General features: G+C 40.2%; 1 protein-coding gene and 1 long non-coding RNA gene across 4 annotated transcripts; one reads left to right on the forward strand and one right to left on the reverse strand.

Annotated features, from left to right (window-relative positions):
- Positions 1–32,588: 32,588 nt before the first annotated feature.
- Positions 32,589–35,772, reverse strand: LOC131015624 (homeobox protein BEL1 homolog). Of its 3 annotated transcripts, none has more exons than XM_057944063.1 (5): positions 35,673–35,772; positions 34,324–35,143; positions 33,861–34,243; positions 33,546–33,606; positions 32,589–33,350 (listed from the first exon to the last, which is right to left on the reverse strand). In XM_057944063.1, the coding sequence occupies exons 2-5, from the start codon at positions 35,056–35,058 to the stop codon at positions 32,847–32,849; spliced, it is 1,683 nt and encodes a 560-aa protein (XP_057800046.1). In that variant the 5' UTR covers positions 35,059–35,143; positions 35,673–35,772; the 3' UTR covers positions 32,589–32,846. The 3 variants fall into 3 exon arrangements, with proteins under 3 accessions (XP_057800046.1, XP_057800047.1, XP_057800048.1); XM_057944064.1 differs by having other exon boundaries at positions 35,299–35,710; XM_057944065.1 differs by having other exon boundaries at positions 34,324–35,755.
- Positions 35,773–51,510: 15,738 nt separating this feature from the next.
- LOC131015643 (uncharacterized) lies at positions 51,511–52,640 on the forward strand. The gene is made up of 4 exons (XR_009098623.1): positions 51,511–51,908; positions 52,132–52,187; positions 52,265–52,341; positions 52,439–52,640. It is a non-coding gene; the product is annotated as an uncharacterized LOC131015643 (long non-coding RNA).
- Positions 52,641–72,089: the final 19,449 nt, after the last annotated feature.

A 72,089-nucleotide genomic window follows, 5' to 3' on the forward strand; every position in this document is an offset into this window, starting at 1 on the left:
TCAGTCCTTCGTTCTTCAGTCTTCAGTCTTCAAAACAACAAGCTAAACTATAAAAAGAACTCTAACACTTGAGTTCGAGCAGTTCTAGTCTATTACAAAAGAAACCTATTGATTTTGGTATCATCAAAACAAGGATTATGATATTTCATTAAGTTCCTAACATATGTGTGCGTGTGTATTTTGCTATTGATCTCTGATGCTTGATTCTGTATTAACAAGATAAAGTAGAGAGGAATTTGGAGTAACCTTGATGTGAGTGGTGGTGTTGACAATAGTTGGAGTCTGCGAATTTGTTAATCAAAGTATAAGAATGAAATTTGGACCAGAATGTAAGAAACTAGAAGATTAATGGAGGCTTAAGACAAATAATTACCCTTCTTCTTGATTGGAAACTTGGAGACTGATTTGGAATTTGGAACGTGAGTGTAGGAGTAGGAAGAAAAGAAAGTGGTAATTTAGAAAGATTAGAGAAGTGTCTTAATGAGTAAGCTAAACTTTTGGATAAAATAAAAGTTTAATGGGGAAGCCAAACTTTTGAGGATAAGAATGGATGGATATTTTAAAATTTACTAATAAAATAAGGGCAAGTGGGTTGATGTGAGATCAAGGCAAGCAAGTGGGTGAGTGTGAGATTGAAACTAATTTTAAAAAAATAGGGCAAGTGGATTAGCAAGTCGATATTATTTGAAATTAAATTAATAAAAATCATGACTTTAATCAATAATAAAAAAAAATGATCTTTAATAAAATCATTGTGATAAAATCTTTGATCATAAAAAAAATAGTATCCAATTTAAAGCTTATGAATTCATGCACAAGCAAAAATCAATGCAACCCATATAAATATGCTCAAAATCAGTAAATAAAACTTATGCAACACATTCGTACTAAATCCTTAAAATTTCTAATGGACTCAGATTATAGACAGCCAACTTTATTAATGGATGCCGAACCTTAATTATTAAAATTAAGCCTTTAGTCAATGATTAAAAGCTGGGGTATGACAGTTGTCCTGTCCAGCAATTTAATTGATGTTTTTTCAGGTATTTCTAAACCCCTATGCGCAGTATTTAAATTAATAGATGCATGTAAGGTTAAATTGATGAATGATGAATTCAGATAATCCAAGAGACGATGTTCGGGAAAATTGAATGTTAATCAACTTTAATATTCCTTCAATTCGTATGAGAGCCTAGGTTAGTTTTCTTGGCTCTATCTGATAATTCATGCTTGATTAATGTGTACATGTTTTAACTTATTTATCTGTTGTTGTTCTTTATTAGGGCTGGGAATTTCGGGATCGGGTAATCGGGTACCCGATACCCGATTAATTCGGGATCGGGTATTTAGGGGTCGAAATAATCGGGTATCGGGTATACCCGAATTACCCGATATTTTAATTAATAAATTTTAAACTATTTAATTAAATTAAATATGAAATCTAAACTCCCAGCCGGCCCTAATTGCCAATTCCCCAATTCCCGATTCCCACCCAATTCATCCCTCCCAGCCGGCCCTAATTGCCTCGTCACTCTCACTCCTGCCGTTGCTCATTCACTCCCGCCCGCCGCGACCGCACTGCTCCAGCCTCCACGCAGCCACGCACGCCTTCGTACCTGAGCGGCGACCCCATCGCCGGTCTCCTCCACCTGACCACTGCGCAGCCGCGCAGCAGCAGCAGCAGTCTCCAGTCGCCGGCGCCGTCGAGAGGTTTTCGTGCCGCCGCCCCCTCCGACATGTTCTTTTCGTCCTCTGCCTCTTCTCCCACAGCAACAGCGCCGTGCCGCCTCCGAGCTCCGAGCCTCCGACCATCGGCATTTCTGGATCTGGACAAGCATTTTAATTTTTGGGCATCCAATTCAAATCAGCTCGGGTAATTTAGGGTACCCGAATACCAGATTTGGATACCCGAGTCAGGTATTAGGGTACCCGATTTAGTAATCAGGTTCGGGATCAGGTACTATTTTTCACCGATTTTCGGGTTCGGGTACCCGATTTTTTCGGGTAGGGTACCCGAACCCGACCCGATTCCCACCCCTATTCTTTATGGCTTGTTGATTCGTGGGGTACGTCATTTTTGACGTTGTAATCGTTTTTCCACCACGAAAAAATTCGTGGTTAGATTAGAATTTTCATTTTTTTCTACTAAATTTTTCTTGTAAATCTGTAATTGCGGAAGAACAGGACGAAGACTGGTCAAGAACAACACGATGAACATGGGTGTTGGTTGAGCTTTTCCGGGCGATCGCTGGTCGCCCAACATCGGATTTTGACAAGCAGAAATGCATCGCCGATCGGCACACACCGACAGGCACCAAATCCTTTATGAATCGTGCGAAGCTGCCATACGGCGCGGAGGCGTAGCTACGGACATTCTCTATCGTGGGTTCTCGATGATTGGGGGCTAGGTTTGCTCTGGCAAGCTCTGCCAGCCCAACGTCGTGCACAACCCCGGCGACGCGGCATATCCCGTCTATATATAGCCTTTATACTACTCCACATATCGGGGACATTCCCATGTTTTTCTATGATTCACATAGGCTGCATGCGCTCGTGAGCAGAGGTCCTATAGAGTTAGGTGCACGACTCCACTAATTTGTCATTTCTTTTCTTGTGACAAGATTGTTAAACAATACAAGGGTGTAATTTCACGAACAGGCTCGTAGCCGTGGAATGTAGTTGTGTATTTTAACCGTGATCCTGAGCGTTGTAGATTATTCTAGCATAATAAGATTACAAGCCATGGAACGTATCAATTTTATAATATACTCCCTCCGTCCCTGATGCGTCTTCGACTTTTGGGCCATTTGGCCCTATTTTTCTCTTTCTTTTGTTTTGTTTGAGTCCTCTAGGGGAGAAAATAGGTATTCAGGAGGAAGAAGGCTCAGTCAAGGGCATATGCACGAAATGTGGTCAGAATGGGCATTACCGGAACAAAACTATCCAAACTTCCAGAAGTGAAACTTATCAGGAAGAGAGCTCGGCGAAGTACCCCTCAGAACCATTCGAGGCGCGGGAATCTCCGAAGTGTACCACCTGGTGTGAGGCTAACCGAAGGAAGCAGTTGGTAAGGCCATAACAGCAGTCGCAGTCAGCACAGATGAGCTACATATGAACCAGGAAGAGAGCTCGATGAAGTACCCCTCAGAACCATTCGAGGCGCGGGAACGTTCGAAGTGTACCACCTGGTATGAGGCCAACCGAAGAAAGAAGCTAGTATGACCATTCCCGTCTACAGCAGTCAGCAGCTGGAGCTATATATGGAAAGACGTGTGGAGGAGATTGTCCGGAAGATTCTGGCGAATTCTAGTAATGGAAGGATCTGGAATAATGTGGAGTCAACCCCAAATCCGCTGGAGATCCATTATCTATCAAATCAAATCAAAGATCAAGCTAAATATGGAAGGAAATAATCTGCCAGATTTGGTCTGCCGGCTAGGGTTTACCGAACTGCTATATAAACCTCAGCATGTGTGGCTGGCAGAGGGCAGTTTTAGAGGAGAGTGATCCACGAGTTTTTCATTACTTACATAGTATTTTTAGTGCTCTTCTAGACTTAGATTTTAGTTAGTTCACCAAGAAATAATTTATTTTAGTTCTTTTACATTTTTCGCACCAAACGATTTAGTTGTTTTTCGTATTTCAATTCCGTTGTGACGAACAAAGCCAAGGTTGTTGTCTTAGGTATTTTTATATTAAGTATTTCAAATTTCCTTTCATTCATGTGTTCATTTTATTTTGCATTTATGTTTTCTATTATGTGTGAGTAGTTCCCTTGGTGAGGTTTAAGGGGTGGAAATAATTGTTGTCAATATGTAAACATTCGTGAGGCATTTGTTCTTTCGGTTGAGTCTCGTGGTTCCAGACGGATTTGTGCCAAACTATGGACAGTAGGGGCCTAACGGGTGATCTCCGTTCGGTAAAATGCTGTCCGTGTCAAGCAAAGGCCAGGGTATACCAGGGCGTGACAACCGGTATACCCAAGACCGAGTAGCTGAGCAGCGTCAACAAAAGGCGTTGTAGATCCGGAAGGTGGGGAAAGGGTTGATGGGATACACTGCCCTTCCTCAGTCTTGGGCTTCTCTAGAGACTATCCATCAACTGTGACGAGGCATAAAGCCATGGTTATCAAACGAGGAAAGCAATCTCGGCGCCGTAGCATGTCTATGACTGGTCGGCTGACAAAGCCGGAAATAGTTGAGTCCAGGAGGCATGTGTCACTAAAAGCGTGGAGTTGGGGACCTCGGGAGAGAAGGTTGTTGAGGGTCATACTTGGTGAGTAACGGGTATGACTACTATCTACGGAGAAGTGAAGCACTGCCTTGTGACCGGGGAATGTGTGACCTTCGGACCAAGTGACCACAATGGGATCAACCATCCTAAGTGTGGAGTATAACCTCTTGAAACGCCCCAATGTCTTTGGGCCACGCCTTGAGTTTATACGGATCATGGACGGATCATCAGTATGCCTATGACCGAAATAAATATTGACAACAGTTATGACCTAACCGAAAACCTTACCCCTTGTTATATTTGATCTTTGTTTAAGTTTACTTGTGCAGATAAACAGGTTGAGACAGTGACAACTCAATTTGTGCACCCGAAGAGTAAAGTAGTTCCTCACTCTCCGTGGGATCGACCCTATACTTGCTGCTAAGACTATTCTTTGGTTGCAAGCAATAGGAGTGTGTACTGTCCGTCTAGGGCATACACAAAATTATTTTGATAACCGCGCGCCGGGCGACGGGCGCGCGCGTCGTATCAAATTGGCGCCGTTGCCGGGGAGTGACGCGTAACAATTTTACTCTTCATTTTTCATCTTCCGCTTACTGTGAGACGCGGTACGGCGAGACGCGGGATGGCAAATGCCGCCCCGCAGGCCATACGTCAGCTGGCATATCCGGCTGACCTGAACTTGAAGCCCAACCTGATCCAACTCATGTAGGGATGGGCAACGTCGAGCTCAAGACAATAAACAAGAGCGCTGACTGGGAGGCAACCCAGAATAAGGTCGCTGGTATGACCATTACTGCTTTAGTTTCAAGTTTCTTTTTTTTGTGTTTCTTGGAGGACTAACCACGCAGAAGAGTTGAGCTGGACCCTATACATTGAAGATCAACATCCACTTTGCGAAGCAAAGTGTGTAGGTGGGATCGGTGGAGATACAATAGGTGGTCAAGGGATTACCGCATCAGCAGTATGATTGGTCAGGGTCTGCCCGACTGGCAAGACCTTTGCATTTTGAAGGATCGGAAAATTCATTCGCCTACTCTCCTCCACTCCATAGCTGCTACACATGATCTCAACGCTATACTGATGCCAGGACAATTTTGTTGGACATTCGGGATGCATTCCACCGAGTCCTCACACTCCATGAATAAGTTTTCTCTCCCTAGTAGTCTTTGTTTTTCTTTTGAGTCTTGAGTTAGAGTCTGTCTGCACATGTTGTTGGTATTGGTGATTCATGCATGCTATTTGGTTTGACTGGTTTGTTGGTATGATGAGCATGATCACATGATAGCAGTAGAGAGCATATTGAATATTCTCACCTGTGAGATCTGAGCCAAAATTGCATTTATTTTCTGTGTGACTATGCTGCTTGGTAACCCTAGAACTTGTTTATGGATTTTAGCTAGTTGGTATAATTTACATGATTAGGGCAATTTTCTTCAATCTAGTGCCCCAGAATTATCTCCTTGAGCATTAAATAATAAACCTTTGCTAAACCACTTTGAGCCGAATGAAATTCTTTTGTAAGCCCTTGAATTGAAACGGATGAAAAGGTGTGTCTTCCATACCATGCAAAAGATAAAGGGAAGTTTATTGCTCTAAGTGAAAAAGCATAACTTGAGAAATGAAGGTTTGGGCACAAAAATGAAATAAAAAAAAATTGCTTGAATTGAAGAAGTTAAATCAATCACTACTGAAAATAAAGGGAGAAAATGAAGTGGGTGTGCCATTACTGAAAAAGATAGGTCGGTATGACTGGAACCAAGTTTTAAGCTACTTATCCAGAAATCCTTACCTCCACTCCGTATGCCCCACTACAACCTTTAAAAGACCCTTTGATGAATTATACCAATTTGAACACTTGCTATGAATCCGTGATCAAGCCTATAGGTGACCTAATGCAGCATAGTATGAGAGTATACACTTAGCCATACACTTGAGTGTGTGAGAGAAACTGCTATCTCTACATGTGATTTTTCTGCTCAATGGTTTGCGGTATGACATTACGGATGATGCATGCATGTTTGATCTGAACTGATAAATGTGCAGTTTCGTGTCTTGAGTCTTTATTTCTTTTCTTTCCTCTCTTTTCGTTGGTGTCTTTTGTGAATCCATCTGCATACTTGAGGGCAAGTATGGTTTAAGTGTGTAGGTGTGATGCGTCTTCGACTTTTGGGCCATTTGGCCCTATTTTTCTCTTTCTTTTGTTTTGTTTGAGTCCTCTAGGGGAGAAAACAGGTATTCAGGAGGAAGAAGGCTCAGTCAAGGGCATATGCACGAAATGTGGTCAGAATGGGCATTACCGGAACAAAACTATCCAAACTTCCAGAAGTGAAACTTATCAGGAAGAGAGCTCGGCGAAGTACCCCTCAGAACCATTCGAGGCGCGGGAATCTCCGAAGTGTACCACCTGGTGTGAGGCTAACCGAAGGAAGCAGTTGGTAAGGCCATAACAGCAGTCGCAGTCAGCACAGATGAGCTACATATGAACCAGGAAGAGAGCTCGATGAAGTACCCCTCAGAACCATTCGAGGCGCGGGAACGTTCGAAGTGTACCACCTGGTATGAGGCCAACCGAAGAAAGAAGCTAGTATTACCATTCCCGTCTACAGCAGTCAGCAGCTGGAGCTATAAATGGAAAGACGTGTGGAGGAGATTGCCCGGAAGATTCTGGCGAATTCTAGCAATGGAAGGATCTGGAATAATGTGGAGTCAACCCCAAATCCGCTGGAGATCCATTATCTATCAAATCAAATCAAAGATCAAGCTAAATATGGAAGGAAATAATCTGCCAGATTTGGTCTGCCGGCTAGGGTTTACCGAACTGCTATATAAACCTCAGCATGTGTGGCTGGCAGAGGGCAGTTTTAGAGGAGAGTGATCCACGAGTTTTTCATTACTTACATAGTATTTTTAGTGCTCTTCTAGACTTAGATTTTAGTTAGTTCACCAAGAAATAATTTATTTTAGTTCTTTTACATTTTTCGCACCAAACGATTTAGTTGCTTTTCGTATTTCAATTCCGTTGTGACGAACAAAGCCAAGGTTGTTGTCTTAGGTATTTTTATATTAAGTATTTCAAATTTCCTTTCATTCATGTGTTCATTTTATTTTGCATTTATGTTTTCTATTATGTGTGAGTAGTTCCCTTGGTGAGGTTTAAGGGGTAGAAATAATTGTTGTCAATATGTAAACATTCGTGAGGCATTTGTTCTTTCGGTTGAGTCTCGTGGTTCCAGACGGATTTGTGCCAAACTATGGACAGTAGGGGCCTAACGGATGATCTCCGTTCGGTAAAACGCTGTCCGTGTCAAGCAAAGGCCAGGGTATACCAGGGCGTGACAACCGGTATACCCAAGACCGAGTAGCTGAGCAGCGTCAACAAAAGGCGTTGTAGATCCGGAAGGTGGGCAAAGGGTTGATGGGATACACTGCCCTTCCTCAGTCTTGGGCTTCTCTAGAGACTATCCATCAACTGTGACGAGGCATAAAGCCATGGTTATCAAACGAGGAAAGCAATCTCGGTGCCGTAGCATGTCTATGACTGGTCGGCTGACAAAGCCGGAAATAGTTGAGTCCAGGAGGCATGTGTCACTAAAAGCGTGGTGTTGGGGACCTCGGGAGAGAAGGTTGTTGAGGGTCATACTTGGTGAGTAACGGGTATGACTACTATCTACGGAGAAGTGAAGCACTGCCTTGTGACCGGGGAATGTGTGACCTTCGGACCAAGTGACCACAATGGGATCAACCATCCTAAGTGTGAAGTATAACCTCTTGAAACGCCCCAATGTCTTTGGGCCACGCCTTGGGTTTATACGGATCATGGACGGATCATCAGTATGCCTATGACCGAAATAAATATTGACAACAGTTATGACCTAACCGAAAACCTTACCCCTTGTTATATTTGATCTTTGTTTAAGTTTACTTGTGCAGATAAACAGGTTGAGACAGTGACAACTCAATTTGTGCACCCGAAGAGTAAAGTAGTTCCTCACTCTCCGTGGGATCGACCCTATACTTGCTGCTAAGACTATTCTTTGGTTGCAAGCAATAGGAGCGTGTACTGTCCGTCTAGGGCATACATAAAATTATTTTGATAACCGCGCGTCGGGCGACGGGCGCGCGCGTCGTATCAGTCCCCCAAATAACTTTCTAATAGGGGACGTCACGAGTTTTTAAAAAAAGTTGTTAGATGTATTGATAGTGGAGAAAAAGTGTTATAAAGTGGTGAAAATGTGTTATACTCCCTCCGTCCCAGCCAAGATGATACATTTCTTTTCGGCACGAGATTTAAGGAGTTGTATATTAGTGTTTTAAGTGTGTAGTATAAAAGTGATAAAGTAGGAGAGAGAAGGTAATAAAGGAGTAATTAATTAGTTGTAATTCTGCAATTAAAATCCCTAAGTTTTTCATATCTAGAAATGTAGCATCTTCGTTGGGACGACCCAAAAAGGAATATGTAGCATCTTCGTTGGGACGGAGGGAGTAATTAGTATTGGAAATGATGAAAGGTTGAAAAGTAAGAATAAATAAAGTATTATTAGTGATGGGGTAATGTTCCAAAATGGATGTGAAGTTATTTGGGGGAACGAATGGAGTATAATCTATTAAATCAAAATACTTGGTCTGGCACAGTTAGTTACCAGCCTTGTCCTTTGACTTTCTTTAACTCGTTGCACACATGTCGTTGAAAAGACTGCCACATATTGTTGGAAACTTTATGGAAATCCTAATCCTTATTTTGATGATACCAAAATCCATAGGTTTCATTTGTAATAGACTAGAACTGCTCGAACTCAAGTCTTAGAGTTTTTTTCTAGTTTAGTTGCTGTTCTGAAGACTGAAGACTGAAGTTGCCGACTGAAGTATCAGTCGAAGAATCAGTATTGAACTGATTACTTAATGCGTGCCACGTGGAATCAGCGGACTGATACTAAAGTCAAGTATCAGTTAAACATTCTTCCTCGGACTAAAGCTCCAACGTTCAAATGAAGCCACGTACTCCAAAAGTACAGCCGCATTAAATGCCGAGATCTCAGGATCGTCCTTTCTCTGCAGAGGTCATTCCTATTTGGTGACTACTTTATCAGAGACATCGCATCTCCTGCTCTTTAACATACCCATTCTCACCAAACAAGGAACCTCAAAGATTGAAGCCTCAGCTCAAGTTCAAATTACTCCCCAACGGAAGAAATCTTGAAACCTTCTCCGCCAACGAATCTATTCAAGACTTCTCCTATAAGTAGCGCTTGAGGATCACTTCAATCTTCTCCGATTCAACAACATAAGCTGAAGCTCTGCCAAAATTGCTTCTCAGCCAAAGCTCAAATTCCCCAAAGCTTGAATCGAAGAAGAGAATCCCAAAGCCAAAAATCAGTCACTACTGATTACATAAATTCTCTTAGACCTTAGGCAAACCTTGTTCATCCAAAGCCTAGGTCAAACTAACTCCAAAGAACTTGTTCTTTGAAGTTCAGTTGGCAAGATTTCAAACCTCCCTTCGAGCGATAGAATAGTGTGTTTGAATTGCAAAGGAGTCCAGGAAAGTACTTTGACCCTGTGAGGTCCTAGTGCCAGTTCATGCTAGGAGTGAGAAATCTAACAAGGTGTGTTGGTACTGAAGATTGGATCTTCAGTTGTTTCATTTGTGTGCACCCGCAAGCACACGGTTCGGTATGCTGTGCACCCGTAAGAACGAGCATCGGTTTGTAGTGCTCCCGTAAGCACTTGTAGAGTGAAGTTGTTGGTCTGATCAACCGACCGTGGATGTAGGAAGTGTTTTCCGAACCACGTAAAAATCTCTGTGTTATTTACAGTTTTCAGTATTTAAATTGTTACTTGTGCTCTTCCTTTCATAAACTGAAAATTGATTAATAGTAAAGAGAAACTTAAGACTAACAACGTGCTCAACTCAAAGGCTATTTCGAAACAAAAGTTTCCGCTGCGTGTGTTATCAGTCTGACTGATCTATCTTCTGATAGTCAGTAAGATTTATAACATCTCTGTTTATCAAACTCGACTGAAGCCTTACGTGCATCAGTTAAGTTCTTGTGACTTAACTGATAACTCCTTACTAAAGAGTCTTTCAGTATCAGTTGTCAACCCTATTTTGGTCAAATCTCTTTTCAGTAAACAGGTGTCTGAGTTTGTGTTTAAAGTTTTATTTTGATCTCTATATTGAGATCTTGATTCATTAAAAATAGCCTATAGGTGTATTCTCCCCTCCCATACACCTATTCGAGACCCTCCAGACCTAACAATTGGTATCAGAGCAGGTTGTTCGTAAGAACAATTCTGTTTCTGATTAGGTTCAAATTGAACTAGATCTTTTCTCTTAAAGGTGTCGAAAAACTTTTCTCTTTCAAAAAGTGCTTGCTATTTGCCTTATCTGTTGTTACATGTTCTCTCTTTTTGAAGGAGACTAACCACAACAGAATATCCTCTCTACCTATGTTTAGTATTGAAAAATACGACATATGAAAGTTTCGGCTTGAAAGCTTTCTCACCGCACAACATTGCCGAATGTAGGAAGTCATCACCAACGGACCAATCATCATCACCGAAATTGTCAAAAGAGTTCCTGTTGACCTAGCTCGGGATCCATACGATGAGGTCTAGATCAAGCAGAAGGCAGACTTCACCACAGAAGAAAGGAAGCAAGATGAGCTAGACAACCTCGCCAAAAGCATCATCTCCGGCACAGTTCCAGACAAGCATGTCACCAAGATCATCAAGTGCAAAACTGCAAATAAGATATGGGACATTCTTGAAAGAACGTGCATCGAATCCGAGGAAATAAAGGAGAACATGTTGTCCATAGCTTGTCAGAAATTCGACTCCTTCCTCATGCTCAAGAATGAATCTGTCGATGAGATGGAACTCAGATTCAACCAGATCCTGAATGAAGTTCAATCCATCTCAAAGGACAAATACACTCAACGATAAATTAACCTGAAAATTCTTCGAGCACTTCCGCGAGGAAATTTGTAGATCTATTCAGTTGCTCATCAGAACAAGCCGAGATTCAGTCAGCTCCCGACAAACAAGCTTTTCTCTGACCTCTTGGCAAATGAGTTCGACATTCAGAGAAATCTTGGAATCAAGAGGGCTGGAGGATCAGACGAAGATGGTCCATCAACCTCAAAAGGAGCAACACTAAAAGCTTCAGCAAAAGAAGGCAAGAAGCACACAAAGGAATCAGCGAAACTCAAGCCCGAAGATTTCTTCAGTCAATATGCTTTGTTGACTGAAAGATTCAACAAAATGGAGTCCAAATTCCGCAAGTACAGGAGGTTCCACAAGCAGCACTACAAAGGAAAGGAAAGAGAAAGCAAGTCCAGATATTCCACTGACAGAAACGGAGAAAGAAAATCAACCGCTTTCGACTTGAAAGATGTGGAATGCTTTGGATGCAAAAGGAAAGGGCACTTTCGAACTGAATGCCCTGAACTGACGCAGTCTGAGCGCAAGGAGCTAAAAGCCAAGAAAGATCGCAAATATGCGAAGAAGAAAGCGATGATTGCTGACGATGCAGGATCTTCCGAAGAAGCATCAGATTCATCCGACTTCAACTCTACCAGCTCAGATGATGAGAGCCAAGCCCTAATGGCCAACGAAACTGAAAGCGTGGCCGACAACAGCTACAACAATGGAATGAATGGCCCAGAGGTAAACTCTCACTCAAAAACTCCTTATACTGATAACTCCCTGGTGTTTTCAGGAGATCATCAAAATCTGGAGAAAGCTCAGCCGATGAAATTGACGAGTTCGATTAGCTCATGACTGATCACTGTCAGTTAAGGAAAATGTTCGAAGATCTCCTCAAGCAGAATCAGAAAATGGAAAATGAGATCAATGATGAACGAGCCAAGAATCTGACAATCATCTACTTTTCGGATGAAACTTGTCTTGATCAACTAATCATGGAGAACAGTCGATTGGAAGAGAAACTCAAAGTCTCTAATTCAGAGTGTGACAGAGCATCTCATGAAATCAAGAGGCTCAATCACAAATTAGAAGAAACAGTCAAGGACTGCACGATGAAGTCTCCCATGATAACCAACTTTCCTTCAAAAGGCCTCGTTGAAAGCATTGGAGGAAAGGTTGCTCCAACTGATAAAGAAAAGAATATCATGATCGAAGAAGCAGATGTCACTTCAGAAGAATTAAGAGATCATGATATGGATGAAATTCGGAAACGCAAGCTGATGGCAAGAACGAATGTTCCTCCTCCACAAAGCTACAGACGAGCCAAGGAGGCCCCCAACCAGTTCATCCTACTGAGAAGACTGGAAAGCTGATTTCAGTCAAAGATTGGGCAAGGAACATCAGGACTCAAGAAGAATCTTCCTCACCAATCCAGGGGGAAGAACAACAACATCAGTCATAAACTGAAATCAGTTCAGTTCCGAAGAGAACAACATCCATGGAGACAAAACCATGATAGGTCCAGACGAGCCAAATGCCAATCACGATGACGAACAACTGGACATCACATGACTCATGTTCCACAACATCAGTCAAGTCTCCATCAGTCAAGCCGAGATACTCTGTAGAGCGAAGAAGACCTCAACAACTCACCAGACAAAGCCTCTACAAGAGTGAGGTTCTCAAAAGGAAAGCTCAACAGAAGATTGATCATGTGCCAACTGAAGCACCGACTACTTCAGTCAGACAAACAACAAAGAGATCAGGACCAAGATCAGTTCTGAAGCAGATATGGGTTCCAAAAGGAACACGAGCTAACAATGAAGGACCCAAACATTGATTGGGTACCTAAATTAACTCTTCCTTGCGGGTCAAAAATAGGAAACACAAAAAGAAGGAAGAAGTTAAAGCCTAAATCAGAACATGGTACCTGGATAGCGGCTGCTCGAAGCACATGACAGGCTTCAAAAAATATCTAACTCAATATGTTGAGAAAGCTGGATCATAAGTTGCATTCAGAGACAACTCAATCGGAGAAACAAAAGGCTATGGTGTGCTCGACATGGGTAACGCCAGTATCAGTAATGTTAGCTATGTTTCTGGACTAAAACATAATTTGTTGTCTGTGAGTCAATTTTATGACAGCGGTTTCGCAATGAAGATAAAAAAGGATTAATTCACTGTCAGAAACAGTCAAAGAAATGTGGTTCTGAGAGGGATCAGACAAGGAAGTCTCTACGTCGTTTCATGGGAAGACAGCCCTCCAGAAACATGTCTCATCAGTAAAAGCAGCTCGGAGCTCAACTGGCTGTAGCACATGAGACTCAACCACCTCAACTTCAAAACGATCAACAAACTTGCTAAGCATCAACTGCTAGAAGGTTTGCCTTCTATTGTGGTCCAGAAGAAGCAAGAATGTGAAGCATGTCAAAGAGAAAAGCAGACTAGGATGTCATTCAAGTCAAAGACAGGACACTCATTTGAAAGAATTCTTCAACTACTTCACATGGATCTATTTGGCCCAATCTCTCCCAAAAGTTACAACGGTAGAAAGTATACCTTAGTTGTCGTGGATGATTATTCACGATATACTTGGGTTATCTTTCTCTACACCAAGAGAGAGACACTGGAAGAACTGCCAAAGCTGCTGAGAAGACTAAGCGTTGAAAAGGAAGTCAACATGTATGTATACTGAAAGCAAGAACCTTTTATGCTTGTATACAATGATTCTTATGTTCACTGTTTTAATCTCCTATCTGTTTGTGTTCATGATTGCATATGTATGTTCTCTATCTCTATATAAGTAGATTATATGGTGTGTTGTAGATCACAGAAGACCATATAATTGGAATAACCTTAAGAGATATAATATGATCACAGCCGAGATGACCTTAGGACGAGTCATCGATTTAGGCTGCGGTATAGATGGAAGTAGTTTGTCTTGACTACTTGTCTATACTGGTACGTCATAACGTATTGATAGGACCACAGCGAGATGTATTCTTCTATCTGACTTAAGTGAAGAATCAAGATCTCAGTGACTTAATAAAATCTTAATACTACTAAGATTTCTGATATATATGTTAATTCGTGTATCACTTTGATTTACTATGAGTGAGAGTTATATAGTAACTTGAGTACTCTGTATCTTGGATGATAGCGGTTAATATATGATATTTGATTATCTGTATTAGTACTCGTATCCGATATAGGATAATGACATCCCCTTAAGGAGCTCAATAATGTTTATTGCGCTAAACTCTGCATGTTGATTAAGTTCAGGCACAATAATAAGGTTTGAGTGGTACTGCTTAAGGATTACAAAGAGATTAATTAATTTAAGCTGTCAGAGCTCTAATTAATTAATGGATGTCGGATATTTTAAATACGGGGATTTAATAAGTCTAAATACAAGCCCCGACTCATCACCGGCAATAAAGGGGTAAGTCAATATTGGTTCTCTAGTGGAATGAACTAATATTTATAAATTAATTATAGTCTGGGCTGACCATGGATAAGAGCATCCGCAGCGCTGGGTGCGATGGCCGGATCGAACCCGGCCTATCGCACCCAGCGCCGTTGCTGCACCCGGGTGTGAAGGGAAGGGGGGCGATGCTTCGCACTCGGCGGAGACGGGAGCGAAGGAGGGGGCGTGTAAACACGCGCCCCTTTTCGAACCAAAAAAAAATTAAAAAATAGCCGTTTTTTGACCGTTTTTTTTTCCCGTTGCCCTTATTTTTTTTTTCTTTCTATAGCCCCTCTATATATACATATACAACCTCATTTTCTTCTTCATCCTCAATCATTCATCCATTCTCCTCATTCATCCATTCTATCAATGTAGGATTTGAATTTTAATTCAATGAAATTTTAATTTCTTAATTATTGTAAAATGGAAACTAGAATAAAACTAATTCAAAAATAAAATAAAATCTATTGCACCCAAGTGGGTGCAATACCATTGTTGGAGTGGGTGCAATAGAAGTGGGACCCATTCTATTGCACCCACTATGGGTGCAAGCATTGTGGATGCTCTAATTAATTTATTTGAGGCCCATCTTTATTCCTTGTATCTGGTCCCTGGACTGGCCCAAAGTCTCCTAGCCCTAGAAGGAGTAGAAATCGTTCCCTACACGTATTTAATTATTTAAATACAGTTGTCAGCTCTTAGGAAAACACACTGATAAAATATTCGGGTTTTTGGAGAGCTGTGGGGCGCAGGAAACGTGAGGAGCATTATTTCTCTCTTGGGACTTTCATAGTTCGTTGTCCATCCAACGGTGAAAGCTGAGCGGGATACAGTCCAGAAGATCCGAGCTGGAGTCAGATTTTCGCAGGAAATCAAGTTCTGGCAGTTTTGGGAGAACGGCCATAACTTCCTCCACAGAACTCCGATTCAGGCGAAACAGGCGGCCACGGAAAGCTCTCTCGAAGACGAAGAAGTCGTATTTCTAAGCAAAATACGATTTGAGGACGTTTGAGGCTTCAAACGAAGGCTTGAAGCTGACTGGTCTGTTCAGCTGCGAGTTTGACGAATTCTTCAGAATTCTTCAGGTATTTCTGAACTCCAACGTGCAGCACTTAAATTCATAGGAGCATGTTAGGGATTAATCGTTGTATGATAATTTAATAATAATCCAAGAAACGATCATCGGGCAAATGTAGCATTAATTCAGTTTAATATTCCTTCAATTGGTATCAGAGCCCAGGATTAATTTCTTGGCTCTATTATTAATTTATGTACGATTAATAATATGCGTTGTTTTTTCTGCTGCTGTTCTTCGTGGTCTGTTGATTCGTGGGATACGTTGTTTTGACGTTGTAATAGTTTTTCCACCACGAGAAAATTCGTGGTTAGATTAGGATTTCAATTTGTTTTCCTTTGTAATCTGTAATTGTGGAAAACGATTGAACAAGGGCATGCGGTGGCTGCGCACGCCGAGGGCTGCGCGAGTACACGCGCTTGCGCGCTGAGCGTTGCGCGCCCGGTCGAGCGCTGCCGTACCACCGCTGCTGCCCTTGTTCTGCTGCACGCCGGGGGCTGCCAAGGCTGGTCATGCAAGGTAGGGCGAGGGAAGACAGGCGACTGGCAGGGGCTGTGCGCGCCGAGGGCTGCGCGCCAAGCAGGCGACGCGCGGCCGCTGCTGCCGTTGCTGCTGTCCTCGCGCTGGATCTGCCGAGGTTGCTATGACCAGGAGCCGAGGTTGCTGTGACCAGGAGCCGAGGCTGCCGAGCCCTGCTGGTGCTGCTGCTGCTTGCGAAGGAAGGCTGCTGCCGAGCCAGGCGGCTGCTGCGCCGGGCTGCTTCCGCGCGCCGGGAGCTGCTGTCAAGGGAAGGTGGCGACGCCGCCTAGGGGCCCCAAACCCTAGGTGGCGCATTTTTCCAAACCTTAGGGGGCCCAAACCCTATTTTTCAAAGACGGGCCTGTTTGAAGCATTTCGAGCCGAGTTTACGTTTTTGAATTCTATTTCTTTTTCTTTTCTGTTCCTTGTAATAGATTAGAAATATGGGGTTCCACGAATGGGTCACGAAGAACTTTATTCTTTTAATTCTGTTCTTTGCATGTCGTGGTGTTAATCCTTTATGCTCTTTGCATGCTGTTTTGTCTCTGCTTGTTAATATGTGTTTATTAACTGTGCTTAGACAAGCATGCTAGGTTTATCGTTTTCTTAAGCATGTTTTAGAATTCTGCGAGCATGTTTTACATGTTGCGTTCTAGATGAACATGTTTAGGATTATGTGTTAAGCATGATCAAACCTTTTGAAAGAAAAAGACTAAGCTGTATTAATAATTTTTTAGATGATTAAAAATTATTTAGATTGCCACAAGCGGTCTCTAGAGAAAGTGATTGGCAATGTGAGTAAACGTCCACACAGCGTGGCTTACTCCATGTTTGTTCTTTCATAAGTTTGTCAGATGAGGTTTCTATAAAAATATTTAAATCCATTAAAGTAGTGGGAGTTATGCAGTACACGTCCACACAACGTGGCTTACTCGTATAATTTTTCACGAGTACTTTAGAGGATGGAATTAAATAAGATAACTAAGAAATTAAATTGAATGCGGCATGGTCCGAGTGAGTATGTCAAATTCGAGAATTTAATTTCAAAGTTAAATTGTGGTTATGTCTTATTAATTTTTATTCTTAAAATTATGTAGACCTCCACATGCGGTCTCTAGACAAAGTGATTGACAATGTGAGTAAACGTCCACACAGCGTGGCTTACTTCATGTTTGTTCTTTCATAAGTTTGTCAGATGAGGTTTCTATAAAAATATTTAAATCCATTAAAGTAGTGGGAGTTATGGAGTGAACGTTCACACAGCGTGGCTTACTTGTGTAATTTTCACAAGTACTTTGGAGAATGGAATTAAATAAGATAACCAAGAAAATTAAATTGAAAGCGGCATGGTCCGAGTGAGTATGTCAATTTCGAGAATTTAATTTTTAAGGTTAAATTGTGGTCAATGCTTAGATATCATATCAAGTACAATGTACAACTCCCCGAGGAGTCCCTTCTTGATGATGATATGGTCTAGTTAAGGTATCAACTATTAATTTCCTTTGTCAAAAGGTTAAGTTGACATGGATGGAAATTAAATGACTAGGTGAATAGTCTGGTTGAGGAGTTCGTGGGTAAACGTCCACACAGCGTGGCTTGCACATGGGATTCCTTGAGCGGTTGGAGGTTTCATTAATATTGTTTTATCAAAAGGTTACAATATTATTGTTACGAATTATGTGTTTTATGTTCGTTACTTTCAGATATGTCTATGTCTCTTACTGTTTATTTATTCTTGCACAAAGTCTTTTAACCGGTCCACATATATAAAATGGAAACGCAGTTTTGGATTTTTATCTTTATCACAAACTAACACAATTTTTGTGTTGCTTACTACTCCACGTTCTTATGGTCCGAACAATAGTCAACTGATGAGAAAAAAGAATTACATAAAAGGTGGCATAAGACGAATAATGTGGCTATATGCTATATTATGAGTATAATGTCACAAACCTTGTAGCTCCAACATCAGGGCATGGACGATGCTATTAGCATCATGCTGAATCTCAAGAAAGTGTTCGGAGAGTCAGACTGAGCTGCTCATTTAAATTTAATGAGAGTAATCTTGTTATTTTTATGAGTGAGGACAGCTCAGTGCACGAGCATGTCATGCAAATTTTAACGGACTTGACTTGCTCAGTAGGAGTATCGACGGTGAGGCAAAAGTCGATATTATCCTGAACTCTCTTCCCAAGTCTTTTAATTAAGAACTTCCGCCTCAACGCTGTTATGAGCAAGAAAGATAATACTCTTTTTGAGTTGTTGAATGCTCTAGTTACGGCTAAGGAAGTTGTGGGAAATAGATGTGCAAGCACTTGTTATTGCCAAATGAGAGCCATCTTCTTCGTCGAATGACGGGAAGAAGAAGGGTCCAAAGGGGCAAGAAAGACAAGGGAAATAGTGGGAGTAGTGGTGTGATAAGATTGAGTATTGGAGATTTTTTCCTTCAATACTCAAGGCAAAGGGTTAAGGTACTTCACTTGCTATAGTAACTGAGACATATCAGCTCATTTTCTACTCAGTTGTGAGTAGTGGATAACGAGAGAAACTGATAATGATTGTTACACCTTGCATGGCTTTTTATAAGCTGACAAGGAAGCTGAGAAGTGATGAGATGATTGTCTTCGTAGGCAACGTGACTGGAGTCGCAGTTGTTGCAATTGAAGACTTGTCTTTAAGTCCTAAAGACATAGTTTAGTTTTTTAGAGTTCCTTATCATGTTCTAAAATTTTGAATAGATGGATCTTATGTCATTTTTTATAGTGGTGTTTCTATCATAAGAAATGACAAAGTTGTCTATTCTGGTATTTTATAACATCTCTCTTCATACTATAACTTGTCTACAAAATACCTTTATATTGCATTTACATCATCGAACAAAAGAAAGAGAAAAGTTAAGGCTAATCTCTCATGAGGATCTTACACATATATTGATACCCTAGATTAGGTCACATCTATCTTAACAAGATCCAAAGGCTCGTGTCTAAATAGTACATTGGATTCAATCCAGGTTGTACCATTTGGAACCTGCGAATCCTGTATAGAGGAAAAGATGGAGACCGGGTCATTCATGGCAAAGGGGATAAAGGGCCAATAATGTGTTAGAAATGATCTTTTCTGATTCATTGTCAGTGTTTGGGATTCCAACCCAGTTTACTACACCGTGTAATCCCTATATAAGATGGTGTGGTGGAGAGAAGAAATAGGTCACTCTTAAAAAATATATATATGTTCGATGATGAGTTATGCATCTTTGCAATTAGTCTTAAAGAATCAAAAGGTGGTTATTAGCAATGACACCCGATTCTTAGAAGTGGACTATGGGAATAATCACTAATCCAAGTCAGATAGTGTGCTTCAAGAAATTGAAGACATTAGATAGGCGATTCCATCACCCAAGCCAAGTGTGCAAGAGTTTTGTACCACAAGACACTGCACGCACTGTTGACACACATGTGCCACCATAGATCCATTGTAGTGGGAAGGTTGTGGGACAACCCGATCGATTTATGTTCTTGGGAAGATCTTTGGATTCAGTCCCTGGTAGTGAATATAAGAGAATCGACCCAGACTCTACTTGGAATTAGTGGGAGACGAGAATGTAAATTCTTGGCACGCCTCAATGGAGCAATCCATTAAGAATATGGGTGTATACTAGAAAATCTTGCTACCAGGAGGCAGTAAAGCCTTAGGTTGTAAGTGAGTATACAAGATAATGACAAGCCCGAATGAGCAAGGTCGTAGCTTTCGAAGCTAGACTGGTGGCGAAAGGTTATGCCCAGTGTAGGTTATGATGATATTTTCGCCAGTGCCATGCTCAGAACATTCAGATCATTTTACCCATAGCAGCTCACTTAAACCATGGAGATCTGGCAAATGGATGTCATATATATTACCTTTGAAAAGGTAAGGACATCCATGTGCAAAAACCTGAAGGTTACGTGAGGTAGGGAGAGAAGCATCTCGTGTCAATCGCTCTCGTGTCAACGGTGATGTGGTTTATCTTGCATTTTATGTAGATAATATCCTCCTAATTGGCGACAATATGGAGCTATTGTCAAGACATAAAGTAATGGTTATCCGAACAGTCTCAAATGAAAGACTAAGGAGGTACAATATACATCTTTGTGATCAAGGTTATAAGGGATCACTAGAAAAGGATGTTGGGCTTATCTCGAGTGTCTTACATTAATACTGAGAATACTCGTTTTAGTATGCATGCCGCCAAGAAAGGATTGCAACCTTTGAGCTATGGCGTTCCTTTATCTAAAGACATATGTCTTAAGATGCCTATTAAGGTTGAGGAAATGAAGGCAGTATTCTACGTTTCCGCAGTAGATAGCTTCATGTATGGATTGCTATGTACGGGATCTTATATTTGCTATGCAGTTAGCATGGTTGTAAGATATCAATATAGTCCTAGTTAAGGACACTGAACTGTGGTAAATTATATTCTCAAGTTCATGACTAGAGGATAAGGATAGTTTACCAGATAGACAGTTTAGTTCCTTTTTGGATTATACGATTTCGGATTTCCAGGCTGACCGAAACAAAGAATAATTACCTCGAGCTATATGTTTTCCTTGGGAGGTAAAACCTTTTGGTTTGACCACTACCTCTAGGATCTAAGGGTGATTCCTAGTTTGCGTTAGAGCATCACCTTAGTGATACCTCAAGTGCAGTTGCAAACTCTAAGGAATCCAAGAACCACAAGGGGTCAAACACATGGAGAGTAAGTACCAAGTTATACGATTATTCGTAAATCGAGGTTTTGTGCTCATAGAATAAATTCTCACATATTGGAGAAACCTACTAATCTTTTCACAAAAGGCTTATCGCAAATGGTCATTGAAAGATGGGAATGCGGTTGATGCCACCCACTTAGGAAACTTTAAGTATAAGTGGGAGAAGTGTTAGGTGATTGGTAAATAGACACATTGTATACTAAAAGTTTGCTTTAGTATAAGTGGGAGATTGTTTGATTTGTATACTGAAAGCAAGAACCTTTTATGCTTGTATACAATGATTCCTATGTTCACTGTTTTAATCTCCTATCTGTTTGTGTTCATGATTGCATATGTATGTTCTCTATCTCTATATAAGTAGATTATATGGTGTGTTGTAGATCACAGAAGACCATATAATTGGAATAACCTTAACAGATATAATATGATCACAGCCGAGATGACCTTAGGACGAGTCATCGGTTTAGGCTGCGGTATAGATGGAAGTAGTTTGTCTTGACTACTTGTCTATACCGGTACGTCATAACGTATTGATAGGACCACAACGAGATGTATTCTTCTATCTGACTTAAGTGAAGAATCAAGATCTCAGTGACTTAACAAAATCTTAATACTAATAAGATTTCAGATATATATGTTAATTCGTGTATCGCTTTGATTTACTATGAGTGAGAGTTATATAGTAACTTGAGTACTCTGTATCTTGGGTGATAGCGGTTAATATATGATATTTGATTATCTGTATTAGTACTCGTATCCGATATAGGATAATGACATCCCCTTAAGGAGCTCAATACTGTTTATTGCGCTAAACCCTGGAGGTTGATTAAGTTCAGGCGCAATAATAAGGTTTGAGTGGTACTGCTTAAGGATTACAAAGAGATTAATTAATTTAAGCTGTCAGTGCTCTAATTAATTAATGGATGTCGGATATTTTAAATACGGGGATTTAATAAGTCTAAATACAAGCCCCGACTCATCACCGGCAATAAAGGGGTAAGTCAATATTGGTTCTCTAGTGGAATGAACTAATATTTATAAATTAATTATGGTCTGGGCTGACCATGGATAATTAATTTATTTGAGGCCCATCTTTATTCCTTGTATCTGGTCCCTGGACTGGCCCAAAGTCTCCTAGCCCTAGAAGGAGTAGAAATCGTTCCCTACACGTATTTAATTATTTAAATACAGCTGCAGCTCTCAGGAAAACACACTGATAAAATATTAGGGTTTTTGGAGAGCTATGGGGCGCAGGAAACGTGAGGAGCATTATGTCTCTCTTGGGACTTTCATAGTTCGTTGTCCATCCAACGGTGAAAGCTGAGCGGGATACAGTCCAGAAGATCTGAGCTGGAGTCAGATTTTCGCAGGAAATCAAGTTCTGGCAGTTTCGGGAGAACGGCCATAACTTCCTCCACAGAACTCCGATTCAGGCGAAACAGGCGGCCACGGAAAGCTCTCTCGAAGACGAAGAAGTCGTATGTCTAAGAGAAATATGATTTGAGGATGTTTGAGGCTTCAAACGAAGGCTTGAAGATGACTGATCTGTTCAGCTGCGAGTTTGACGAATTATTCTGAATTCTTCAGGTATTTCTGAACTCCAATGTGCAACACTTAAATTCATAGGAGCATGTTAGGGATTAATCGTTGTATGATAAATTAATAATAATCCAAGAAACGATCATCGGGCAAATGGAGCATTAATTCAGTTTAATATTCCTTCAGGAAGGAGCAAGGACGATGCTAGCTGAATCAAAACTCCCCTTGAAGTTTTGGGCCGAAGCAGTCAACAACGCATGCTACACACAGAATCGCTCATTCCTCACTCAAAGACATGGGAAAACTCCATACGAGCTATGGAAGAACAGGAAGCCTTCAATCTCATATTTTCATGCTTTCGGTTCTAAGTGTTTCATCCACAACAATGATAAGAGGAGATTAAACACATTTGATAGCAAGGCTGATCCAGGAATCTTTCTTGGATACTCTGGAACTAAACGATCCAGCAAAGCCTATCGAATGTTTAATTCTCAAACTCTTTGTGTTGAAGAAACACCACATGTTGTTTTTGATGAGTCTACTGATGATTTCAGGAAACAGGAAACTGAAAGAAGTGTTGAGAACATTGAAGTTTTCAGAACTGAAATAAACAGCACCGAACCTTCTACAGTCTTGGTGTGGGGACCGGGAAAAGAAAAAGATACTGAAAAGCTTCAGTATCAGAAGATCAGTCAAAGGTCTGAAGCTCAGACTAGATCCACTACAGATGGCATCAGTCAAGGGGGAACTCCAGTAGCCAAAGAAAAAGTTGAACCTGCTGAAGCAACTCCAGTTCAACACTCCCCTGCTCAAGAAAATGCACAACAATTCAGAACCATTCTGACTGAAGAAACTCCACCATCACCAGAAGAGATCAAGAAGTATCGAAGATGGCTTGAACTTCACTCAAAGGAGAACATCATTGTAAAACCATCAGACGGTGTAAAGACTCGAAGATCAATTTGCAACCTCGTCTTTGATATCAACCAGAATAGCATCAACGAAGATAAGAATTTCAGCTGTTTCTTATCATCTACAGAACCCAAGGACGTTGAAGAAGCTCTGAAGTCCACTCAATGGGTCATCGCAATGCAAGAAGAACTGAATGAATTCAATCGGAATTCAGTTTGGGAACTTGTGGATTGACCAGACGATGCAAAGGTGATCGATTTGAAATGGATTTTTAAAAATAAGAAAGACGAAGAAGGAAATGTTGTGAGAAACAAAGCAAGGCTAGTAGTAAAAGGTTACAGTCAAGAAGAAGGAATCGACTATGATGAGACTTTTGCCCAGTTGCCAGATTGGAAGCAGTCAGGCTCTTCTTAGCCTTCGCAGCTCACAAAGGATTCAAGGTACACCAAATGGATGTGAAGTGCACATTTCTCAAATGAGTGCTCACCGATGAAGTCTACGTGGAACAACCTCCAGGTTTTGAGGTTGCAGGACCAAAAAAGGTGTACAAACTGAAGAAAGCGCTCTATGGCTTGAAACAAGCACCAAGAGCATGGTATGATACTCTCTCTGAGTATCTTGTTGAACAAGGATTCAAGAAAGGATCTGTGGACAGAATATTGTTCACTCTCAAAGAAGGAGAAGATCTCCTACTTGTTCAGATTTATGTCGATGACATAATCTTCGGATCCAAATCCGAATGCATGTGCAAGAAGTTTGCTGATATCATGACTAACAAGTTTCAGATGTCCACGATGGGAGAAATGAATTTCTTTCTTGGATTACAAGTCAAGCAGACCAGCGAATGAATACTGATCAATCAGTCAAAGTACGCCAAAGAACTGATCTCCAAGTTCGGTATTCAGCACATGAAATCAGTCAAGATCCCAATGAACACAAACTGGAAAGTTGATCCAGGGTCAGAAGGAAAATCTGTATCTTCAACCAAATATAGAGAAATCATTGGATCTTTGCTATATTTGACTGCGAGCAGACCAGACATCGCGTATGTAGTCGGGGTGGGGTTTGTGCAAGATATCAGTCAGATCCAAATGAAGCTCATATGGATGCTGCAAAATGAATTTTGCGATATCTAAAAGGCACACCCAACTTAGGATTGTGGTACCCAGCTGACGATGACTTCAAGCTCACCGGATATTTAGACTCAGATTTTGCAGGATGCAAAATTGATCGCAAATCAACTTCGGGAACTTGTCAATTCCTAGGCAACAAGCTCATCTCATGGTTTTCAAAGAAGCAGACTTCAGTCGCCACCTCCACCACTGAAGCTGAATATGTTGCTGCGGGAAGCTGCTGCTCACAACTCCTGTGGTTAGTCCAACAACTGAAGGACTATGGGATCGAGGAAAAGGAAGTCCCAATCTATTGCGACAGCTCCAGTGCTATTGCAATTTCACATAATCCAGTTCATCACACCAGAGTCAAGCATATTGCTATCCGACATCACTTCATTCGTGATCATGTCGAAAAGAAAGATATCTCTGTTGAATGGATTCTGACCGCAGTTCAGAGAGCAGACTTGCTGACCAAAGCTCTTCCTGAAAAAAGGTTCAACGATCTGTGTGGAAGGATTGGCCTCATCAACCCAGAAGAGTGATGTTGTGTTTGAAGATCTCCTCAAACAGTCACGATAACTGATGGTCAACCAACTGATGCTCTACAACTGCTGACGTGGCAAACTGTGAAGACAAGTCTTCATCTGAAGGAAACTCATCCTGATAAGTCAACCAGGATCAGTGGTATCGATTGACTACAATGATCAGTCGATCAGTAAGTATTTTCAACTTACTATTTAAAAATCAGTTATTTTAGTTATGAGTCTTTTTGTCTGCACTCAAAAGTTCTCTCTAACTGATCAGTTCGTTTCAAAATCTTTAACTGATTGTTGGAAAATGAAATATCCGAGAAGGACAAGTACTTTTAACAAAAAAAAGGAAAATCTATTTTTGATTTAAATTGTCCTGATCATTTCTTAAAAATCTTTCCAACCTTTTGCCTCTGAAATGAAAATCTTGAGAATCTCATTGATTTGACAAAATGCAATGATCTTTCTCACCTTTTGAAGCTTCCGTCCTCTGCAGTGACGGCGGACGTGAAATTTTCTTTCAAAAACATTTTAGGCATAATTTTCGAAAAACTTTTTCATCTTCCTTCTTGGTAAAATTTGTCTATTTATACCTTGATGTCTTCGCTTGTTTTCTGCATCAACTAACAATTCTCCGCAGCCTTCACTGTGAGAAAAATTTTCAATCTTTCAAAAAAGTGCAGAGAAAATTTTGTTCCGACAAAGGAGAAAATCAATGACTACAAAGTCATGGAGTGGGAGAATGACGCTCACATACTTGGTCTTCACCGGACCCTTCCACTGGATCTCAACGTCTCTTCGACGTCAAAGCTTGCTACATTCTCACTTGTATCCAACGACGAGAGTGTCTTCCATCCCCATGCCCGGCCCATACGATTTGAAGTACTTGTCTCAAGAAGACGGACTTCACCTGGTTCTCAGGCAAGCATCACACCTTTTTGTGAAGCTTCCATGTGGTGCAACAACAATGAGCAGGAGCTCGTTGTCAGCCGGCGCAATATCGACAGTGTTAGTCCTCACGACTATCACTGATTCGATTTTTCATCCTCACATCCGTTCCCTACATGTATGACGAGCCGCCTTTTGCCCTACTTCTTTAACCAAAGGTTCGCCCTGCATTTCCTTCATCTCCCTCCTCACTTCTTTCACTCCTCTTCCTCACCACCTCTTGTCTCTTACCCTCTTCCTTTAAGGTTCGTGTGCATAGCTGCAATCTCCAAAATGCTATGCATACTTTCCTTTCATTCACTTCTCCGTCTCCCTTCTCATCCCTTCTCTCCACATTGGCGTCTTCCTTTTCTGCATCTCTGGACTCATCCTCTTCTCAAGTCCTTCCACAAGTGCTTGAGAATCGGAGTTGAGTCCTATCCGATCATAGCTTTAATCATCAGCTCTCTTTTTGATGTTGCCAAAAAGGGGGAAAGTAGGAAGTCAGAGAAAAACCTTCTCGAAGGTAATTCCCTGCATCTTCTCGAAGACTGAAGATGGAAAAGCAAAAGGATCACCAGAAGTTGTAAGGATGACGTTTCAATAAAGACCTCAAGTCAACGGAAAACAAGTGTGAGTGGAACAAGCTTAGGAACATGAAGACTGAAGATGAAGATCAAGAAGTTCAAGGCGCAGCCAAGCAGACTGCTGGAGTCCATGGGTTTCCCCATGTGTTTTGCTTTGTTGTTTTTACTCCCTTGTAAGTCTTGCCCTGTACCTCGACTGATGTCTCATCAGTCTTTTCTATTAATGAAAAGAACTTCTTTTGATCTCAACCTGAAGACAATGACTCTTTGTCCAGGCTCTGATTAATGTTTTTCTGTCTTCTCCTCGTTTTGTTTTGAACCGTTGTGTTCTTTCTCTTAGTACAAGTTTTAGGTTCTATTGTTAAGGGGGAATAGTATTCACCCTGTTTTAGGACTTGTGCTCTGAGTTCAGTCTTCTTCTTACCTAGAACAATTGTGTGGTTTTGGCATCATCAAAAAGGGGGAAATTGTTGGGAACTTTATGGAATATCCTAATCCTTGTTTTGATGATACCAAAATCCATAGGTTTCATTTGTAATAGACTAGAAGTGCTCGAACTCAAGTGTTAGAGTTCTTTTCTAGTTTAGTTGTTGTTCTGAAGACTGAAGACTGAAGAATGAAGAACTGAAGACTGAAGTTGCCGACTGAAGTATCAGTCGAAAAATCAGTCGAAAAATCAGTCTTGAACTGATTACTTAATGCGTGCCATATGGAATCAGCGGACTGATACTAAAGTCAAGTATCAGTTAAACATTCTTCCTCGGACTGAACCTCCAACGTTCAAAGGAAGCCACGAACTCCAAAAGTACAACCGCATTAAATGCAGAGATCTCAGGATCGTCCTTTCTCTGCAGAGGTCATTCCTATTTGGTGACTACTTTATCAGAGACGTCGCATCTCCTACTATTTGATTGAAGCCTCAGCCCAAGTTCAAATTACTCTCCAATGGAAGAAATCTTGAAGACCTTCTCCGCCAACGGATCTATTCAAGACTTCTCCTATAAGTAGCGCTCAAGGATCACTTCAATCTTCACCGATTCAACAACATAAGCTGAAGCTCTGCCAAAATTGCTTCTCAACCAAAGCTCAAATTCCCCAAAGCTTGAATCGAAGAAGAGAATCCCAAAGCTAAAAATCAGTCACTGCTGATTACATAAATTCTCTTAGACCTTAGGCAAACCTTTTTTATCCAAAGCCTATGTCAAACTAACTCCAAAGAACTTGTTCTTTGAAGTTCAGTTGGCAAGATTTCAAACCTCCCTTCGACCGATAGAATCGAGTGTTTGAGTTGTAAAGGAGCTAGGAAGGTACTCTGACTCCGTGAGGTCCTAGTGTCAGTTCGTGCTAGGAGTGAGAAATCCAACAAGGTGTGTTGGTACTGAATATTGGATCTTCTGTTGTTTCGATTGTGTGCACCCGCAAGCACACAGTTCGGTTTGTTGTGCACCTGTAAGCACGAGCATCAGTTTGCAGTGCACCCGTAAGCACTTGCAGAGTGAAGTTGTTGGTCTGATCAACCGACCATGGATGTAGGAAGTGTTTTCCGAACCACGTAAAAATCTCTGTGTTATTTATAGCTTTCAGTATTTAAATTGTTACTTGTGCTCTTCCTTTCATAAACTGAAAACTGATTAATAGCAAAGAGAAACTTAAGACTAACAACATGCTTAACCCAAAAGGCTATTGCGAAACAAAAAGTTTTCCGTTGCGTGTGTTATCAGTCTAACTGATCTATCCTCTGATAGTCAGTAAGATTTATAACATCTTTGTTTATCAAACTCGACTGAAGTCTTACATGCATCAGTTTAGTTCTTGTGACTTAACTGATAACTCCTTACTGAAGAGTTTTTCAATATCAGTCGTCAACCCAGTTTTGATCAAATCTCTTTTCAGTAAACAGGTGTCTGAGTTTGTGTTTAAAATTTTGTTTTGATCTCTATATTGAGATCTCGATTCATTAAAAATAGCCTATAGGTGTATCCCCCCCCATACACCTATTCGAGACCCTCCGGACCTAACACATATATTACTCTTCATCCGTATATAGAATCCAAAAAAATTGTATAATATACCATGAGCTAATCGTTAAAATAGGACTGTAACTTTCAGTGTTATCAGAAAGAGGACTATATGATACAGAATTTGAAAATGATGATTATAACTTTCATTTTTTACATTTACACTCCTATTTGGAGCCCAAAACCAAATATTTGGGCTTTTTGTGAGACCTAAAGCCTGTTGCTGACATGGCTGTGCCATGTCACCATTTTGACATTTTTTCCCCCTTTTTGTATTATCGATTTTTTTGTAGCACATTTCAGCCTAAAATAAAAATAAGGACCGTCAGTTTCACTCGTTAAGTTTATAATGAATTTGGAAAGCAACGGGCTCCAATTATGTTAAAAAATACTCCTTCAGTTCACGAAAGAACCTCCTAGGAGGGAGTGACACGAGTTTTATAATAAAATGTTGTTGAGTGTATTGAGAGTGGAGAAAAAGTTGTTGAGTATATTAAGAAGGGTTAATAGCCGAAAAATACACGACGTTTGCCCGAATTTGTAAATTGCACATGACCTTCAAAAATAGCCTCAGAATACATCAACTTTTGATTTTATCGTAAATTGCACACAACCAGAATTCTGGCTATATTTAAAGTTAATCGGCAACGACGTGGCAATACGCGTGGCATTTTTAATGTTGTGGCAATACGCGTGGCATAAAAATTAAAAACAATGTAACTTTTTTATACATGTGGCATAAGAGAGAGAGAGAGAGAGAGATAAGTTGACATAATCGCCTAATTAATCCTCTTATTCTCCGGCGTCCGGCGCGGCGGACGTCTTCCGCTTCTCCTAGTGGCACTTGTCGGAGGCCTAGCCGGTGACAAAGCTGATGAACTCCACGCGCTTGGGGAGAAGGATTGTGGCTTCAGATCTGGGGATTTCTTCCCATTTGACTTCGATTTTTCCTCATCACTCCTTCGATTTCATCCGGCTCGACTCCGATTTTGGAAGGTTGGAGGCAGAGGAGGATTGTGGCTTCAGATCTGGGGATTTCTTCCCATTGGACTCCATTTTTCCTCACCACTCCTTTGATTTCATCCGGCTCGACTTCGATTTTGGAAGGTTGGAGGCGGAGGGGGATTGTGGGGGATTTGGGGGTTTTGCAAATTTGGGGTTTGTCGGCTCTTCGCTACTGAGAAATTTGTGGCATGGTGTAGTGCTTGTGTCGTGTCGACGCATTGTGTGGTGTTTGTGTCGTGGTGTGGTGTTTGTGTTGTGGCGTGGTGGTGGAAGGCGGCGGCTGGAGATAGGGATGTCAATCGGGCCAGCCCACTCGGTTTCGGGTCAGCCCATTCGGTTTCGGGTTATTTTTGGTTCGGGCTAGTCAGTTTTTTTATTTTTCGGGCTAAAATTTTTCGACCCTGTCTCTAACCCACTCGGTTTTGGGCTAGCCCGTTCGGGCCCGCAAGTTTTATGATTTTTTTATATGTTTATTTTTTTATAGATAATCATATTCTTGTAATAAAAATATGTCGTATTTTTTAAATCAAGACATTTCGCTTTATTTTAGATACAAAAAGTTAATGTTTTTTTAACATAAGTTTACATAATATCTAACTTTAATTTCGTTTATGATAAAAATTGTATATAGATTTAACATAAATGACTATTTTTATTTGACTTTTATATTATAGATGTTTGTTATTAACCGTAGGAAAAAATCAAAACATATTCTACGAGCATCAAAATGTTATACATTGAATTAAAAAGTAACGTATTAAAGTTTAAAAATCAATTATTAAGAATGTGTTCGGTTAATCAGGCCAACCCACTCGGTTTTCGGACCAAACCTATCGGGCTCGGTCTATTTTCGGTTCGGACCATTCGGGCTAAAAAATTTCAGCCCTAACCCACATTTTTTATCGGTCTATTCGGGTCGATCCGTCGGTTTCGGGCTTTTTTGACATCCCTAGCTGGAGACGAGGCCGTGCTGTACATTGCGGCAGAGATGGAAGAAAAAGAGGCTACGCTCTGGTGGCTGGCCTGAGCGGTGGTGGCGGAACCCGGTGATGGTGTGCAGGGTGCGGCGGCTGGTAGTGATAAGGGTGGCACCGGAGATGGTGTGCAGGGTGCGGCGGCTGCGAGTGATAAGGGAGGCGCCGGAGATGTTTTCCTCTCAGTCAAAACGACGTCGTTTTGACTGTAGAATATAACTACAAAATGACGTCGTATTATTTGAAGGCCGGAACGTCCACGTCGGCAAATTTCGGGAGCCACGTCAACACCGATTAATGTGTTGGTCAACGCATGTGCAATTTACGATAAAATCAAAAGTTGATGTATTCTGAGGCTATTTTTGAAGGTCATGCGCAATTTGTAAATTCGGGCAAACTTCGTGTATTTTCTGGCTATTAACCTCATTAAGAATGATGAAAAAGTATTAGTAATTTATTGTGCTGGTGAAAAAGGAAGGGTAAATGGGGTATTTTTAAGTGGTGGGGTATAGTCCCAAAATAGGTAGGAAGTTCTTTTGTGGACGTCCCAAAAAGGAAAAGTAGGAAGTTCTTTCGTGGACGGGGGGAGTAATTCATTTTATGTCACAATATATATGTTGAAAATAATTGGTTTTGGGCATTCATGCTCAACATTTTTTTTTTTGGATAAATTACATAAGTAAATAAATAAATTTTAAAGACCCTAAACCATAGATTTTGGGCATTAATCTACTACCACTAGGCCAACACACGCACACTTTCATGCTCAACATTTATTTTAGTTTATTTTAGATTGCAAATGTGCTAAAATATCGATAATACAGAAAAAAAAAAAAAATTGCCAAAAAACTGACATGGCACGGCCACATCAACAACGAACTTAAGGTATCACCAAAAGCCTATATACATGGTTTTGGGCCCGAAATAGGAGTGTAAATGCAAAAAATGAAAATTACAGTCTTCATTTTCAAATTCCATAACATATAGTGATCTTTCTGAAAACATTAAAAGTTGTTGTCGAATTTTTACAATTAGCTCAATATACCATAGGCCGTTATTTTATAAAAAAAAAGGTATTTATTTTAAAATAAATATGATATTTGGAATGCCATAGGTATATTTTAAACTCTAATCACTTTCGCAAACAAACCCTAAAATTATAAAATTGGAAGGTACGTATAATTTTTAAAATGTACAGTATATAACTTTCTCAAAAAATAAACATTTAAGTTGACTCTTGAAAATTGGCTATAAGGCCCCATGCACCGGCAATGGCTAGCTGAGTGGAGTTAACGGTGGGCCTTTATTTTACATTGTTTGAGAGTTTAAAAGAGTCAAAATTGGCACAAAATATATAAATTGTTTTACGATGAAAGATTTGAAGTATTATAATATGTTAAAACTGAGATTTGAATTCACTGCTGAACCTCTTCATAGTGTAGCAGGGCTGAGCAAGCATCTTTATGCTCGGTTGTAAATAGTAATGGATCGGAAGATTGCATGCATTCGATATACACACTGCAATAAAATGAAGAGAAATTAAAAACATATAATAGCAAATTTGAAATCAAATAATACAATTTTTTGGGATAATATATAACACGTAAATTACTGAACTCTCTGAATTACAATTACTGAACTTTTAAATTCATCTGACTTTGCTAACAAGGTGACCAAATCGACTAACGAATAAAATATCGTCTTTTTTACTTACCAAAACATGACCTATAAATAAATTACATTTAAATTGTATTTTCAAAACTAAAATTTAGTAATTATCGAACAAATTTTTGAATTAATACACCAGAATTTAAATTTAATTAATCAAAGTTGAGTAATTTACGAGCTACTATATATCCATCCTTTCAGTCTTTCTTCTATTTGATGTGATAAAAATTATTTAATTATGAACACATGCATGATATGAAATATGATTAGGCAAATGACAAAAAATATATAGGTTATAAATGATGCTAAGAGCTAGTATAAATTGTTGTAGTTGGGGAAGAGAGAAGAAGAAGTGCATAGCCCACCAGCTTGCAGCTATATATATATATATGATAAGCGAATATCTGGATTGTATACCTAACACCGAATTGCAGATAAATGTTTCCTATCCCAGTATTTTATGTATATCACATGTCACAATATATAGGTTTCTCCATCACCATCACCCCATCAACCTCCTTCCCTCCTGTAAAATTTTTAACTTCACCGACAATGTAGGAATCCATTTTTTTGCATTTTCTTTTCTTTCTTTCTTGCATATATTCATCCAGCTAAATCATGAAGCAGCTGCGCTCCCATCAAATTCCTGTATTGCAAATTCTGATTCTCACTCTCCAAGAGCGAATACTGCACCGTTTGGCAGTCCTCCATTTGATCTCTAGGGTAAAACAGCCCGCCGCCGCCGTGCTGGTGCAGCCCCAGCGTCAGCGAGACTCCGCCGCCGCCGCCGCTGGAGTGAGGCGCGGTGTACGACGAGAAGTCGAGCTCCATCGCACCGTATGATCCGAATTCGTTTTCGAGGGTTTTGCTCTTCTTGGCGACGTCGTTTTTGTCCGGATTGTTGATGATCGAAGAGAGGCACTCGGAATCTATTCGCACCAGTTGATCGTGGGTTGGTTTCTGATCCGGATTATTCTGATTCTGCCGCGCCACCTCGTTTTCGTCGGCGGCGGTGGCGGCGTCCTTCTCCTTGAGCTCTTCTAAGTACATCTCCTCCACCATGGGCTTCCACAGCCTCACCCTAGCGTTGATGAACCAATTGGAGACCTGCACAAGCAAATGAGCAAATGTTAATTAGTATTGATCGAAGATGACAAAAGATTGACGCCATAAAATAATCTCTAATTAATCCAAAGAAACAAATTACTATATGATATGATCACACGGCACCTTGATTGTATAAATTAAATACGCAATCTTGGATTAAAAAACAATATTTAGAGAGGGTGGAAAGGGACTCGCCTGGCTTCTTGAAAGGCCCGTTTGGCGGGCTAAAATGTGTTTATCTACATCACTGGGATACCTGCACAAAGGGTTAAACCAGGTTCAATTCTAGTGAAATTTCATATAATTTACTAGTGCGATATTAATAAATATTCGACCGATCAAAACAGTGATCCAATATATACATGGGGTCCTTTGTGAGGTTGCAAGAGAATCAAATCCACACAAAATATGACAAAGAAATAACAATCAAGAAAACAACAAAGCAAGAAACATATGCATTCGATCCACACACGACACAAGAAACAAAATGATATAGTAGTAAATATTTACGGGTGGAGGAAGTGCTCGAAGAGCCACGCCCTGAGCACGGAGACGGATCTCTCCGGCAGGCCGCGCTGCGGCCGCCACGGGTGGTTCTCCATCATGCTCATCTGCTGCAGCGCCTTCTGCTGCCGCAGCGTCTGATCCAGCAGCCGCAGCCGCGGCGTCTCCCCCTTCACACCTCCCGCTACTGCAATATCCTTCTCTCCCATTCCCTTCTTCGTCGCCTTTATCTCCTTCACAATCCCGTCTCTCAGGCTTCTGAAATGCCGCGACATCGCCCGCGACGCCAGAGCTGAGTACACCGCCGCGGCTCCGCTGCCCGCCACCGCCTCGAACGACGACGTCACGCCCTTCATCTGATCGCAGTAGTGCTTGTATCTTCTATCCACCTGCACCTTAATAACATTAATTCCATACTATATATTACTCCATCCTACATAAAAATTAAAAATATGGAAAAATCAATTACCTCGTCCAACATTTGAAGAAGCTTGGTTTTTCTTCTCTGCAACTCGAGGAGGTCGAGGGAGAAGAGGAGCGGCTGCTTCTTGTCGTCGTCGGATTCGCCGCTCTTCTGCGCCGCCTTCATCCTCTGAACACTACCGTCGTGTTGATTGATTCCGAGGTTGCAGAATTCAGAGAGAAGCTCCTGCGCGGGGCCTAAATACTTGGAGTTTTTCACATGGGAGTATTCTTGCATAACCTGCGGCGGCGGCTGCTCGAAATTCACCGACCTCGAGCTCGACGGCCCGAACCTCGACAGATCTTCGTGCTGCCGGAGCTCGAACGACTGCAGTCCGATGCTCGAAGGATTGGAGGAGTTCAAGGAGAGAGAAAGCCCTTGGCTCGGCCTCTCGTTTCCTTCGCAGGTGAAGACGCATCTCAGAGATGGATCGTCGACGATCAACGATGATCTGTTTTGATGGTGGTGGTGGTTATTCCAAGCCGACGATGAGTCCGGCGAGACCATTGTGGAACCGGAAATGGCCGTGAGGCCGAAGCCGCCGGCGCCGGCTTCGGGGTGTAAATTCTTCGGTTGAAACCCTATCATGTCGAGGCCGGCGGCCAGGTTGTAGATCTCCGGCGCCGGCTCGAAGCTTTGCAGATGAGTGACTAAGATGTTTTGGTGGTTTCCGGCGGAGGAAGCGTCGGAGAAGCAATATCCCATGTCTCGTGGTTTCTCCTCACCGCTTCTACAAGCCATCCAGGCGAGATGTTGTATGAAGATCTTGTTTGTTGCTATTGCTATCTTTCTTGATCTTCTTCTTCAAAGATCATGATGATTCGGACTGAAAAATTAATCAGGCGAGGCAAGATCCAACCCCATCAACAAGTTAAACAAACAATCAAAGGAAGCCAAGATATATCAATTATTTAATCAACCAAACAACAAAGTGTGTGTGTGTGTGTCGCGGCCTTTTTTGTGTGTGCGTGACCTTCTAACCTCAAAAGTTTGAATCTTTATTGCTTATTACGTGCATCTGGCTTTCTAGAGAGAGAGGGAGAGAGAGAATTACTAGGTATGGAAGAGTTAAGTAGGTTGGGGGTGGTGTAAAAAGGAAAGGAGGGATAGATATTTGGTGGGGAGGGAGAGAGGGAGAGGGAGAGGGAGAGTGAGGAAGCAACTGGGGTTTGCTTTTACTATTGTTTCTCTGAATTGTTCTCTTAATAACCCAACAATAAACTGCAACCTATGAAACCAAACCTAGGAAGGAAGATAGTGTGTATGTTCTCTCTCTCTTTCTCTCTCAAGATATATACAAGAAATAAAAAAGTGAAAAAAAATAAAAAATCATCAGATAGGTTTTTGATCATGACCTACAACCCACATTCATCATTTGATCCTCCTCTCTCTCTAAAAGAAGAAGTGGGTCAATGCAAAGTGTTATATATAATACACCACATGCATACAAAATAGGTTTCCTAGATATCCCACCCCCAGGGCCCCCCAACCCCCTCAATTATTTCACACTCCCACCAATTACAATACTAATTAGAACCATCCAAGGACTTTCACAATTCTTTAATCCATACTTTCTTCCAATCATTAATTAATCAATAATCATGGCATAATTATTATTTTCTAATAATACTAATCCTAATACTATATGCTGGGAAACAAGATCATGGTCCTTCGCCTAGTACAAAGCCGCCACACATGATGTGTTTCTTGCATACTAGTGAGACATGAAAGATTTGTAACCTCACCACACGTTAGCCCATCTCTCGTATAGGCCGGTCCCGAGCATACACGAGAAGTGCGATAATTTAAAATTCATAAAGCGTATATATATTAGAATCAAAATGATATTAAATTTTAATGTAAGATTAATTTAAAAATTATCTTAAGTATAGGCGAGACCTAAGGTAGGAAGAGAACAAATAGTAGATTCACTCAGTGTGAATCCCCAGAACTGGAGTTTGAGCAGGCTTTTTCAGAGGCTTCTTGGTGTGGGGCTCATCTGAGCTCAATACAACAGTGAAATTGTAGAGAGGGAGAGAGAGAGGATTTATGGGAATTAGATGCCAATTCTGTGTTGTGGAAAATGTTCCCTAGATTAGGCCCTGTGGAGGTGATGAGATGAGGTGGTCCATGTTTTCCAACTAATTCTAATTGAAACCACCCTATTAAAGCCCTCCACCAATCTTTTCTTCTTTTTATTTTTTTCCCTACATTTCATTTTTAATGGGACCAGCACCTTTTATCTTTCCCATAAAAATATTTTTTTCTTTTCCCAAATGTGCCGATACCTCTAAAGAAATTCACATGTTGCTACTAGAATTTTGTCAGCTGCAGCCCATAAAATCGTCTTGCTCTCCTTCTTCATCTATCCACTCATTTCGTTTACATTTGGACTTCATTTAATTTAATGGATGTATTTGGTTAGTTTCAAAGTTATTAGCAGCTACAGTGTCAACCATTTATTTTATTTCACACACAAATGGACTCGTTTGTTACTACTATTAAGCATTGATAAGGTCGTCTAATATATTTTCGATCATCAAATTGATATTATTTTCATGCTTACGAAAAAAAAAAATCACATAATTTATAAAATATTTCAAAATATTCACGTTGGATGAGGGCCTTCCACATCAGAATTTTCAGCTTGAAATATATGATCGGACCATATTTATAACTCGCACAAAAATCAAATATTTGAAATACTTCAAAAATTAAATTAGATTTATAATTCCGCATAAAAGTTAGACAAGAAACTATTATTAGTCTTGATTTATTAATAAACTAGACTGTCATTATCAAAAAAAAAAAAACTGGACTATCATAATTTTTCCTTCCTATTTTATTAGCTAGGCATGTCAACCAGGGCCAGCCCACTCGGTTTCAGGCCAGATATTTTCGATTTGGGCTAATCGATTTTTTTTATTTTTCGGGCTAAAATTTTTCAACCCTAACTCATTCGGTTTCGGGCTAGTCCGTTTAGGCCCGCAAGTTTACGATTTTTATATATATTTTTGTAATAAAAATATGTCGTATTTTTTAAATCAAAATATTTCGCCTTGTTTTAGATACAAAAATTAGTGTTATTTTAACGTAAGTTTACATAATATCTAACTTTAACTTCATTTCCGATAAAAATTATATATACATTTAACGTAAATGACCATCTTTTTTTTACTTTTATATCATAGATGTTTGTTATATATTAACCATTAGAAAAAAATCAAAAACATATTTTATAAGCATCAAAATGTTATTATTGAATTAAAAAGTAAAGTATTAAAGTTGAAAAATCAATTACTAAGAAAGTGTTCGGTTAATCAGGCCAACCCACTCGATTTTTGGGCCAATCCTATCGAGCTCAGGCTATTTTCAATTCGGTCCATTCAGGCTAAATTTTTTTTAGACTAAAACTTTTCAGCCCTAACCCTCCTCTTTTATCGGTCTATTCGGGTTGATCTGTCGATTTTGGGGTTTTTCTGGCATTCCTATATACTCCCTCCGTCCCATAAAAGTGTATCACATAAGGGATGGTGCAGGTTTTAAGAAAAAATTGGTAGATAAAGTGTTGAGTGGAAATGAGTGGTTGTGGTTGAAGTGATTGTGGGGTTATGTAAAAATGAGTGGTTGTGGTTAAAAAGAAAAAGTAGGGCCATGTCCCAAAGTGCATGGAAGTGATACACTTTTATGAGACAGACGAAAATGGAAAATATGATACACTCTTATTGGACGGAGTGAGTATTATATTATTGATAAGTTAATACATTTAACTAAACATATAATATTGATATCTTCACATTGAATAATATTAGCTTACATACTATCAAGTAAACAAGCTCGATATATATACATGTTTATTACTATGTATAGAAGATATATTTGTACAAAAAACAGTAAATAATGAATTAACAAGTTACAAAAAATACCTAGTCTAAAAAGATTCTTTAGACGATATTGTTGTAGATTATATTTTAAGATAAGTCGCGCCAGTTTAAACCAATCATATTTAGTAAGTGTGATGATATATTTTGCATTTTATTTAAATATATTTACGCGTTCGAGAACATATATATAATACCAACAACGTAATAACAAACTGTGATTAGGATTTTTATTAACGGTAGGCCGTCAAATAAACTAGATGACTGACTTTCATATTGACTTTACCAAATAATCATGAGTGTAGAAATCCAATACCCTCAAATGATTGTTTTAAAGGTATCCATAATATCCTTTTCGACATTAAGTATATAGTGATGAATGATGATATCTTGTATTAATATTCTTTCTAATGTAAAAAAAATACTTCATCCATCTCATAAAAATATATATGAACATTTTGTCATTTTGAATCGTCTCATAAATATATGAACATTTTTATTTTTGCACACTATCCCAACACAATTCCTTTACTTTTTAATTCTATTTTTCATAAAATGAGATCAATTTTCCACTCACAATGCACTTTTATCTTATATTTCTTAAAATTTGTGCCACTTACAAATATTCATATTTTTGTGAGACGAAGGGAGTATAATTGATCATTATATAAAAATTTAATATTCAGATTTACGAGTTTAATATAAAGTATTCTAATTTAATTAATTAGAGTACAACCTAGCCCATAAATTTTAATTAAATAAATTACCATAATTAATTTTTAGCACGAAATAAAATATTACATGTGTATATGGTTTTCACCAAAAATGTATAAATAAAAAATATATGTAACTTTATAGATAATATGTGCTAACTTAGTGATACGCTCTTTTATCTATTATTTCTTAGGTGCGGATTTGAGAAATATCTATTATTTCTTAGGTGCAGGTTCAATTCTCAGGAGTAGTAATAATGTTTGATAAACAATGCATTTTTTTCATATTGATTATTACTTTCATCATAAAATAATTACTTCGAATTATTCGTACTTTTCAACCGATCTGAAACTCGCAATCCGCACTGAACCCACCCCAACCCGTGCCACAACCCTACTCCGATCAGTCTCACCTAAGTTTTTGCCATATATTAATTATAAGTTGCTCCTTGAATAACAAATGAAAATGTATTCCTTCTATTCTACAAAACACTACAAAAAAACGCATAAATAGGGACGAAAAATAGCGACGGCGGCGCCGCCGCAGGCAATTACCGACGGCACGGCGGCAGCAAAAACGACGACCCGCCTTTTGCTTATTACCGGCGCATTACCGACGGCAAAACAGCCGCCGCTATCCGTCGCTAATTTAAATATATATTATTTATTACGGACGGCAATTGCCGGCGCTATTTACCGGCGGTATGCGACCGCCGCTAATCACCACCGCCGGTGACATCCGGCGATAGCACCACTGCCGTCCGGCCAAAATTACCGACGGCGGTGCCGCCGCCCGACGACAAATGCCGTCGGTAATTAATTTATTTTTTTTTCAGCCTTTTTTATTTTCTTTAATTTTTTTTTCATTATCATCTAATAAGTTGGTCAAAGATAATAATACAAAAATATTAAAATTAAATATATATTGAAATACAAGTGAAAATTTATGCATTGATTATTACTAATCTAAGATTATTACTAAGAATTCAAGATTCTAATTAGTAAGAAACTTATAATTATAACTTAATAATGTTAATTTGATTAGTGATTTACTCATCACTCATCACTAATCTAATATTATTACTAAGAATTCAAGATTCTTAGTAAGAATCTTATAATTATAACTTAAGAATGTTAATTTGATTAGTGATTCACTCATCAATCATCACTAATCTAATATTATTACTAAAAATTCAAGATTCTTAGTAAAAATCTTATAATTATAACTTAAGAATGTTAATTTGATTAGTGATTCACTTATCAATCATCACTAATCTAATATTATTACTAAGCATTCAAGATTGTTAGTAAGAAACTTATAATTATAACTTAATAATGTTAATTTAATTAATGATTCACTCATCACTCATCACTAATCTAATATTATTACTAAGAATTCAAGATTCTTAGTAAGAATCTTATAATTATAACTTAAGAATGTTAATTTGATTAGTGATTCACTCATCAATCATCACTCATCACTAATCTAATATTATTACTAAGCATTCAAGATTGTTAGTAAGGCAATGTTCGGTAGGTTAGTAGTGGGCTCATTGCTTAATAACAAAGGCGAAATTTGTGTGTTCGGTATCCAATCTTTTATAGAGCCAAGCCCGCAAAAAAGCGACGGCCCGCTGGTATTCAACTGTTCATTCCTTATAGTGGATCTGGCACTGACCATGAGTTAAATTTTACGTCCTTCTACAGTACCAATCAGTATTTTTTTCATTTCCAATTTTACCCCTGCTTTTTTCAATTTCAGATGAAGGATTATGCCATCTCCAATATTTCGATGTTTTGGTAATTCATGTATTTAATGAGGGGCAAGGATGTATTTTCACGGGTATTAGGTGGTTCTTAATGTTGGCTATCGAACAAGAATCGGCCTAATCCCTAATTATGTCTAATTGACCGATCAACTTCGATTGTTAATTACCATTGATTAACCCCTTGCAAGCTGGCTCACTCTTAATAACCCACCGCTAACTACCGAACAAGCACTAAGAAACTTATAATTATAACTTAATAATGTTAATTTGATTAGTAATTTACTCATCACTAATCTAATATTATTACTAAGAATTCAAGATTCTTAGTAAGAATCTTATAATTATAACTTAAGAATGTTAATTTGATTAGTGATCCACTCATCAATCATCACTAATCTCATATTATTACTAAGAATTCAATATTCTTAGTAAGAATCTTATAATTATAACTTAAGAATGTTAATTTGATTAGTGATTCACTCATCAATCATCACTAATCTAATATTATTACTAAGAATTCAAGATTCTTAGTAAGAATCTTATAATTATAACTTAAGAATATTAATTTGATTAGTGATTCACTCATCAATCATCACTCATCACTAATCTAATATTATCAATAAGAATTCAAGATTGTTAATAAGAAACTTATAATTATAACTTAAGAATGTTAATTTGATTAGTGATTCACTCATCAATCATCACTCATCACTAATCTAATATTATTACTAAGAATTCAAGATTGTTAGTAAAAAACTTATAATTATAACTTAAGAATGTTAATTTGATTAGTGATTCACTCATCAATCATCACTCATCACTAACCTAATATTATTACTAAGCATTCAAGATTGTTAGTAACAAACTTATAATTATAACTTAATAATGTTAATTTGATTAGTGATTCACTCATCACTCATCACTAATCTAAGATTATTACTAAGAATTCAAAATTGTTAGTAAGAAACTTATAATTATAACTTAATTAGTAATGTTAATTTGATTAGTGATTCACTTATCAATAATCACTAATCTAAGATTATTACTAAGAATTCATGATTCTTAGTAAGAAACTTATAATTATAACTTAAGAATGTTAATTTGATTAGTGATTCACTCATCAATCATCACTAATCTAATATTATTATTAAAAATTCAAGATTCTTAGTAAAAATCTTATAATTATAACTTAAGAATGTTAATTTGATTAGTGATTCACTTATCAATCATCACTAATCTAATATTGTTACTAAGCATTCAAGATTGTTAGTAAGAAAATTATAATTATAACTTAATAATGTTAATTTGATTAGTGATTCACTCATCACTAATCTAATATTATTACTAAGAATTCAAGATTCTTAGTAAGAATCTTATAATTATAACTTAAGAATGTTAATTTGATTAGTGATTCACTCATCACTAATCTAATATTATTACTAAGCATTCAAGATTGTTAGTAAGGCAATGTTCGGTAGGTTAGTAGTGGGCTCATTGCTTAATAACAAAGGCGAAATTTGCGTGTTCGGTATCCAATTTATTTAAGTGCCAAGCCCGCAAAAAAGCGACGGCCTGCTGGTATTCAACTGTTCATTCCCTAGAGTGGATCTGGCACTGACCATGAGTTAAATTTCACGTCCTTCTACAGTACCCATCAGTATTTTTTTCATTTCCAATTTTACCCCCGTTTTTTTCAATTTCAGATGAAGGATTATGCCATCTCCAATATTTCGATGTTTTGATAATTCATGTATTTAATGTGGGGCAAGGATGTATTTTCACGGGTATTAGGTGGTTCTTAATGTTGGCTATCGAACAAGAATCAGCCTAATCCCTAATTATGTCTAATTTACCGATCAACTTCGATTGTTAATTAACATTGATTAACCCCTTGCAAGTTGGCTCACTCTTAATAACCCACCGCTAACTACCGAACAAGCACTAAGAAACTTATAATTATAACTTAATAATGTTAATTTGATTAGTAATTTACTCATCACTAATATAATATTATTACTAAGAATTCAAGATTCTTAGTAAAAATCTTATAATTATAACTTAAGAATGTTAATTTGATTAGTGATTCACTTATCAATCATCACTAATCTAATATTATTACTAAGCATTCAAGATTGTTAGTAAGAAACTTATAATTATAACTTAATAATGTTAATTTAATTAATGATTCACTCATCACTCATCACTCATCACTAATCTAATATTATTACTAAGAATTCAAGATTCTTAGTAAGAATCTTATAATTATAACTTAAGAATGTTAATTTGATTAGTGATTCACTCATCAATCATCACTCATCACTAATCTAATATTATTACTAAGCATTCAAGATTGTTAGTGAGAAACTTATAATTATAACTTAATAATGTTAATTTGATTAGTGATTCACTCATCACTAATCTAATATTATTACTAAGCATTCAAGATTGTTAGTGAGAAACTTATAATTATAACTTAATAATGTTAATTTGATTAGTGATTCACTCATCAATCATCACTCATCACTAATCTAATATTATTACTAAGAATTCAAGATTGTTAGTAAGAAATTTATAATTATAACTTAAGAATGTTAATTTGATTAGTGATTCACTCATCAATCATCACTCATCACTAATCTAATATTATTACTAAGTATTCAAGATTGTTAGTATGAAACTTATAATTATAACTTAATAATGTTAATTTGATTAGTGATTCACTCATCACTCATCACTAATCTAAGATTATTACTAAGAATTCAAGATTGTTAGTAAGAAACTTATAATTATAACTTAGTAATGTTAATTTGATTAGTGATTCACTTATCAATCATCACTAATATAAGATTATTATTAAGAATTCATGATTCTTAGTAAGAAACTTATAATTATAATTAACTTAAGAACGTTAATTTGATTAGTCATCCACTCATCAATCATCACTAATCTAATGTTATTACTAAGAATGGAAGATTCTTATTAAGAATCTTATAATTATAATTAAGAATGTTAATTTCATTAGTGATTAACTCATCAATCATCACTAATCTAATATTATTACTAAGAATTGAAGATTCTTAGTAAGAAAATTATAATTATAACTTAAGAATGTTAATTTGATTAGTGATTCACTCATCACTCATCATTAATATAAGATAATATTCCTAGTAAGAATTCAAGACTCTTACTAGATTGATAAAATACTTATGGTGTATAAACTAGATTGATAAAAAAAATGAAAATTAATAATAAATTAATAAATAAATATCTTTCCGACATAAAAATAAGAACGGAAACGAGCCAAATCCGTAATTAACAACATTTTTTGGATATCATCTCGACATATTCTAAGGTTATGAAAATATATGATATTGTATATTGAAGTAGACTTTAAATGAATTAATAGATACTATATATATATCAATAATACGAGTGTTCTGTACTGGTGACCATTCGAAAGAACTTCAAGGTTAAGCGTGCTTAACTTAGAGCACAACTATGATGGGCGACCGACTGGGAAGTTCGTCTAAATTATGCAATACTGTATAAATACGGAAATAAATTGTGGACATACAATAAAATAAATAAATAAATAAATAAATTAAAAAATATTATCGAGGGCAAAATGCCATCGGTAATTAGCGACGGCATATTGCCCTCGGTAATACCTTGGCCAACTCCGGCGTGTGCGCCACCGCCGTCCGGTGGAAATTACCGACGGCGGTGGCGCCGCCGCTAATTAGCAACGGCATTTGCCGTCGGTAATTTTTCGGCAACTCTCCGCCATTCAACGGCGGAAATGCTGGCGGCGGCCGATCGCCGTCGGTAATGGCGTTACCGATGAGCCGATTAGCGACGGCAAGTTGCCGCCGCCGCCGCCGTCGTTAGTATTTTTCACCGGCGGCCGTGCCTTATTCTGCCGTCGGTAATCTTACGTTTTTTTGTAGTGAAATTAGCATGTCCCAAAACTTTAGTCCGATTTCATAATTGAAATTCATAAGTGATTGTTTTATTAAAAGAACTTTATTTAATATTTTTTTAAAATGATACGAGAAATAATAAATAAGAATAAAATAGAATAATTGCATATAAATTATATTTTTCAAAAAATATTAAATATATTTTTTAATATATACAAAAACTAAATTTATAATCAAACATTTGAGTCGAATCTTTATCAAACTAAATGATAGTAATATTATTTTATTTAACACTGATAAAGTTATGAGTATATATATAATTTTGAGTGGTATGTTGACCGGTGTTAGGAATTTAGAGTGGTGTTATCGGGCGGAGAGGGGCCTACGAAGGAAGAAAGGTGATGATGGGATCACGCGCAAATCACGTGAAGAGGGCTTTTAGAAGTTGAATCCATACAACTTTTAATTTTGTCCGGTAAAGGAAGAGGAAGAGGTGGTCCTCCACTCCTAAAGCTTTCTCCGCCGCTTACCCTCTCAAACCCTCTGCTCATGTCAACTCCAAATATGTTTTGGCTTCTTCTTCTTGGGAATTTTGCAGGAATGCCCCAAGCTCACATTTCAATCGATTTTTCCTTTTTACTAATCTTTCTGCCATAGCCATAGTAATAATATATACTAGAGACACACTATTTGTTTTAGATAATCATATTTCTCTCTCCAATTATCACCATTTTTCAAAAGAGTGGTCTTATGACTAGTAATAAATTAATTAAATAGAAAAAAAAAACTTGATTCATTTAATTTCTTTTTCCAAAATAATAAAAGGATTTAGCTATTTACTATATTGTTCATATTGTAATTACTCCATCCGTTCCACTAAAAGTGGTCTCTATTCCATTTTGGATCGTCTCACTATAAGTGATATATTTTTATGAATAGAAAAGTTTAACATTTAAAAAAGTGTAGGCCCTCCCACTTTTAACCAATTTACACAATATTCTCCTTAATTTCTGTGTCGAAAAGTTTTGAGCCACTTATAGTGGGACGGAGAAAGTATTTTTTTTATGGGTTAATCACGCCAAAACTCATGAACTTTGGGTCAATTTCAAAACTTTCCATGAATTTTTTTTTTATCAAAAAATCCCTGAATTTAAGAGGTTGAACAATTTTTCCATGTTTTTTTTGCTCTGGTGAAGCTCGGAGCTGACATGGCAATTTTGAGGCAATTGCGCTGACATGGTGCCTACTTGGACTGAAAATTGACTCATGGCGCCTACTTGGACTAAAAGTTTCTATGGTTTGCACCGCCTAGGGTTGTGCCACCTTCGCGCGGCACCATCACCTGACCTTGCTCGGTCGCTGACGACTCAATAGGGACATCAAAGATAGTAGTTGCGACGAGCTTCGAACTAGCCATCACCCAAACATAACTACTATTACCAAGCCGACTCTAGCACTGACCGAAGTAAGCTTCGGCCGAACCATCATCTCCCTATAGCCACGCCGGAGAGCCAACTGCTTGAGCAAGAAAAACGCAGAACCAAAAATAGTCAAAACCTGGAGTCCGATAACCAGACCCCAGTTGTGGCGAAGTTAATAAGCAAACCCAAAGCTCACTCCGCAAAAGCTACTCAGCAGCTCCGATCTAGCAAGTCGAGAGCAGCAGCTAGCCCACTCATGGATCTTCAAACGAATCGAGATCACGATCCCGATAGCTAAAGAGCTTATGTACAGCAAGTAGGGATGACAATTTACCCGCGGGTAATGGATACCCGCGAAAACCCGAACCTATTAGGGTGGATTCGAGAGACATTTGATATCCACGAATATTTTCGCGAAAAATATCCGCGAAAATACCCGCCAATTACCCGTGAAATACCAGTCAATTACCCGTTAAATTTGTTATAAATTTATAATTAAATTTTATTTCGTGGGTATCCAATGGATAGTGGGTAGCGGGTATCCAGCGGATAGTGGGTGGCGGGTATTCGACAGATAGCGGGTGACGAATACCCAACGGGTAGCGGGTTCGCGGATACCCGACGGGTAGTGGGTATCCGCGGGTGGCGGGTTTGGATACCATTTGATATACATGGATAGTTTCGTGGTTAAAAATCACTATCCATTTAGTTCGTGGGTATGGGTATGGATAGTCACTATCCGTACCCATCGTACCCGATTGGCATCCCTAACAGCAAGAGCCACACATTATAGAGACTCTTATAGTCACCGCCTGAAAGCAAGGACGTCGCTCCCCGCGATGCAGCCAAAGATTCCCGGCCCTCCAACGCCCAGCCCCTAGCTCACTAGGACACTGAAAAAGATGTTGGAAGATGCACCACAACACAACCCCATACCGCAAACAAACCCCATGCTAATTCATCTTGTGAAGATGATTATGTGTAGCCAATTGCGTACCGCGACTTTGATGGCATCGATTTTACGAGGCCACTAACCCTTATTCATAGTGGTGTTCGCCATGATAACAGCCGCTTGATTGCTTTCATGATTTATATGACTAACCTGCAGCTGGAAGTACTTACGAATATTACGCGTTTTGTTCCACACCGCCACAAACCGCCAAGGTACCAACGTAGACCTAGAGCTAAGTAATCGAACGACATAAGTTGAGTCCGACTCAACTCAAAGGTGGAGCCATCCACGCTTGTGGGCAATATGAATGGCAGAGATGAAGGTCAACAGCTCTGCCTCAAAAGCATAGCCGTTTCCGCCATTAAAATGGAAGCATCGCAGCACACAACACCATTTATCCCGAAAAACTTAGCCCGCCACCGTTTTACCAGGGGGTCCCATAACGGAGCCATCCGTATTGACTTTGATCCAGTGGGAACTCGGAGGCCACTAGTGAGCATTAATAACGTTCAGGGCGCCGCCGCCCTCGCCACAAACACCAATAGCTCGAATGATAGTGTAGTCCGTCCACGTATTGTGCATGTGGCCAAAGTTTCTAAAATTCGCCTCCATATCCTGAAAAGAGACCCTGACCACATGAAGGATGCGCCTATGATCGAAGGGCTTATTATAAAAAATGCAATGGTTGCGTTGAGTCCAGAGGGCCCAAATTGAACTTGGGAGCTTAATTTATGCTGCCAAGCAACAACCAAGAAGCTATGGATGCCAAGAGTCTCCGCAGCTTGACTGCAACCAAACCAGCTTAGGAAGTCCTGCCAAACCAGACAAACCTTCTCGCATTGCCAGAAAACATGGTTAGTTGTTTCACTAGCATTGAGACAGAATGACCAAACATTAGGCGCGATTAATTCTTGATGGATAAGGCGGTCTAATGTTGGGACACGAGCATGAAGAAGGTGCCAACAAGTAAGAGATCTTCTAACCGGAATATAGGGCACCTAGAGCTAGGAGCCCCAGCTGACTTCAGGAAATCTATGACAGTTATTAGCAAAAGCGAGCGCAAAGGTCACCTTGCCATGAAGAGAGGGCTTCCAATAGTGAGTGTCAGACTCGGTACCAATAGGAAGCAAAAAAATATCTCAAACAATCTCCGGGAAATTGTTGACAAACTCTTGAGTAAAGTGCCAGACGCCATTAAATAAATAATCCACAACGGGCTACACAACCGAGCTGAGCATATAGCAAGTCATGCGGCATTTTTTCATAATTTTATAGTCAAGCCAGTAATCCTGCCCTAAATTAGTAGAGGAAACATCACCAATGTAACTATACAAATTATCCACCAAATCCCCAATATGTTGCTTAAGACCAAGCCAAACCGACGAAGCAGCTACGACATTAGAAACATGACCGAAAGTTGTCAAATAGTGATCCTTCATTAGTTTATAATCGAAGTCTTATCCTTGAATAGCGTTCCAGGCCATTTTCATCAAATAACACTTGTTCATCAGTGTGAATGAGCGATACCCAACCCTCCCTCGGAGTCCCTCCTCCTTGATAGCACATAAACGGTCCCAACTGATCGAGCAAGAAGGCCTTTTCCGCATGTCACCTGTCCAGGTAAAGTTTCCACACTTCAATCCAGCTCATAGAGCAAGAACTGCGACCACCTATACACCATCATAGAGTGCATGATGGAACTCTAAATGACGGATTTAACAAGTTAAATTCTGCCAGCCATTGAACGAAGATCGGACGCACGTACACAACCATTGAAGATGGAAACTCCAAGGTAGGTGAAAGGCATTGAGCCATTGCTGAAGCCGAGAGAACGGGTGATGGATCTTCTCTTTGGCATCGGCACATTATCTACAAAGAAAATATGAGATTTGTTCGAGCAGACAAGCTGTCCGAAGAGGGAACCGTAGAAGGTCAAGATATGGTTGATGGTCTTGGTGTTTTGCATAGTGGCCTTGCCAAAAACAAGGATATCATCTGCATATAATAAGTATTTGGAAAAGCACATGAGTGTGCCATTTTCTTAGGAGTCAAATGCCCATAACTCATGCAATTATGGAAGAGCGTACTAAGAACGTCTTCGGCGATGCCAAACAGAATGAGAGAATGGATCCCCTTGACGAACGCCTTGGGAGCACGCAAAATAACCACAAAGGTTTCCATTGTATAAGATAGAAAGTCTCGCATAGCTAAGAATGGTGGAAATCCAGGTGATGAACCTTTCATCATATCCACTCACACGAAGAACTTTCAGAAAAAATCTGAGCGGAGAGTGTCAAAAGGTTTACGGATGTCAATCTTGCAAGCCATGTTAATGCCTTCCCCTATACGTCTCATGCAATTATTGGCCTCAGATCCCAACATGATGCAATCGTGGATCGAATGCCCGCTGAGCAAATCTAATTGATTGGGCAAGACATGGCTGATGGCCACAATGCTAAGACGTTTAGCAAGCACCTTCAAGATAATTTTGAAAAGAAAGTTGAGAGCACGATGGGCCGCAGATCAGCCATTGAGATCACCGTCACCTTCTTAGGAATGAGCACCAGGGTATTAGCTTTACAACTATTCGGAAGATAAGATTTAACAAAGAACGTACGAACCACGTTCTAAATGTTCTGTTGAATGATCTGCCAACAAGAATGGTAAAATTTACCCAAGAAACCATCAGGGCCAGGAGAGCTATGAGCGTCCACCTCAAAAACAGCAGCCGTAATTTCTTCCTCATCTGGAATCCTAGTAAGCATCATATGTCAATGACCGCCTCAATCGCAGCAATATCAACAATAGTCGGGTTAGCATTAGTGAATAGCTGAGTGAAGAAATCCACAATGTGATTCTGAATGACGGACTAATCATACACCGTGGCGCCATCAATGTCCAAATGCAAAATAAGGGTGGGTTTGAGCTTATAACGTAGCATAGTATGAAAGAACGAAGTATTCCGGTCTCCATCCTACAGCCAGGTCGCTCTGCGCTTTTGCTGGAGAAGAGAGTTTTTCCGAGAAAGTGCCATATTAATCTTGGCCTGAGCAGAAACTTCCTTGACCAGCAACTCGTCAGAGTAGCCATTGGCTTAAATCAAGGCCTGAATATCCATGAGCTCTTGTTGGGTTTCTGCCAACATCACTTACACATGCCCAAAAACTTCTTTGTTCCAAGCTTTCAAGTCTTTGTGAAGACGCTTAAGCTTAAGCATAATCCAGTAAATGGGACAATAAGTGTCCACCGCCAAGGACCAAAATGCTCCACACAATTAGAGAAATCCGGATGAGTGGTCCACATGTTAATTAACTACAAGAAATTGAGTTTTTACCTACACATAATTACCCACACATAATAATGTGTGGTAGTTTAGCCACACATAATTTCAAAATGTGTAGGTATATAAAAAAAATTCATTAACTATTGACATTTAAAATGTGTGGCAAAAACATTTTCGTGACATTTATTATTTTACGGTTATTTTTAATTTTTTTATTTATGTGTAATAAAATTTATTTTTGAATTTGTTGTGCCAACGTGGCAAACTAATAAAAGTTATTAACCACACATAATTATAAATTATCTATGTGTGGGTAATGAATTTTTATCATTATTTATTCTTGACATGTAAGAAACATGGGAAAATATTTTTAGCCTCATTTATATTTTCGCTTTAATTAGTTATTTATGCAAATCTTAATTGATGTTTTACCCACACATATTTTGGAAAACGTGTAGGTAAATCAATTAGAAACTTTCAATTATTTATTGACATTTAAAATGTGTAGCAGAAAATTATTTGTAACATTTGTATGGCAGTAATTTTTTTTAAGTTTTATTTTATTTAATGAAGTTTAGTTTTATATTTGGTGTGCACACGTGGCAATCTATTAATTTTTGTTAACCACAAATAATTATCAATTGCATATGTGCAGATAATAATTTTTTATATTTATATTTATTAGTATTATTATTAATCCCTTAATTATTATTATTATTATTATTATTATTATTATTATTATTATTATTATTATTATTATTATTATTATTATTATTATTAAAGAAATTGCATGTTTCGAAATAGTACACGGCCTACAATATAAACTTTGATTCATTTTAGTATGTTATAAGTCATAACTTATAACTCAATTGGCGTTAAAAGTGAAAACAATACTATTAATTGTTTCAATTACGTAAAAAGGTGAAATATTGAGGAATTAATTTAGCAGAATAATGTTATCATTTTTTTTGAACTTTTGAATAATGAATTTCGGTAGTTGGCATGATTATCATGAATAATTGATCCATCCAAATTTAATGGAGTGTAATCGAGTTGAAAATTTTGATGTGATAAATAAATAAAAAAATTATAAAATTATTTCATATATTCTAATCCCTTCCTCAACCAAATCTCAAAGGAGAAGATTATGAAGATTAAGTAATTTGTGTCATTCAGGTAACCGAAAATTACTAATATATCAGCTAAAAGAAAGCATTATGAACTCAAATTTGTATTTCTTTTACTCTACTTGTTGCGATTAATACTCCCACTACTCCACTTCACATCCCCACCAAAACGTCCTCTATGGCTTCCACTACTAATCTCTTTGAATTTCACCTCTTTGAATTTCACGCCAGAATCCCATCTCCACTTCCACCTTTTGCAGCTAGCGATCGATACCCTGGAGCCGCCCGCCGCTCTGCACCCGCCGCCGCACGCCACGAATTCCTGCGGATCGATCGTCCCGCTCCTGTCGGCGTCGAACCTGCTGAACAGCACGTCGTAGAGGCTCGCGATCTCGTCCGCCGACTGCAGCTCGAACTGCGTCGACGACAGCTTGCCGGAGCGCCTTTGCAGCTCGTCGCGCGACAGCACGCCGTTGCCGTCGGCGTCGAGCGTCTTTCGGCTGAAACTGTTGTTAAAATACAAAGGTAATATATTCATCCAACTGATTCTCAAATGCCGATGTTTACATTGTTGGGGTTGATCGATACCCATTAGTTTTGGGCAATTTTTTCGGAGCAGGGATTGTTGTATTTAGAATGCGATCAGATGATTGTTGACATGTTCTGATGCAGTGCTACTATATATATAGTAGTATATTACTTTGTTCTTCCATATATTACTCTGTTGATTTTCTCAAAATTGTGTTAGGATTTGTGTGGAATGATGATTGTTGATCCTCTCTTCCTATTCTTTTCGCTTATCAGGTATGGAATTTCAGTTCATGTGACATTTGCGAGAGTTCTACAAATTATATTTATTAATATGATTTTTCATTCTGTAGCATTTGCAATTAAGGGCCAAGTCAAATATAAAGACAAATGGTTTTCATCACTACGAGATTTGACAAGAAAATTGAAGGTAAGTTTAATTTCTTTCCGGTTTAACTGGCACAATTTTATTTTATTAATTTTGGGTTTGTGTATATAGAATAATATTGTTTTTTTTATCTTAACAGGAATAGCTGAACAAGATGTCAAGATGCAGTTAACCAATGTGTTGGATTACTTTTCGTCAACGAAGCTTTGTAGAAATTAGAAGTGTTTGATCAATTGTGTATCGTTATTATGTAATTTTTTTTGGTTATTGTGACATAAATAATGTGTACTTTGATATTATTGATAAAGTAAATATGTTTATATTATCATGTTATATTTTAATGTGTTGTATATACTATATTTAATTTAAGAATTTTTACCTCATTAGGATTATATTAGATTAATTAATATATATAAATATATAATTTATATTTATATATATGAAATTGTTGGGAACTTAATGAAATATCCTAATCCTAGTTTTGATGATACCAAAATCAATAGGTTTCAATTGTAATAGACTAGAACTGTTAGTGATGAGGAGTAAGGATCTCATCAGCCACCCTACTCCAGAAATATCGGGTCAGCACAGAAACCAGGAGATGAGAATCAGCAGCGCTGAGTTGGGCTCTAAACATACTTAACTCAAAGAGCGTAGATGCGTCACACAATTGTCAAAGCAAGTCAGCGGCGCAGACTAAAGTCTACGCAGACTAGAAGAGACGGCTCAACCTCAAGACAACACCCGGAGAGGACTCAAAGAAAGAAACATCTCCAGTGGAAACAAGGATTGAAAGGAGAGCTACGTGGATAAGACTAGAAGGCAACACCTACGAAGGGTTCGGTTACGCCCTATCCTACTTCGCATGACGAAGCAGACGAAGGTTCGTCCCGATTAAGTTGGCGCAGACGAAGGCTCGCCCCGGTAAAGTCAGCGCGGACGAAGAATGGAAGCAACCAGCGTTGAGCTCGGGAGGACCACACGTTCAACATAAAGTTGCAAATTAGTTAGGGAAGTTTGTTATTAAATAGAGAATCATGATCGCACACCGCATGTGGAGTGCGTGAATGACCTGTAAAGTCTTTTTTACTCTTCGCCCTAATGTAACTCTATAAATACTCCATGTAATCCATTATAATAGATACGTGAGAATACTTTAAGGAATTCATCTGCAAGTCCACAACAAGTTTTCTTCTCATATCACCACACAGGTTAATTCGACCTCCTTTCCGATTTATTTAGATCTAGGCTTGAATGTTGAGCTTCACCAACTGGCGCCGTCTGTGAGAAATCTGGGCTAAGGCGTGAGTTTTAGGAATGTATCTGGGTGTTCTTATGCATGCTTTGCTTGAATCTGGTTGTTTAAGCGTGAATCTAAAGGGGGAATGGGGTTCTAATTGCCAGATCTGCGCTTGTGTTCATAATTAACCATATCTGAATATTGTGTGTAAGAAGGGGACGGAATAATTATGTGGTATGTGCATAAATGTTTAGCATGATTCATCTCACGCTTCTAATTGATGAAATGTACATCTAATTGTTCGCGCTTACGATCCGTTCGGTTTTTGGGATCTGGATGACCTTTGCCACCTTGCATGAACAAAGGAGAAATAACAAGGGAATGAAAAGTTTCGAAATATTTTTGAGAATTGTGCCATTTTCTGAGTTCTTAAAATTTTATGTTTATATCGTTCATTAATTTTGCCTATTCGATTTTGACGTATGCCCGTCGTGAGCTGGTCGAGTAACTCTCTCTCCTTGCGCTTGATAATTTGTTGTTATTTTTGGCTAACCTTTGTGTTTTACCGGGAGTATGTTCTACCAGAATTTTCTATTATGGGAACATCTTTTATTTAAACACGAGCGACGGGAACTTCGCCTACCTTTTCTGGGTTTATTTCCCAGAAAAGGGGGATATTCACGAACTTCAAAGAGGATTTCTATAAATTTCTTTCTATCTATGGATTTTCGTATATTTGATCGAGAATCGTTCTATGGGCCGGAGTTCGTGGGTTTTTCTAGGGTTTATCTCTACTATTGGAACGCTTATGGGCCCACTTATCATGGAAAAGGAACTACACGAAAAAATAAGCGATATCAGCGCAGCTCGTCTGCGCCAATATATTTCCGATCTTAACTCATTATTTTTTATTTTATCACCACACAGTGAACAGGTACCGCGCAATGGCAACTCACGAGCACCGCAAAGATCTAAACAAGGATTTCGAAGCTACTGTGGGGAACACAGGCATCAAACCAACCGATGACACATCGACTAAGGGAATTGATTTGACTGGGCTCACTCCGCCAGGTTTTACTGCGATCAACAACACGATCCCAGGCTCTGTGCAGTCTAATATGGGAACAGTCACGCCCGCTACTACTACAATTGCTCTGGCATCGGGACCAGCCAATGTCTCTATCATTGAACAAATGCTAGTCATTCTCAACTACGCAACTATGCGCTCCTTAATGGGCATCACTCAGCCCGTCACCACACCAGAAGGAATTCTCGCTACTCAAAAAGCAGTAACTGCGCCTGCGCAGGCTGGGGAATGAGGGGCAGCACTGGTCGCGCAGACAGGAGTGAACAGGGAAGAAAATGGGGGAAGAAATAAGCGAAAGTTCGTTACGAATAGCGTTCAGATTGAGGATGTGACTGATTCAACTAGCGGGACTACTCCGCAGCGCAGTCTGGGAATGCACAAAGACAACGACAAACTTAAGGAGAAAGTATCTTTCCTCCGAGGCCAGTTGAAGAGTTTGGAGACAGAACTCAAAGAGCACGATCGTAACACGGAGGTGAATAAATCCCCTGACCAATATGAGCCGAGGTTTGAAGAGCCCCGAAGGGAGCTTCCCAAAAGAAGTCGGCGCAGACCGATTGAGACCATACTTACGAGAGATAGGGAAGGACGCAACTCTGACACCCTGATCGATGCTTAATTGTGCTAAATTTTGGGGTTTATATGAGCTTTATTTTAAGAGAATCTTCTGGAAATTGGTACGTTTTATGGCTTGTTTGATGCTTTGCAGGAGATTTAGGTTTTTAGATGGAAGAATACAATTTTGGAGATTTCAGGGCTAAAGAGGGTGTTTTTAGCATAACTCTGTAGCCAGAGCAGAGCGGCATAGCTCTGTCGCCAAAGCCCGCGCTCCAGACCAGACCAGAGAAGTCAGCCGAAGCCCCGCGTCAGAGAAACCAATCTCCAGAGCAGCGAAATGGATAGCCGAAGCTTGAGGAATCGAAGCCAGAGGGATCGAAGCCAGAGGAACCAAAGCCAGAGGGATCGAAGCCAGAGGAACCAAAGCCAGAGGAATCGAAGCCAGAGAGATCGAAGCCAGAGGAACCAAAACCAGAGGAATCAAAGCGCCAGTGCAGCGAAATCAACTCTCCAGAGCAGAGAAACCAATCGCCAGAGAAATCACCATTTCTCTGGAGCAACAGAGAAATCGCCATTTCTCTGGCGCGACCCGTTTCCCTGGCGATAGCCATTTCTCTGGCGAGGTCCGTTTCTCTGACGACAGTCGTTCCTCTGGCGAGAGCCGCGATTTCCGCCAGAGTGGAGATTACTTGCTGAGTACGCCAGCTGGAAGTTGCCTTATCTTGCACGATTTTATTGCCTTTAGAGTTCTACTTTGCATGGCAACTTCCATAGTGATCAAGAAGGATTTGAAATCTATAAATAGGGCTTAGTTTTCGTCTTTCAAGGATACAATTTTCCTTGCCCTAATTTTCGTCTTTGCTGGAGATCATCTTTCCCTTGGCAGCTGCAACTTTAGACTTAGACTTATTAGTTTAACTTTTATTACGTTCATACTTTTGCTTTAGCTTTCAGTACAAACGATTTCTCTTTTCATTCCAGAGTGGTGATTTTATTTTCTTCGCAATTTAATTTATTCTCTTGTTCTATGTTTACTTTTATTTCTTTGCTTGTTCTTAATTTAAGCATGAGTAGCTAAATCTTTAACTCGGCGAGAATAATGAAGTATTGATTTAACAACCTGTGAGACCTAATTGTTCATATAATTGATTCCTATTGATTTCGATTTATTCCTAGTGTTTAAAGATAATTCTGATTTTATTTAAGTTTGGCCAACTTAGGTTTAATTGTGGTGAAGCACGAAATCACCAACACCTAAACTAGAAACTAGAAAACAGTAAACGACACACAGATTTACGTGGTTCGGCCATCAAAGACCTACATCCACGGGAGGTTCTTCGTTGGTTTTCACTATAGCTCAAGAATGTTTACATTTTACAAGTGTGTTGCTTGAATGAGTTGATCCTCCAATTGTAATGCTAACCTTCTATTTATAGATGTGAGAGTGAGCCCTAAAGGCCTTAGGCCCATGAACTCTAATAATTGGATTTAGGCCCAAAACTTAGTACAATGATCTTAGTCCCCAAGCTGAACCATCATACATGGCTGCGTGGAAAGGCACATGTTACTAAGAGGGGGGGAGTGGGGTATATGTTGCACATGTATGATGGTTCAACTTGGGGACTAAGATCATTGTGCTAAGTTTTGGGCCTAAATGCAATTATTAGAGTTCATGGGCCTAAGGCCTTTAGGGCTCACTCTCACATCTATAAATAGAAGGTTAGCATTACAATTGGAGGATCAACTCATTCAAGCAACACACTTGTAAAATGTAAACATTCTCGAGCTATAGTGCAAACCAACGAAGAACCTCCCGTGGATGTAGGTCTTTGATGGCCGAACCACGTAAATCCGTGTGTCGTTTACTGTTTTCTAGTGTCTAGTTTAGGTGTTGGTGATTCCGTGCTTCACCAAATTGGATTACAGTCAATTAGCACATCCAATCCGTAATTGTTGGAATAGGGCTGATTAGTGATAAAGCTACCATGTTCGTAGTAGGAATAAATTGGTGGATTAATTATTACTAGCGTATCTAGGATAATTGGTCTAAACTGGGTTCCTTAATCTTAATGATATTAGAATATTAAATCTAAGACTGGCGTATCCGGCTAGGTTATATTTTAATAAGGGAAATAGACAAGACTAGCGTATCTAGCTGTCTATCGACACAGTAAGTAGGAATTGGGGTATGTCAGTGCGTATCACGGTATCCTATAACTGGTTGGCTGATAGGGATTAATTAATCTTTGCGTCAATGAACAGAGTATTAAATTGATATGGATTTATTTGAGCCGAGTTACCTTTTTATTGATTTATTTCAAGAGTTATTTTATTTGATTTAATTTGCTTTCTTAGTTAATTAATTTTTTCTATCACTTTAAGGCGTGGTGGCTACACCAAAAAAATTAGATCTTTAGGAATTTGATTGCAATTACCCGTTCTCTGTGGTTCGACCCTGCTTGTTGCTATACTAATGTAATTCTTGGTAAGATTGCAGGAATTATTTGGTGGAATACAACGTCCACGAAATTGGCGCCGTTGCCGGGGAACGGTGTTAATTAATTTCTTTTTCCTATTGATTCTATTTTATTTTATTTTTTCTGTTGTTTTTGAGCAGGATTAAAAAAAAAAAAGTCCAGGTTATGAAAAGGAAGCTGCAGGGTCTGTTGGATTCGGAGATTGCTCTGTTTGCCCAAACGGATCCTGATTCAGAGGCAGAAACAGAAATCGAAGAGGATCCTGAATCTATTTTCATGATTGTGATTGATCCTTTGGTTGATGATGTTGTTGAGAATTTCAGGGAAGAGGAGCTCGATCAAGTTATTTTCAGTGTGCTGAATGATGAGGATGCCAAAACAGATGAGAATGATGCTATTCGAGAGATTATCATGCAGCTGTACTCCACGGACGAAATTCCAATTCGGCACCTATCGAGCAGGATGCCCAAATCGACCAGCACAGAACCGATTATGCCAGCTGTTGTGAAGCCATCGAAGGTAGACTTGAAAGAGGTAGGGTTTGGGTGTCATTTTAAAGATTCTGGAGAATTTGGGGTCAAATTGGACACTATGCTAAGTGTGGTGGAGTCAACTGCAATTCTGGGATTTGATGGAGGATTTGACCTAGTCAAAATTTCCCCCATCGTTTCCCTCTCAATTCCACCTCCTCCAAAACCCACTCCAGCCATCTCCACTCGCATATCTCCGCCTGAAACACCACCACTGCCGCGACCTACTCCAGAACCGCCGCCGCAGCCACATACCTCCATCCTCCATCTCCAACCTGCACCCGCCGCTGCTCTCCAATTCCACAATCCAACACCTCCCTGTTCCGGCCATCATATCTTTTCGTCTGCATCTGGAAATCACCACCGCCAGCCTTCATTACCGCCCTCTATCTCCACTCGCATCTCTCCGCCTAAAACACCGCCGCGGCCGCGACCTCCTCCAGAACCGCCGCCCTCCGCCCTCTGTCGGCATCTCCACAAGGCAGCGTACACGGTGATGTCCTTCCCTTGTGTTTGATTTTTCTTTTTGCTTATCTTTGTTTTGTTTTTTGTCTTGTGTTTTGTTCTTTGTCCTAAGTTCGGTTGCTATGCGGATACTATGATTCTGGAGGTGTTCATGATTCTGCAAGCTCTCCTCTGCCTTGCCAGCGCCGCCACTCTCTCCTCTGCCCTGCCAGCGCCACCACTCTCTACTCTACACAGACCGCACACTCTACTCTTCACCGCCTCTCACGATGCTTCAGTTTTTCATTGTCGATAATCAGGGACGTTTTCTAAACTCTCCTTATTTCTTTTATGCCCTGAGGACATGGCATGCTCTAAGTATGGGGGGGTGTGTTTTGTTGTGCTTATATTTTCAAGTGGGCGAGATCAGTCTTTCTATGCTTAGTTTTGGTCTTTATCTCGTGCGAATTTTTATGAATCGGTGGAAGAAGAGATGGTTTTCGATGTGACTTTCGGGTATGTGAATGAATGGTAGTTATTCTTGTTTTACCTTCGATATATGTTTCTTGATTGTGCAAAGAATTATGAGTTTTGTTGCAACATTTTTGTAAGTTAGTAAAACGTGATTTGTCCGGTAGATGTTAGAAGGAGTGTTGTCATTGTGATTGCCTACGATCGTATCTTATTTGTGAAAATGTTGGACGAATTGCCAACTTTGAAATTGCCAGCTCTGAAACATTTGGCCTGCTCTGAAAATGTGACATCTCTGAGTCTCTGCTCCTCTAGTTCAACTATGAGCATGGGAAACCACGTGAAAAGACTTTGGATTACATCCAAATGGTTTTATTTCATGAATTATGGCTCAACTGTCGAAAATCTTAAGCACAAAAAGTGTTAAAAATGGTGATATTGATTATAAAGGCGATCACATTAGGGAATTCACTTCTAGCGGAGAATTGGGTCTGATCGAATTACTTGCATTACTCTTTTGTTGCTTCTTAAACTTTGAGTTACTTGCATGATCGAGAAGATGTGTGTTGATTGTAAAAATCTTGAATTGACTCGTGAATGTTTGGATTGGAAATTAGCATTGTTGAAATCAATCTCTTCCTATGATTCATATGGATTTTGCTTGAGGACAAGCAAAAGGCTAAGTGTGGGGGGTTGATCTATGCTTAATTGTGCTAAATTTTGGCGTTTATATGAGCTTTATTTTAAGAGAATCTTCTGGAAATTGGTGCGTTTTATGGCTTGTTTGATGCTTTGCAGGAGATTTAGGTTTTTAGGTGGAATAATACAATTTTGGAGATTTCGGGGCTAAAGAGGGTGTTTTTAGCATAACTCTGTAGCTAGAGCAGAGCGGCATAGCTCTGTCGCCAAAGCCCGCGCTCCAGACCAGACCAGAGAAGTCAGCCGAAGCCCCGCATCAGAGAAACCAATCTCCAGAGCAGCGAAATGGATAGCCGAAGCCAGAGGAATCGAAGCCAGAGGGATCGAAGCTAGAGGAACCAAAGCCAGAGGGATCGAAGCCAGAGGAACCAAAGCCAGAGGAATCAAAGCCAGAGGAATCGAAGCCAGAGGGATCGAAGCCAGAGGAACCAAAGCCAGAGGGATCGAAGCCAGAGGAACCAAAGCCAGAGGAATCAAAGCCAGAAGAATCAAAGCGCCAGTGCAGCGAAATCAACTCTCCAGAGCAGAGAAACCAATCGCCAGAGAAATCACCATTTCTCTGGAGCGACAGAGAAATCGCCATTTCTCTTGCGCAACCCGTTTCCCTGGCGATAGCCATTTCTCTGGCGAGGTCCGTTTCTCTGACGACAGCCGTTCCTCTGGCGAGAGCCGCGATTTCCGCCAGAGTGGAGATTACTTGCTGAGTACGCCAGCTGGAAGTTGCCTTATCTTGCACGATTTTATTGCCTTTAGAGTTCTACTTTGCATGGCAACTTCCATAGTGATCAAGAAGGATTTGAAATCTATAAATAGGGTTTAGTTTTCGTCTTTCAAGGATACAATTTTCCTTGCCCTAATTTCCGTCTTTGCTGGAGATCATCTTTCCCTTGGCAGCTGCAACTTTAGACTTAGACTTATTAGTTTAACCTTCATTACGTTCATACTTTTGCTTTAGCTTTCAGTACAGGCGATTTCTCTTTTCATTCCAGAGTGGTGATTTTATTTTCTTCGCAATTTAATTTATTCTCTTGTTCTATGTTTACTTTTATTTCTTTGCTTGTTCTTAATTTAAGCATGAGTAGCTAAATCTTTAACTCGGCGAGAATAATGAAGTATTGATTTAATAACCTGTGAGACCTAATTGTTCATATAATTGATTCCTATTGATTTCGATTTATTCCTAGTGTTTAAAGATAATTCTGATTTTATTTAAGTTTGGCCAACTTAGGTTTAATTGGATTACAGTCAATTAGCACCTCCAATCCGTAATTGTTGGAATAGGGCTGATTAGTGATAAAGCTACCATGTTCGTAGTAGGAATAAATTGGTGGATTAATTATTACTAGCGTATCTAGGATAATTGGTCTAAACTGGGTTCCTTCATCTTAATGCTATTAGAATATTAAATCTAAGACTGGCGTATCCGGGTAGGTTATATTTTAATAAGGGAAATAGACAAGACTAGCGTATCTAGCTGTCTATCGACACAGTAAGTAGGAATTGGGGTATGTCAGTGCGTATTACGGTATCCTATAACTGGTTGGTTGATAGGGATTAATTAATCTTTGCGGTAATGAACAGAGTATTAAATTGATATGGATTTATTTGAGCCGAGTTACCTTTTTATTGATTTATTTCAAGAGTTATTTTATTTAATTTAATTTGCTTTCTTAGTTAATTAATTTTTTCTATCACTTTAAGGCGTGGTGGCTACACCAAAAAAATTAGATCTTTAGGAATTTGATTGCAATTACCCGTTCTCTGTGGTTCGACCCTGCTTGTTGCTATACTAATGTAATTCTTGGTAAGATTGTAGGAATTATTTGGTGGAATACGACGTCCACCACACCCCCATAGTGACGACGGTCAACAAGAGCCCATTTTCAGAAGAAATACTGCTGGAGCCTCTACCAGCAAATTACCGTCCTATCTCACTGGACTATGACGGTACCACTGACCCGGAGGTGCATATGGCTCGCTTTGAGGGTTTAGCTGCGCTGCATCAGTATGGGGAGGGAATCAAATGTAGGATCTTCACCACAACTCTGTCAGGAATGGCTCAGCGGTGGTTTCACAACCTGAGAAGCAACTCTATCCAATCCTATGGTGATCTTCACCTCATGTTCATGAGACAATTTGCTAGCGCAAAGAGGGTAGGAAGAACGACCATTTCTTTAATGGATATTAGACAGGAACCACAGGAAACGCTTCGCGAATATGTGGCCAGGTTCAATATAATCGCGCTGGATATACCAGAGGCAGAATCTCAGATAAAGTGGTACGCCTTCGCTAGAGGGTTAAAGCAAGGCCCGCTCTTTGAAGCACTTCAGATCAAACCGCCTACCGGCTTCGAAGACATCATGACAATAATACCGGGCTATCTTCAGTTGGAAGATGCGAAAATGGCAAGAAAAGCGGAGGCCGACAAACTCAAGCCTAAAAAACAAGACAACGTAGACACTGGAGAAAAATACATCACGAGGAACCCATACCGGGGACTACCTCCTAGAATTCCAACAATGGCAGTCGAGACCGAAGCCGTTCCGCTGATAGCGGTGCAGTCAGAGAGAAGGGAGGAACGCAGTGGTTATCGAGATGATCTGCGAAATCGGACCCAATGGAATCGCCACATTGATGAGATTTTTCACCAAATGAAAGGAGAGAATTATTTCAGAGCCCCAAAAGATTACCACTCAGGAGCACCAAAGCCGGGCAGGAATAATCTATTGTGTGAGTATCACAACTGTTATGGCCATCCCACCCGCGAATGTGGACACTTGAAACATTAATTGGAAATCTTAGTAAAGAAAGGGTTCCTAGACCAGTATATAGATAGGCCCCGTGGCACATCCAGAGAGCGCCGCTATGATGAACATAGATGAGACAGAAAAGATGAACGGCGCAGACACGACGACTTCCGCCGTGGTCATGATGATAGGGATAGAAGGGACAGGCACGAAGAGAGGAGGAAAAGAAGAGATCACAGACGAGACAGTCAAGATAGACATAACCCCGCAAATCATGCTCAGTATGACAGAGAAGTGCACATGATCACAGGAGAGAACAATACACCAACATCTAACAGAGCCAAAAAGCAAATTGCTCGCACAGTTAGATCCAGATACTACGACCAATCTGTCATGGCAGTCAGCATTGCGTCCGATGAACCAACAATATCTTTTGGTCCAAAAGATGCTAGGCCCCTATTTTATCCTCATGACGACGCCTTGGTGTTTTCCGCGAATGTGGCTAACGTGCTGGTGCACCACATCTTTGTCGACTCAGGCAGCGCTGTCAACATTTTATACTTGGAATGCTGGCAGGCGATGGGTTTGGAGGCTAAGTTAGAGCCCGCTATGGCTCCTCTTTACGGTTTCTCGGGGGAATCAGTCCTACCGGTGGGAACAATTGAATTGCCAATGACGATAGGGCAAGCAGGGGGAAAAAAAGACTCGAATGGTCAAATTCTTGGTCATCGACGCACCAAACCCTTCTTACAACATGATCTTTGGGAGACCAGCGTTGAATTCATTCAAAGCAGCAATTTCTACTCTTTATCTGAAGATGAAGTTCTCATTGGAAGGAGGAAAAATTGGAGAGGTATGGGGAGACCAAGCCGTGTCGAAAAAATGTCACATGCAAGTATTAACTCAGTACTCGGGACAAAAAAGGAAAAGGTCAGTGTACCAAGCAGAGATAAGCAAAAAGGGGAAAACCGGAATAGTTACGGCCTCAGAGCCTGAGCGCAAAGAAATCGCAGAACTACAGGGGGGAATGATAAGATCCCCCTCATCACCACCAGTGATACGTGCATGGTTATCGAACTTTTCACGGATAAGGAGGGACTTACTACCAAAATCGGGGCACATATGGAACTAGAGTTGCAAAGAAAGGTAATCGCTTGTCTGCGCAGAAACGCTGATGTCTTCGCATTCAACACGGCTGATTTAAAGGGGATTGATAGAGAGCTGGCTGAACATCGATTGAATGTAGACCCCATAATTAAGCCAGTAAAACAAAAGACGAGGCACTTCGGCGCGGAGAAAGATGCCGTTATTCGGGAACAAGTACAAGCGTTGCTAGAGGCTGGGCATATTGTGGAAGTTCAATATCTGGAATGGGTGTCCAACACTGTCATGGTGGAAAAGAAGGCCAAGACCTGGAGGATGTGCGTGGACTATCGGGACCTCAATGCGGCTTGTCCGAAAGATTGTTACCCATTGCCACGAATCGATCAACTAGTGGACACGTACACATGCGGACGACCTGGAGGAAATCTTCTCGGTAGTGCGAAGACACAAGCTCATGCTTAATCCAGCCAAATGCACTTTTGGGGTCCAATCGGGAAAATTTCTGGGATACAAAGTTACACCTGAAGGGATAGAGGTAAATACAGATAAGGTTCGGGCTATTCTTGACATGACAGCACCGCGAAACGTTAAAGAAATACAAACACTGAACGGAAGGATAACCACGCTGAGCCGGTTCATATCAAGATCGGCGGAAAGAAGTTTGCCTTTCTTCAAAATCCTAAGGAAAGTAATCCAGTTCGAATATAACAGTGAGTGCCAACTGGCCTTTGAAGACCTCAAGAACTATCTTAAGGAGCTACCCATCTTAACCAAGCCGGTGCCGGGGGAACCGTTGTATCTATACATTTTAGTGGGAGTAGAATCGCTAAGTACTGTGCTAGTCCGGGAAGAAAGGGGTATTCAGAAGCCAATTTACTTTGTGAGCAAAATTATTCAGGGAGCCGAGCTTAGATATACTGCAGTAGAAAAAATAGCCTACGCTATCATGATTACTACAAGAAAATTGCGTCCTTACTTTCTATCACACAAGGTTATCGTCAAAACGGCGCTGCCTTTCCAGCAAATTTTGGGGAGACCAGACCTTGCAGGGAGAATGGTAAAGTGGGCCATCGAATTGGGAGAATATGATGTGATGTTCGAACCTCGCACAACCATTAAAGTACAAGCCTTGGCCGATTTAATCCAAGAAACTACAAGGTGGCCATTGCGAGCACCATGGACGGCGCAGGTCGATGGCTCCATCACCAAGGAGGGGTGTGGAGTCGGAATATACATCGAATCACCGGAAGATGGAGCCTACCAGTTTGCGATCAAATTTGAGGACAAATTATCAAATAATGAGACAGAATATGAGGCAGTGATAAGGGCCGCCCACATCTTGAAGGAGCTCAGAGCAGACACAGCCATCATCAAGACCGATTCTCAACTAGTAGCCCAACAGTTGAGGGGTGAATGCGAAGTCTGCGACAACAGAATGAGAGCTTACTATGATCAGATGCAATAAATCAAGAAAAAGTTTGAAGAATTGGAAATAGTACAAGTACCCCGAGAGGAAAACCGAAAAGCTGATCTTTTGGTGAAGATGGCCAGCGCCGTCGAGCAATCATGGAACGATGAAATTACACTCCTGTTCGAGCCAAAGAGGGGTTCAGAAGTCCAAGTCTGCGCGGTTGAAGTTGGAAATGATTGGAGAGCTCCAATTATTCATTTTTTACAAACAGGGGAAAGAATGGAGGGAGACACCGCAAAGTACGCTAAATATGAGAATTTCTGTCTGATCAGTGACCAACTTTACAAAAGATCTTTCACACATCCGTTCCTTAAATGTTTGTCACTAGAAGAGGCAAAGTTCGCTTTAAAAGAGATTCATCAGGGCTGCTGCGGGAACCACGCGGGATACAAAGACCTGACCAGGAAAATCATCAGAGCGGGGTTCTATTGGCCCGGTATCGACAAGGATACCAAAGCCTACGTGAAGAAATGTGGATCTTGCCAAAGGCACGCACCAAGAATTAACACCCCAGGGGAGGAAATGGGGATAATGTAATCGGCACATCCTTTCGACAAATGGGGAATTGATATTGTAGGCAAACTGCCGACAACACCCGGAGGAAAGTGCTTCGTGATAGTGGCGGTGGACTATTTTTTGAAATGGGTAGAGGCAGAGGCTGTAACAAGGGTAGATGAGGCCACCATCGAAAAATTCATCTGGAAGAACATCTGTTGCAGGTACGGGGTGCCTAAAGTTTTAATATCAGATAACGGAGCCCAATTCACTAGCCAAAAAATCGTGGATTTCTGTTCAAGAATGGACATCAAGCAAAGATTTGTCTCATTGGCTCATCCACAAGCCAATGGTCAAGTAGAGCTGGCTAATCGCACTATCTGCGAGGGCACAAGAAAAGATTGGAAATGAGCAGAGGGCGGTGGGCAGAAGAGTTGGATACTGTTCTATGGGCATTGCGCACCAGCCCAAAAATAGCAACGGGTGAAGCCCCATTCACCCTGGTTTATGGTTCAAACGCGGTCATACCTGCAGAAGTAAGATTAGAGTCACATCGAATTTGTACATATTATCCAGCGCAGAATGCAGAACTGCGCCGACTCGAACTGGACCTGATAGACTTGAAAAGATAAGAGGCCCAAATCAAAGCAGCCAAGTACAAGAGTATTGTCAAAGCAGGATACGACAGGAAAGTCAAGGAGCGCCGACTCCAGAAAGGGGACCTAGAACTCAAGCGCGCGGATGCCCTAAAGGCCACCGGGAAATTTGAAGCTAATTGGGAAGGACCTTATATTATCACTGAAATCTTAGGAGGCGGAGCCTATCACTTGTCTGATCAAGAGGGGAGATCTCTCACAAGGCCGTAGAATATCAACCATCTCAAGAAATTTTATGTGTGAACCTCAAATATGATCTGTCGACATATAGACCAGATACTCTTTGTCCCTACAAGGGTTTTAATGAGGTCTGGGGCCATGGTCATCATCAATAAAGATCTATGGTTTTAGGGAAAATTTGTCTCTTATATTTTCTTCAGCATGATTTTCAACACAGGTCATTGAGACGGCGCGGACGAGGGCATTAATTGCACGACGAAGGCATCAACTGCAAAATTCAAGGCATAAATTGCACGACGAGGGCATTAATTGCAAAATGTAAGGCATAAATTGCACGACGAGAGCATTAATTGCACAATCCAAGGCATAAATTGCACGACGAGGGCATTAGTTGCACAATCCAAGGCATAAACTGCACGACGAGGGCATGAATTACACAATCCAATGCATAAATTGCACGACGAGGGTATTAATTGCACAATCCAAGGCATAAATTGCACGACGAGGGCATTAATTGCACAATCAAAGGCATGAATTGCACGACGAGGGCATTAATTGCACAATCCAAGGCATAAATTGCACGACGAGGGCATTAATTGCACAATCCAAGACATAAATTGCACGACAAGGGCATTAATTGTAAAATTCGAGGCATAAACTGCACGACGAGGGCATCAATCGCAAAATCCAATGCATTAGTTGCACGACGAAGGCATTGATAAACACTCATTTTGCATTGTTTTTAGGAGTGTTTAAGTGTTCAAAGTGCTAGAATTATGCTTGGTTGTGATATCATTTGGTTTAAGTTTCATATTCTTTTGTGATATTGCTTTTGGGTATGGTTTTGGTCATTTTGCTATAGGTTTGAGTGTTTTGAAAGATACATATGGATGTTGAAGATCCAAATATCAAGTTACAAGTGTTCCGGATGCGAAAATCGACGAAACGAGCTTGAAGAGCTCGAGAAAAGGAAGAAACGGAGCTGCCGGCGATCAACCGGCGACCCAGCCGGCGACCGCCGGCTGAAGAGAAGTTTTTGGACAGCAGCCGGCGACCCAGCCGGCGCCCGCCGCGCAGCCCGCCGAGAAATCGGCGTGGCTGGCGATCAGGCGGCGCCCGCCGGGCGCCCGCCGCGCTCAGTGGAGAATGTGTGAAGAAGGCGGCGACCGCCGCCTGCCCGCCGAGGGGTCGCCGTCAGCCCGTCTTTTTACGTTTTATTTCGTTTTTAAAGTCCTTTTCGAGCTCAAACTCTGTAGTTTTACCCTGACACTATATATAGGTCTTCCTTGTACCTATTCAGGGTTCCCAGCTTTAGTTTTTCAGTTCTTAACATTCATATTTCAGTTTTATAGCTTTAGAACTTTTTAGCTTTCCAGTTTTCAAGGCTTGGATCAAGATTGAAGATTCAAGCCGCTACAATCGTTTTAATTCGGTTTTATACAATTTGTTTTTACAATTGCTTTCAATTTAATTATGTTTATGTTTGATTTTATTATGTCTGGCTAGTCTTTTAATCTGAACCTAGGGTTTGTATATAGCTAATTAATTATGTGTTTTTGATTTATTGATATCAATTTGCCCTCCAACTTATGATTCATGATTCCTGGTGCCTGTTCTCTTGTGAATTATCTGATCAATGATTTACATGTCTAGCTGTTCAGTTTGAGTCTTGAATGCGATAATTGTTCAGCCGATTCAGGAATGCATTATATAGTGTTAGCCTTGAGTCTTGAATGCGATAGGTGAAGCTATAGGAAGCTATTCTTTATGTGCCATTGGGAGTTAATTTATTCCTTGGAGTCTTGAATGTGAAAAGGGATTAATTAATCTACGTTCATAGGTGGTCGTTAGAGACGCTTGTGGATAGTATAGTGATCTTTCATCAGGGTTGGATTAAAATTGGTAATTGAATCAATAGGTTGAATGCATGTAGTTGATTGGTGAAAATACATCCCTAGGGTCAGAGTTTTCTTTATATTTGAGTTAATTATCATAGTTTTTATGCTCTTTAGTTTTATTTAGTTAATCTTAGTTCAATATTCACTTTCATTATTGTTTTACTTGCATATTGTGAGAGTCTGTGTAGGAGATAGATAGAGTGATTTCGTCTTACAGTCCCTGTGGATACGATATCCGATTGCTGTTTATACTACGATTACACCGTGTTAGTTGCGGTATTTTTGTTGCTAATAAAATAGTGATCAGGCATCAATGGCAAAATCTAAGGCATCAATTGCAAACTCTAAGGCTATGATTAGAGGCGTGAATCGCACGAGTTAGACGTGAATAGTATGACAAAGGCATAAATTGCGAGAATTGGGAGCCACGGTGAGTCAAATCTATGGGCTGCGCAGACAATAATTTTGTGACTGCGCAGATTGGCACAACACACTAATCATTCAGTTGAAGCCCTGTTATCAGAATAGGGAACACAAATACGCACCAATACATGAAGCGTTAATAAAGAAAAAAATAAAAAAAATTCAACCATATTCTTAACAAGTTCAATCTCAGCATGTTTGACTACGACAACAACGGGAAAAACATGAAATAGCAACTTACATTTACGAACAGACAGTGGGGAAATAATAAACGGCATACAAGACAAGAAAAAGTGAGAGATATCGTGAAGAAAAGGGATAAGAAAGATCCATCTGGATATGGATAATAAACAGGCTATGCCAATCTGTTGTTACCAAAAACTCAAAGCATCCAAGATAAATATTCAAACTTTTACAAACTATAAACAAGGAAACACATCAAAATCTAAGGATTGGAGGTCGGAGCAGGGGGATCTTCCATTTGCATAGACTCATCTGCGCTGCTGCTGCCACCACCACCAGAAGGTTCACGCTGCGCAGATTCATGGGCCGAAGATGTCGGCACTGCTACAACTACGGGAGCTGGTTCGTAGAACACCCCGCCACCTGGGAAGTTACCCTAGACTGATCGAATACGAGAGCGGACGGCGTCGAGGTAAGGTGTCCTCACGAAGGGCTCTGTAGGCAAGGGGTCAGCGCTGCATCCGGTTACAAACAGGCAAACTGCCTTGTCTATAAGCGGGAACCACCATTCCGGAGTTGGCGGTGCGTCAGCGCTGATACCCAGAATTCCCCCAAGACCACCTGAGTCGATGGCATTCAGCACCGCATCATTCTCGCACAAAGCCCGTTGTTCAGGAGAGGCTTGTGTCAAGTTGAGGGTGACCTGGGTTGACTCCCTAACGAGCCATTGCAGTGTCGGAGCGCCAGCATTCAGCAACTCGGGGGTACTGAGGAATTCATTAACGGTCTCCATCAGCATGATGCGCAGAAACGCATGACTCTCCGAGGAAAGAAAATAGCGCAGCCGATATTGCTCAGTTCCACGCCGAAAGGCCTGATTCTCCTTGGCCACGATTTCCTTCTCAAGGGCAGACAACTTCTGCGAGCAATCCTGAGTAATCGCCGCGAGTTCTTTTCCTTTCTCCCGATTTGCACGCGCTAGCTCCTTTCGAACCCGGACCAGCTCCGCGTCAACGGATAGTCTCTCGGCTCTCAATCTCTCGTTTTCCTCTCGCAAATGGCGAGATTCTTCTTCGGCGTGAGTACATCTAGCCAGCGCCACCAAGAACTCTTTATCTTTGGCCTGGACCTCGCCCTCCACGCGTAGAAGGCTCCGAGAGTAAGCCAGACACTCAACCCTGGCCTGCGCAGAAAATGTAGAGGAGAAATTGAGGGAACACCCGCTGAATACAACACAAAGAAAGTAGATAACAACACTTTACCGCTGCAATCATCAGCACAAGGTTGTCAGCCATCTGCTGGCGTCCCAAGGATTCTTGAGCCTGGAGGTCGGAAGGAGTAATCAGGGCGATCATTTGAGACCGACATTCTTCGCTGGTCAAGTCTGCAAGGGCACGAGGGGCAATGCCCACCCCAGAGGTTGTCCCACCCTCAAAAGAATGGGGAGGAGAAGCAAGCAGCCGAGCAGAGGAGTCAGCATCCTCCGAGATTAGTTGCATGGTTTCTGGCTGCGCCGCCGGCGTCGCTACCTTCTTCTTTTTCTTTTGTTGGGGCTGCTTCTTAGTTGGAGCACCCTTTCATTTTCTGTGTATCAGGGAACTATTTTCCCCTGCATCCTCATCGCCCAGTTCCTCATCGCGAAGTTGAGGAGGACTGAACTGGGGTCGACGAGATACCGAAGACCCCGCTGCGATGGCCTGAGCGGCGCTGCCAACGGTCTGCGCAGCTGGAGTCGATGGGTTAGCTCCCGTCTGAGCAAAGTTAAAGCTGGCAATGACGCCATGTGACGGTATTTTCCACGAATCCATACCTAGCACAGATTAACCAACATGAAAAACACATCAGAAACATATTTCAAGAGACAATACGAGCATCAACAAGATAATAAGACCAGATACGGACGCAGAGCAGAACAAACACCAATATTAAATACCAACAACACATTTAGTACCCGCGGCGGACAAAGGATAGCGGGAGAATTAGCCTGCGCCGGCCAGGACAGAGTGTCTAGTCACTAGTTCCTTCACCCTCAAAACATTAGCATCGCGGGCCGCAACTAATTGTTTCAAAAGGTTGTCTTCAAGATCAGTGACACGTTCAGAACTAGAAGAGGAAAGATGTTTGGTACGATGCCATTGAATTTGGGCATCGGCGCCGATAATGTCTGGCCAAGAGCCAAGTCGGGTTTGGACAAAGAAATATTTGTCGTGAAAGTTCTTGTCTAGGGAGGTCAATTTATTCATGAAGGCCATATGGCCCCCAGACTTGGAAGTGAAATTATAGTGGGACCCGGTCCATTTCAAGACATGGGACTTATAGAATAAGGCGGCGTTGTAAGGATAATTGTTAGCGGCGCAGACTATGTGCAACAAATGGGCTCGACGAATAGAGGAAGGAGAAAGTTGGTGATGAGGACTGGAATACTCATCAGCGATGTGCTTAATAATCCAAGCCTATTTTACCTTGTTATGATTATTGTTATTATTATTATATAAACTAACCAGCGCAGGTTTAACTAAAGACTCGGGATAATAAATGAATACGAAGAGCCTGCGCAGTCGAGAGGTGCCAACGCAGTCGAAGATGCCTAAAGAGCAGCGCGGCAGAGCTGCGCAGCCAGAGCAGAGCAGCGCGGCAGAGCTGCGCAGCCAGAGCAGAGCAACGCGGACCAGAGCCGCGCAGCACAGCAGTGTAGAGCAGCGCAGCCAAAGTGCCTTTCCACGCAGCCACGAATGATGGTTCAGCTTGGAGATTAAGATCATTGTACTAAGTTTTGGGCCTAAATCCAATTGTTAAAGTTCATGGGCCTGAGGCCTTTAGGGTTCATTCTCACAACTATAAATAGGAGCTTTAGCATTAGCATGGGGGATCAACTCTTTTCCAGTAACACACTTGTAAAATGTAAACTTTCTTAAGCTATAGTGGAAACCAACGAAGAACTCCCGTGGATGTAGGTCTAAACGACCGAACCACGTAAATCCGTGTGTCGTTTACCGCTTTTTAGTTTTTAGTTTAGGTGTTGGTGATTCAGTGTTTCACCAACTGGCGCCGTCTGTGGGAAAATTGAGTTAAGGCGTGAGATTCTTGTTTTTCCGGTTACTATTCATCGAGAAAATCACTGTTCATC

This window comes from Salvia miltiorrhiza, chromosome 3 (assembly GCF_028751815.1).
Source record: "Salvia miltiorrhiza cultivar Shanhuang (shh) chromosome 3, IMPLAD_Smil_shh, whole genome shotgun sequence".
In the NCBI taxonomy this organism is placed as follows: domain Eukaryota; kingdom Viridiplantae; phylum Streptophyta; class Magnoliopsida; order Lamiales; family Lamiaceae; genus Salvia; species Salvia miltiorrhiza.

Coding starts and splice junctions, on each gene's coding strand:
- LOC131015624 (XM_057944063.1), bottom strand. CDS start 35,058: ATGGCTTGTAGAAGCGGTGAGGAGAAACCACGAGACATGGGATATTGC. Junction 34,244..34,323: donor TTCTTCAAATGTTGGACGAG/GTAATTGATTTT, acceptor ATTAAGGTGCAG/GTGGATAGAAGATACAAGCA. Junction 33,607..33,860: donor TTCGAGCACTTCCTCCACCC/GTAAATATTTAC, acceptor CCCTTTGTGCAG/GTATCCCAGTGATGTAGATA.